This window comes from Magnolia sinica, chromosome 2 (assembly GCF_029962835.1).
Source record: "Magnolia sinica isolate HGM2019 chromosome 2, MsV1, whole genome shotgun sequence".
Taxonomy (NCBI): domain Eukaryota; kingdom Viridiplantae; phylum Streptophyta; class Magnoliopsida; order Magnoliales; family Magnoliaceae; genus Magnolia; species Magnolia sinica.
Window position 1 is genome coordinate 25,438,600 of NC_080574.1, and position 72,089 is coordinate 25,510,688.

At 38.8% G+C, this 72,089-nt stretch overlaps 6 protein-coding genes across 7 annotated transcripts in view; 4 read left to right on the forward strand and 2 right to left on the reverse strand.

The window, feature by feature from the left end:
* The first annotated feature begins 3,509 nt into the window (after window positions 1-3,509).
* On the forward strand, window positions 3,510-5,322 carry LOC131236727 (glucuronoxylan 4-O-methyltransferase 1-like). The gene has a single exon (XM_058234113.1). The coding sequence runs from the start codon at window positions 3,912-3,914 to the stop codon at window positions 4,797-4,799; it is 888 nt and encodes a 295-aa protein (XP_058090096.1). The 5' UTR covers window positions 3,510-3,911; the 3' UTR covers window positions 4,800-5,322.
* Window positions 5,323-9,622: 4,300 nt separating this feature from the next.
* On the forward strand, window positions 9,623-16,245 carry LOC131236728 (uncharacterized). The gene is made up of 3 exons (XM_058234114.1): window positions 9,623-9,893; window positions 11,452-11,566; window positions 15,926-16,245. The coding sequence occupies exons 1-3, from the start codon at window positions 9,681-9,683 to the stop codon at window positions 15,997-15,999; spliced, it is 402 nt and encodes a 133-aa protein (XP_058090097.1). The 5' UTR covers window positions 9,623-9,680; the 3' UTR covers window positions 16,000-16,245.
* Window positions 16,246-17,720: 1,475 nt separating this feature from the next.
* Window positions 17,721-32,510, reverse strand: LOC131224502 (uncharacterized). Its single transcript, XM_058219886.1, has 7 exons — window positions 32,457-32,510; window positions 29,380-29,749; window positions 23,403-23,482; window positions 23,109-23,204; window positions 21,080-21,208; window positions 20,718-20,936; window positions 17,721-18,251 (listed from the first exon to the last, which is right to left on the reverse strand). Exons 1-7 carry the CDS (start codon window positions 32,508-32,510, stop codon window positions 18,111-18,113), a joined length of 1,089 nt encoding a protein of 362 aa, XP_058075869.1. The 3' UTR covers window positions 17,721-18,110.
* A 756-nt stretch (window positions 32,511-33,266) lies between these two features.
* LOC131236729 (ras-related protein RABA2a-like) lies at window positions 33,267-43,789 on the reverse strand. Of its 2 annotated transcripts, XM_058234116.1 has the most exons (3): window positions 43,507-43,646; window positions 36,797-36,840; window positions 33,267-34,148 (listed from the first exon to the last, which is right to left on the reverse strand). In XM_058234116.1, exons 2-3 carry the CDS (start codon window positions 36,836-36,838, stop codon window positions 33,669-33,671), a joined length of 522 nt encoding a protein of 173 aa, XP_058090099.1. In that variant the 5' UTR covers window positions 36,839-36,840; window positions 43,507-43,646; the 3' UTR covers window positions 33,267-33,668. The 2 variants fall into 2 exon arrangements, with proteins under 2 accessions (XP_058090099.1, XP_058090098.1); XM_058234115.1 differs by lacking the exon at window positions 36,797-36,840 and having other exon boundaries at window positions 43,507-43,789.
* Window positions 43,790-54,985: 11,196 nt separating this feature from the next.
* LOC131227788 (small ribosomal subunit protein uS13z/uS13y/uS13x-like) lies at window positions 54,986-55,500 on the forward strand. Its single transcript, XM_058223616.1, has one exon. The coding sequence runs from the start codon at window positions 55,022-55,024 to the stop codon at window positions 55,277-55,279; it is 258 nt and encodes an 85-aa protein (XP_058079599.1). The 5' UTR covers window positions 54,986-55,021; the 3' UTR covers window positions 55,280-55,500.
* Window positions 55,501-69,446: 13,946 nt separating this feature from the next.
* LOC131227804 (GDSL esterase/lipase At1g33811-like) overlaps window positions 69,447-72,089 on the forward strand; it is a 4,769-nt gene continuing 2,126 nt past the window's right edge. The window contains exons 1-3 of the mRNA XM_058223632.1: window positions 69,447-69,714; window positions 70,486-70,610; window positions 70,814-71,062. Of these exons, the coding sequence (XP_058079615.1) occupies window positions 69,459-69,714; window positions 70,486-70,610; window positions 70,814-71,062 (630 nt within the window). The 5' untranslated portion in view covers window positions 69,447-69,458. The remainder of the gene's footprint in view (window positions 69,715-70,485; window positions 70,611-70,813; window positions 71,063-72,089) is intronic.

Below are 72,089 nucleotides of genomic sequence, written 5' to 3' on the forward strand. Positions count from 1 at the left end.
ACTAAAGCTAATATCATGTGCTGGACGCCTATATATATTAAACTAGTATATAAAACTATGAATAGGATTTTCATGGATCCTTGTGTTCCTGAAACTTCAAGATTCTCAAACCAACCCATGCACCAACCCTGCCTTCCTTTTATTTATTTATATAAAAATCAATAAAACTTTTCCTTTAAATGCATCTAAAGTGCGAAATCTTCTAAAAGCCATTAAAAGATACGAGATTTTTGAATTCCTTTCTTTTTCTGTTTTTGGTTTTGGAAAAGGGTAGGATTTTAATCAAAACGATATGAATATATATATTTTTATTATATTTTTTTTTTTATTTAAAATAAAATAAAAACATAACATGTTTCTTAAAGGGTGGTGAACCAGTGAGAGCGCCTCATGTACACGTCTCAGAGATCCGGGTAGACACCACACGTTTTAGAGATCCAGGCCATCCTCGGTGGTGGATGCCCTCTATGAACATGCCAAAATATAAAAAAAATCAGGGTAGTTCGCTCATCATGTGAGGCATGCATGTACCCTATATTCATGCTGTTGGAATTATTTTTCCCCTAACCTTGCAATTTTCTTATACTAATTTGAAGTTTGAGCTGCCTATATAGTGGACCAGCATTTATTTTGGTTCATGGCATGTTCACAGAGTACCCTACCTAATGAATAGCCCAGATCTGTAACAAGGGAAGCATGTGTTGTCCACCAGGCCAGGTCTTTAAAATGGGCTCCACCCCCTCATGTGAAGGGCCCTTCATTGCATCAAGACCCTTAAAATTTTAATCATATCTCATCCAATAATAAAACGAGTAAGCAACCAGCAGGAGTAAAAATATATTGTTAAGATCAAAACACTCCAATTCACATTCAATTGAAAAAGGATAAATATTATAGAAGGATGGGATCTTTCAATTTAGGAGATTTGGGAATTTCATAATAATGTTATTAAAAAGTTTATTGATTATAATTTCTTTTACCAATCTCTTAAAAGCATTTGCATTTCTCTAGTGATTTTTTTTTTTTAGGTAATAAAATAGTAATAATAGCATTTCTGAACACCTTAAATTCCAATCATCATATCCATATACTAATGTCATTGTTTGAATTTGAAGTTATCTTAATAATATCATAAAAAAAATGCAATGATTAAAAACTTCTTTACCTTATGAAAACCTTCATATTTAACCAGTGCTTTTCATATTTAGTAAAGTGGTGGTGAAAAAATTTATAATAATGACACTTTTTTTGTTATATTAGTGTACTAATTGGCAATTAAACCAACCCCAACAATCAAACACTCAAATAATTGGTGTACATTTGAGGTAGTAGATTAAGCAGGTTAATCAAACACTCAAATAATTGGTGTTCCGCTGATACCAATTGACGCAGGGATGAACGTGATGAGGATAACTATTCTGAATCCACGGAATTTATCTGGACTCCTCACAGAGGCTTCTCGAATCCATAAGAAAGAAAGCAAATAAAATAGAAAATAAATTCTATAAAATTCAAAATTGATTAACGAATGAAATAAATGATTTCACAACCCTTTAAATAGGGGTACCAAGCAATGGAAGAGAAATTAGAAGCAAACTACAACTAAAACTCCTAGAATTCGCAACTTACTATAAGTAGTAAACTTACTATTTATAGACGGTTGTGATGTCTACTAGTGCACAAGGTTTTCGGCCAAACATAGTAAGTGTCCTATTTGACTTCACCAAACCGTTCTCCTAATTATTCTAAGCTCTTTTCACGTTGGGCGCAACTCCTAAAGCCCGACGGATGAAGAGTTATAATCAAACTAAAACTTATTATTTATAGTAAAAATGAAATTAAAATAGGAAACGACCGTCGATCCAGGGGTATTTCAGAAATCCAACTTGCCCAACTCAGTGTAGCGGGATTGGTTGGCTAAAGTAGCTCATTCTACCCTAATAATATCATATATTTTACACCCGATAACTCATTCCGGATTGTGAGATACTCCCGTTCTAAGGTCTGATGGTTCAGATTACTTCTGTCGTCAACTAAGCCTTTTATGATCCATCTTGGCCATGAAACTATACGTGACCCACTCTACATCAGTCCCCTCCACTTCAAAAGAACTTGTCCTCGAGTTCTCGTTCTGCTTTGGTTCATGATAATTGGTGTACATTTGAGGTAGTAGATTAAGCAGGTTAATCAAACACTCAAATAATTGGTGTTCCGCCAGCTCATTCTACGGTATGAACCTAGAAGAGCCTAGAAAAGTGGCAGATCCGAAGCTCCGACACACACACCATAAGAAATTGTGAGAATTGAACATCTAATGTTGAAAACATTTTGAAAGCCAAGAAGTTTTTGGATCAAGCTAATATTTGTGTAAACTCTTTGTATATGTCAATGTGATGTTATGAACAAGTTGGATGATTAGATATAAAGGGATCTTCTAATTAAATATACATTCTTGTGGGCCTTAAGAAGGTCTCAATTTTGTATGTTGAATTTCATTAACCCTATATTCACACCCGTGTGATTCACTTGAGCTTTCAATTTACTTGATTTTTGGCTCATGCCTTAAATTGCGATTGTAAAATAGATAAATATCATTTTAAGACTTACGGCCAGATCTCAAGTGCTATTTTTGTGGTGTAATTACTTGGTTATTTTCCTCCCAAACAAACAACTTTCAAAAGTTATTATTAACTATTTATCTATTTAAATGTAATTGAAAAAAAAAAACAAAACAAAACAAAACAAAACAAACATCCCTTGTGCAAATATAAACACCGCATTCTAAAAATTTTATTTTAAAATCCTTAATTAATCTTTTTCGTCTTTCGCCAGAAAAGATGGAATTATATAAAAGGCTGCGCCAGTGAACGTACGTTTCGGTTTCGGGTCTTATGATTCAAAAACCAAAAAATTAAAAGAAGGGTGAGAAACAAACAAAAACAGTGGATGACCCCGACGAAAGGACAACGCATCACTGCACCCCTCTACCAACCGTTTTCCTTTGGATAATGAAATTGAGAAATATTTAATTCTACAGCAGAGTATAATCGCCCATACACATGCACTCAGCAACGGTCAAGTTGACTCCTCCTGTTCGTGGGTCCCACTGTGCATCGATCATAACCCTAGATCCAAATGATTCAACGAAACTAACCTCTGATTAATGGACATAACCCAAAAATCAAAATGGTTGAATCAAACTAATCTCTGATCAATTGACATTTGTCATTGAATTCACACCATTGTTTAGTTCTCATCTTAACCGTTCACTATATATATCCTCAATTGGTCATTGGTAAGATCTTCTGTTTTTGACCCATCTAAAGTGTGCTAACGGTCTAATTTTAGCTCCATATATGCCACGTATACAACTTCCGAGTGCAAGTGTATGAACATTCAAACTCTGCCAGTGTATCGAAGTTATTTTCTCCCTCGGTTACACCAGAAAATCCCAGTAGTTCTGCTGTCTTCATCCACCATCGACTGCACTTTGCTGTATTTCAAAGGTTGCAGGAAACAAACCAAACAGACCTCCTTGAATTCTCTCCTTCTTCCTCAAGTCACCCCATCTAATATAACTCCATTCCCTACCAAGAATCCAAACGCCTCCCAAAGAGAAGGATTAAAAAAAAAAAAAAATCAATTCTCTCACAACCATCATCTCCTTCGATTCATGGTTGAAATTAATCCCCAAAAAGCCATCCAAACACTCCAAAAGCCAAAACCCACATCCCATAATTCAAAACACCCAGATCTCCAAACCAAAGAACACATTGTCCTTCATGGAGATTGAAATATAAATATAACCCCCCCAAAAACCCATCCAAAACACCCAAAAAACCAAAACCCACATCCCAAATCCCATAATCCAAAACACCCAAATCTCCAAATCAAAGAACACATCTTCCTTCATGGGTTTCCCACACATACACATGAGATCCAAGACCCAAAACCCCCTCAACATGAAGCTACTCTTATTGGGGATTTTCCTTGCATTTCTCCTCCTCTTTGTCTTGAGATCAAACCTCTCATCTGCTCCAGAAAGCCCATCTCCCACCAATCAAGACCCACCATCAGAAGAAATCCAATCAGGCCTAACTACAACATGCTCCCAATGCAGTAAGCTCCCAGCCTCTGTATCTCAGGCGCTCGTCCACTACGCAACCTCCAACATCACCCCACAGCAGACGGCGAGCGAGATCTCTGTCTCCTCCCGAGTCCTGGAGCGCAAATCCCCATGCAACTTCCTGGTATTTGGGCTGGGCCACGACAGCCCCATGTGGGCCGCGCTCAACTACGGTGGCCGTACGGTCTTCCTTGAAGAAGACAAGGCATGGATCGAGCAGGTCACGACCAAGTTCCCCGGCCTCGAGACATACCATGTGGTGTACGATACTAAGGTGCGCCACGCGGACGATCTGATGAAGGTGGGCCAGCAGGACGATTGTACGGTTGTGGGTGATGCTAGATTTTCTAAGTGTGGTCTGGCCTTGAAAGGGGTACCGAGTGACGTGTACGAGGTGGAGTGGGACCTGATCATGGTCGATGCACCGACGGGGTACTTCTCGGATGCACCGGGGAGGATGGGAGCCATATACACGGCTGGGATGATGGCCAGGTATAGGAAGGATGGAGAGACGGACGTTTTTGTCCATGATGTCGATCGAACGGTGGAGGATAAGTTTTCAAAGGCCTTCTTGTGCAAAGGTTATATGAGTCAACAGGAAGGGAGGTTGAGGCATTTTACTATTCCTAGCCACAGGGATAGTTCGGACAAGCCATTTTGCCCCAAGAGGTAGAGGGTGTTTTGGACCATCCAGGGGCATTTTGGGGTTTTTACTTTTTTTTTTTTTTTTTTTTGAGTGAGTTTTGGAGGAGTGGTGACCATTGATTGGTATGATGAGATTACCAGGCTGAAAGGATGATCCTGACCATTGATTGGTAGAGTTGAATTTGAACCGTTGGAAATTTTCCTCTTGTTTGTCCATATTCAGCTATGAATATCAGTGGTGAAAATCATCCTTTGGAGATGGACGGTTCTGATCATCATTTCACTGTCTTTGCATGTTGGTCTCACGGGGCTGCATGCTGTATTAGGATGAATCACAACTCCAGCAGAACAAACTACTTTTTCCATTTATTACATTTTTTTTTTCTTTCTGAGCGGTGGAATGGACGGTTCGTACAAGTGGGCGCGAGAGAAGTATATGAGTCTATTGATGGGAATTTGATGGTGTTTCTAGATTTTTTTTATAAACGGTTTACTCTTCTAAAATCTCGTTGCTATATACTTGAATAAAGATGAATGGTTTTCTTTGTGCATGATACACATAGGCAAATCCAAGGGAGTTTACGTGGGCTAGACCCATCAGGGCTCTGGTCCTCAACACTAACAGGCACAAATCTAGCCTGACTCATGGGCCTGTTTCAGCGTAGAAATCTAAGGTGTGGATATGGATGCACGTAAGGTTTGTTTGTTTGGTTTTTTTTCAGTCCCGTGTATTTTATTAGGTGGTAACTCATGCCAAAGAAAATACAATGTTAGTGGTTATTATGCAGGACGCATCGTTCTCTTTTCAAATTAGATAATTGAAAATATCAATTTAAGAGAAAATATTTTATTTATCTAAGATTCACCTCTTCAAACACATTCTAAAAATGGACCCTGGCAGTTAGGTTGTAAGGTGCATGATTGCAATGTAGGCTGCATCTTGATTGACAAGTGACTAGAACTCAAGAGGACTTGACCCACATCTCAAGAATATTTTAGATTATTTAAACTTATGTTTTGAGTCCTAAAATTCCTTTTGAAAGAATGATCAAATTATTTTGTTCTCTTTATTAATGATTCATTGGGTCTATACTTTGAAATGCAAGTATAAGGTATTCTCATTTTTAAGTGAAAAGTGTTAATTGAGAAACAGACAAATAGAAAAGTAAAGTGCTTAAGGATGGATAATTATGAAAATTTTAAGTTGAATGAGTTTAGAAAATTTTGTAAAGATGATGACATTGTTCGTCACCTTATTGCACTCATCAAAACAGATCGAATGGTATTGCAAAATGGATGAACAAGATTCTTTTAGAAAAGGGTAGGTTAGCAATACTAGTCTATTGAAGAACTTTTGGGCAGAAACAATGAATACAATAAGTTGTATTGTTAATAGGTTACCGTGTACAACAATAGAGTTGAAAACTTTAAAAGAGATATAGTCTGGTTACCCTTTTAGTTACTCTGATTTACATATATTTAGCGATTATGCATATGTTCATGTGAATATTGATAAATGAAAGTTAATAATAAAGAAGCCGATTATGTAGTAAGTATTAAAGGTTATAGTTTATGGTATCCTGGTTTTGAAACTTAAGTTTATTATTAGTAAGAATATTTGGTTTTATAAGTCTTCTGTGGAGAGAACAACTAAAATGGATGAACAAACATACATTTAAAATGATAGAGTGCTTTCCTTCTTCTGTGTTAACAAACACCACTATACATGAAACATTTTCCAAAATCCACCTTAAGTGCAAAAATTCAGTGTTAACAAACAGGCCCTTAGTGATTAGTGATCTTTAGTTTGTGGGAGCAACTACATGCATGTGTTTTATCCATGCTGTTCATTTAATTTTCTAAATCATTTTATATATGATCCAAAAAATAAGGTAAATCTAGAACTCAAGTGGACCACATCGTGGGGATTGAGCAACTGACCATTAAAAATTTGTTGGGAACTGCATGAGTTTTGGTTCAAGCTGATATTTGTGTTGTCAGGTGGGATGACAAATAAACATCATGGTAGCTCCTAAGAAGGTTACAATGATAGACTGTTTCCGATAAATATCATTATAATTCTTGGGAATGTTTCAATGATGGGATGCTTCTCATGGTGTCGTCTGCTTAAGCTTTAGATCTACCTCAGTTTTTGGACCATACATGGTAATGACATGAAAAAAAAAAGAAAAGAAAGATGAATGGCATGGTTAAAATCCCATACATCATAGTGGACCCACAAATCCCCTGCCTAGATATGGATGAATTATTGTCCAGCGGGCCACGACCCTAATCCTTGCACCAATGGCCCCTTAAAAGCTGAGAGGTATAAAGATTTGGATGCAGATTGTTTAGTGACATTGGATGGCACATTGTGGACCCCACCATGATGTATATGTTTTATTCCATCTATTTTTCAGCTCATTTTAGGGGATGATCCCAAAATTGAAGTACATCAAAATCTCAGGTGGACAACACCAAAGGAAACAGTAATGATTGAACGCTCATCATTAAAAACTTCTCGGGGCCATAAAAAATTCCGACAAAGCTGGTATTTGTGTTTTCCCTTCATCTAGGTCTTTGTGACCTAATCAACAGGTTGGATGGCAATTGAACATTACATTGGGCCCTAGTAAGTTTTTAATACATCGCTGTTTTCCAGTGGTGTGGTCCGCCTGAGATTTGGATCTGCCTAAGTTTGGGGCTCATGCCATTACATAATTATCCGAAATGGATGGACGGCATGGATAAAACGCATACATCATCATGGGGCCCAGAAAGCACCGTCCTGTAAGTTCTTCTCTTTAACCCTTGCTCTTTAGGTAAAAAAGATGGACGGTTAAAAACAATAACAACCGATGTCATTGCAATTGTAAGCCATGTCCCATCTGTTGTGCGGCCCAGCAAATGGATGATTACGATCACTTCTACCGTTTGTTTAATGAATTCGGATTCGGGAGTGATCCTGCCATTACCGAGTTGGTACTGCTCGGTGCTCTGCGGACCCAACCATGTGGTATATATTTTATCCAAGCCATCCATCCATTTTTGCAGCTCATGAGCCCAAAAATGAGTCAGATCCAAATCTCAAGTAGACCATACCGTAGGAAAAAAAAAAAACTGTGATTGAATGCTCACCATAAAAAACTTTATGGGCAACAAAAGTTTTGGATCAATCTGACATTTATGTTATACCTGCAACAAAAGTTTTGGATCAATCTGATATTTATGTTATACCTTCACCCAGGTTCCTGTGACCTAATCAATAGCTTGGATGGCAAATTCACATTACAGTTGGCCCTAGGAAAATTTTAATGGTGACAGTTAAATCACCACTATCCACCTGGATTTGTATGTGCCTCATTTTTGGGCTCATCCAGTGAAATGAACTGAAAAAATGGATGGACAGTGTGGATAAAATGCATACATCACTGCAAGGTCCACATGGCTTTTACATCACCGACCAACACCTAAGGTCGGTACTAGCAGCGTCACCACCGAAACCGGGCCCTTGTTTAAAGAGGGCAGGAATTATAAGAAGAATATGATATTGTAGAGCCATAAAAGCTGGAATGGGGTAGAGCCACAGCTACATTACATTTGTAAGAGTTAATCTTTCATTAGGATTGTCCATCTGGTATAACACACTGCAGATGAAAATTGATTCATGCATCAGATGATCCTAGCCATCTAAGCAGCCTTCAAATCAACTGTGGGAAAGAAAAATTTAACGGTCAACATTAAATGAGTGGATAGAGTAAAATAATGAGTGGTCCAAGTTCAAAGGGCAAGATCAGATTGTAAGTATCATGTCCTTAACGCAACTTTTAGATCGGTTCCGTTCAAAGATGTTTAAGAGACTATGCCACGTGGACTAGTGAATCATGGTAAGAAACGAAACTTCTACAGTCGATTCATCTAGCATCTTTCCCACCTTGGAACTTGGGTTCATGCAACCATGGCCATGTCTTCAGCACAATATCCAAACCGTTGATTTAACAGGCACCCTGATAGATGCAGCATGGTCCAAAAATGACATAAATTGCAACATCCCAAGTCCTAAGATTGAAAGGGAGGCTTGCTAATAGAATTTTTGCCTAAATTATATTACTTTAGGACCCATAGTATGGGAAGTGGATTTTTGCCTAAATTATATTACTTTAAGACCCACACACCACCGACCTGGCTGATGTGGGTACGTGCCGTGCGAAGACGAGCGCTGACGTTCCTCGGCTCAGAGTTATATGAACAGTTCAAAGGAGATCAAAGTTACATGGGCCCTATAATGTTCTATTTATTATAATCCATACCGTTCATCCATTTGGCAAGATCATTTTCGAACATGATACGAAAAATGAATCACATATAAATCTCAAGTGCACCACACCGCAAATAGCAGTGGGACAGTGATTCTTACCGTTAAAACATTTGTAGGGCCTCCGTGACGTTTATTTTCCATCCAATCTGTTCACTGGGTCACAAATACCTGGATGAATAGTAAAAAAATATATCATATTGATCCAAAACTTCTGTGACTCCAAAAGGATTTCAATGGTAGACGTTCAATCCTCCACTGCATTTTTCAGTGTGGTCCATTTGATCTTTGGATCTGTCTTAATTTTAGGTCTAAGACTCAAATGGGATCCACAGAACTTGGTGATGTCAACACACCAGCCAATCCGCTTCCCATAGGTTGGGTTGGGCTTAGCCACTTATCATGGGCCATATATGGGCCTATTAGTAGGCTTTATGCGTATTTTAGCCCAAGTTCAGCCCAATTAGATAATGGGCCATTCAGGCCCCTTTACCAACCTAATCAAAGGCCCTCCAGGGTTATAAGCAGCTATCCCCAGCCTCTGCTGGATCCTCTCTCTCTCTCTCTCTCTCTCTCTCTCTCTGCGTTGAGAAAATGAAAAAGAAGCTGCTGTCCTCCGCGCCATGGAGAGATGAAGAGAAATCCGAAAAATTCGAGGATGCGAAGCTCAGAGCCACCAATCAGCCGGGAACGACACCGACCATGCATGTCCCTCGCAAGAAATCTGTATCATCGAAAGCCACTGATGAGGACGAATCAATCGAGATTGATCCTGAGCTCCGATACAGCTTCCAGAGGAATGTTCAGGTTTTTCTCTTCAATACCAATTTCTTGTTTCCTGCGAGTTCTGTCTGTGTGCCATCAAATTTCTATGTTATCGTTTGAATATGATGAATTTCTCTAAATACCTATTTCTCATTTACTGTGGATTTTTAAAAAAAATCTGTATATCATCGAATTTCAGTTTTTAATGGTTAGGATAGTATTTTTGGGCAGTTTTCTTTGACACCCGCCTGCGTTTTCTGAGGAAAATTTCTGTATTGTGGTTTGAAGGTGAGAAACTCTGAATCACTGTGAAGTTACTGGATATTGATGAACTACGGTATTTTGGTTAGAGTAGGATTTTTATGGCATTTTCTTCGATACCTACTTCTCGTTTTATATGAATTCTAACAATATGTCGACAATTTTCTGTATTTTGTGGTTTGAAGATGAGAGAATTTTCTCTGATTACCCATTTTCCATTTATACTGAATTTTGTTTTATATCAATGTATTTTAAGTATTTTGGTTAGAAGGTTAGCTTTTCTTCTTCTTCTTTTTTCCCCAATACCGACTTGGTATGTTTTATGTATTCTGAATGCTCATTGAAAATTCCTGTAGTCTTGGTTTTAAGATGAAATTCTCTAGCACCCAACTTCCATTTACCGTGAATTATGACTGTATATTGATCATGGTTAGAAGACTCACAAGAGCAACAGGTGAGATGTGGATGAGCTCTTTCTCTGGTTTCCTTCATTCATTCTCCCTTGGCAGGGGCTGGACTGTTAGTGATTAGCTACAGATAAGGAGTCAATTGATACAGAGCCCCAAGTCTATCAGGGTGAGGCTGGTCTTCTTTTAAAAATCTTTCATGGATGGGTTGTAAGCCATTTCTTTTGGAAGTGGCCAAGTGAGTCAACTCGGTTTGCGCAGAGCTCATCTGAGTCTTAAAACCATGTCGATGAATTTTTGGGTTGTAGTTGGAGAGGAACTTTCAGTTATTTTTCATTCCATACCCGCTTCTAGTTTTATGCGATTTGTGACTGTAGATTAAGAAATTTGTGTATTGTGGTTTGGAGATAAAATTTATCCTATTCCCTTCTTTGGTTACCGATAGCTACTTCCTAATATCTTTCAATGGTGATACTTGCTGAAGCATGGAGGAATTTCCAAATATTTGTTTATATTAATCATTCCGGCAGGACGCATGTAGCCATATATGATTTTGTGGTAGTGATTCTTGAGGTTCTTGATTGACTTGTCATGTACGAGGTTATCTATCTTTATGCCGATGCAACTTATCATGTGCTCTCTTAAAATCGAGCTTATGATATGATGATCCAGACCATTCATATGGTGTAGTTGGCCGCTGTAAATTACACCCAAATAAGGCAATACTAGCTGTCCATGTCAGAATTTTGTGAGTGTACACGATAATATCCTAGGCACAGTCAACGGTTTAGAGTCCCCTTTCATGTTTTATACCCGCTGTTTATACTTCATATGTGCTTTCTGGCTTGCATTTGAGATTATCTCTGCCAATCATATCACATTGGTTATTTTTTAGTTAAGCCCTGAGATGTGTTTCTTTCTTCTACATGCAGTTTCTCAGACGAGTGTTTAGCATTGACACCATCGTGAAGCCGCTTCCTCCTGCGATGGCGTACAATGTTTCACGCAATTTGAGCTTTTTCACTCGCATTTTCACACAGTTCTTTGGTAAGTTCGTTTTTATTTTTTTTCTCCTCCTTACAGTAACTCTGCTGACCCCATACTCGGCACAAGCCTCTGATGATGCTGAGGAAAATTTAAGTACGCTATTTCAAATTCGGTTATTCACACGATAAGTGGACTATTTGGGAAATGATAGGATGGTTTGGAAGTTGTTAAGTACCATTTTCAGTTCACATGGCTTTGTTAATTTTGTTTCATTTCAATCAATTAAATCGGCTGTGATGGTTAGACAATGATATATTTACTGTAACTGTTGAGTGCTCCTTGATATTCATTAAATCTTCCTAGGATTGCATACACTGGATGAATTTGGCTGTCTGAGAGATTGACTATTTACTACTCACTTTCAGTTCGCCATCTTATTGTATATCAACTGCCTTTGCAGAATCCTGTCTGCCATCCCTGTAATTGATATACCTCTGTGCACATATTCCAATGGTTTCGTTTTCCGTCTTTTTTTTTTTTCCTGAATGAGATCGACATTCGAGCATGCGTAAGTTTTCAGTACAAGAAATAGATACATTCTTTAGTATTATTTGCTGTGTGACTTGGAAGAGTAGAATCTCATCTCAATTCGTGACTTGTGATTAAAGTAGTTAGATTTAGATATTTTTATTTGATACACATGAATTTAATGTGCCAATACACAATCACAGATACTGTGTGAAATTCTTCCAATGAGTCTGATCAAATAATTGAGTGGATGATCTAATAATTCTGATCATGCGAAGGCTTTTTGTTCTGATGTTCTTTTGTCAATCTCATTAGTAATTATGAGGCTTCTTATGAATCCTTTCCACCGACATGCCCGTTATTGGATAGAATTAACAGTTTTAATTTTTTGGGTCTGAATCTTTTCTGATGCCCTCAAAGAAGGGGAACAAAAACAAGCGTCGGCAGGGAGAGGCAGATCCTGGATGGCATTTTAGTCATGAATGAGCTTGTCGATTCTAGAATCTCAAGTGGTGAAGCAGGTTTTAGGCACTGTTTTAAATTGTGAATAGCATGGTGCATAGTTTTCACCCCAATTTCATGATATTTTGCACCAAATTAAACTGATTAATAATGGTATTTAACAAAATTCCAAATGCAAACTAGAGTAATAAGAAAGTTCAATAATTGTATAGAAGTAAATAAAGAGCAATGAAACTGATTTAATACTATTACTCACATTATTTTACTAAAAGCATTGGAAAGATTTATTAATTTTGATTGAATATAGAAAAATGTAACAAAACATAGAAAACTGTTAGAGGAGAAAATTTGAGAAAGAAAGAGAGAATATGAGAGAGAGAGCACGTTTGGGCGAGACGTCCATCCTTATCTTATTTATAACAATAGGAGAAAAGGTACAGTTACATATATGCCCCTATTATGAAGGGAAAACTAAAGAAAGACTACGGGGCAAATAAGAAAAGCATAAAACAAAGAGAAAAAGGGAAAAGTGCTAAGACTAAGGCCCATAACACATAAGACCCGGTATATGTACCTGTGGGCCCAGTCATAGGCCCACATGCACACGTCTACAAAAACATTGATTGATTTTAATGTTGTAGTGAAAAATAACTTATAATATGAGCTACGTAGCATGTAGCATATACAAATTATCATGTAGCCTAGGCTATACATAATTTAAGTTATTTTCATAAGCTATGTAACAATAAGGCTAAGCTACACTACATGGTGTAAGCTACATGCTACATAACCTAGCTATTTAAAACACTGGACTTTTAGGTGTAAGATTGATATGGAGAAGGCATATTAAATGGGCTGGGTGGGTCAGAGAATGCATTTTTATGGTTTCTTCTCGTTTTGGTAAATGTTTCGCTACCAGGTTTGTTTATGTGGGTTGAAGGGGCTTTGCCAAGGAGAACTGTTCTCGCCTTTTTTTTTTTTTTTTTTTTTCCAGTTGTTGCAGAAGGTCTGAACATGCTTATGCAAAGGGCTTCTTCCATTGGTATGATTAAGGGTTATAGAACCAATAATATGGATTCTTAGATGTTTTTGGGTGGTCTGGAGCCTAAGGGTTTCTTTGAGAGTGATAATGGGTGTGGCTATGGATTAGGATTTGGTGAAATCTTCGGCGATGAATGTGGAGTGTAAGTATATGAGCTTCACTGCACTTGGGTCTTCCTCTTGGAGGCAAGTCGAATGATGCTTGCTTTTGGGCCCCATCATTGAAAGAATTAAAAAAATAAAAATAAAAATATTTGGCTAGGTGGAGGTGGCGTCACCCACATCTAGGATGTTCTGTCTAATATCCCATTTACTTTGCTTTCTTCAAGATTCTTGAGCTTCTTCAAAGGAACTTCTTGTTGGACGGGAGAGAGGAGGATCATAAATTTTACCTTATCAATTGGAAGGAGGTTTGAAAACTTATTTAAGGCATCTTTGATAATATTAGGGAGAGAAACTAGGTATTGTTGAGCAAATGGTTGTGGAGATTTGAGGGACAATCAGAAGTTGCATGCAGAAGATTGGTCTTTGGAAAAATATGGGACATTTGTGGACACAATCTTTGCAATCAAGGGGATCCATGGTATGGAAGTCTATTAGTAAAATGGTTAAATGTAGAGATGGAAGCAATGGGGAAATTTCAAGCACAAAAGGGAAGGAATTTAGTGAAGGTATTTGATTTCTAGCTAGCAAACATGTTGATTGTAATCAACCTTTGTAATAGATTATTAGATAGAGCTTGATTGTAATCAACCTATTTAATAGTCAATTACATTGCACTTGTGGGGAGTTCCTATTAGATAAATTTGCTTGCTTTGCCAAAAAAAAAAAAACTTGCTTTCCCAAAATAAATGCTTGCTTTCCGAAATAAAAAATGCTTGCTTTCCAAAAAAAAAAAAAAAAACTTATGCCATAACTTTTATCATTAATACGACCACTATGGCATTCCAATTTAATGCTAGGGTGTGTGAGAGTGCCTCTCTGTCCACAAAAGTGTGGAAGGCTCCTGTTCCCCAAAGAGTTGAAGCTTTTGCTGGGGTAGCTACTTCCAACAAGATTCTAGTGGTAACTGAATTGCAGAAATGAAATTTATCCATCCCCAACATCTGCATCATGTGCAGAAATGAGGAAGTATTGGTCAACCACCAAAGAAAGGTTCGGTTACCCTTCTTTCTCAGCTGGGGTTCCTGTGGACTTCCAATAAATCTATTGGTGATACGTTGTTGGAATGGCATGTTCTGTTCACAGGTCGAAAGATCTTATGCTTCTTCGGAATCTTATGGGGTCTGTGGAAAAAGAGGAATAACAGAATCTTCAAGGACCATGTTTTGTCCATCAAATCTATTGAAAGGAGGATCTCTCTTATGATCATATATTGGCATTTCTTTTCAATAAGTGACTAAAGGGTTACTTGCGATGGGCTGTTTGCCATTGTTGTTTTCTTTGCTAATAAAATCAGTCAATTTTAAATAGAAAACGCCATGATAATTGCTTTCTTCCATACGGTAATTGTGACCCCATCAATTATACATTGACATGAACTACCTTTAATTTTTAGAAAATTGCTTATTTTAGCCATTAAGAGGAAGATCTTTTGTCTGCTCTGTCAAATGAGGATGGCACCAGTATGGGATAGTCTTACAGCTCCTGTAGGTTGCTTTAGGGGGCACAATTGCGTTGCAATTCATTCAATTGTTGGTCTGGTAGCTTCTAAATGATCATATTGCAATTTTTTTAGCACTCGTGCTGAGGACATACCCTCCCTGTTAGTCCAACCCACTCTTATTCCCAAATGAACAATTGTTCCTTTACCCCCACAACGGCCACAGTGAGTGGCCTGTGATGGTAGGTTTGTAATTGCGGTTCCTCGCCGTTTGGCAGTTTGAATAAAATTTTCTTTATCTTTCACAAAAAGAAAAAAGAAAAAAAAGACAAAAGAGGACATCTCCTCAAGTGGCAGTAGGAAAGTAACGCCATTACCCGCACTTGGTGAATATGTGGAATCTTCCTCTCTGTATTTCGATGGCTGAAGCGTTATGTAGGTTAATTACAACTTGCACATCTGAAGCTGAGAATCAGAGAGAGAGAGAGAAAGAGGAGCCTCGTTCTCTTGTTCCCATGCCTTGTGTATATATCAATGTTCAATAACTTGGAAATCAGACACTTATTCAAAGTTTGAATCAGCTGGGCCAATGGAGAACTCCCTCACTGTGAAACCCTCACTGTGAAATTATTCAAATCAATCATTTTGTGAATTAACTCTACCAAGTTCCTAGCGGACCAATGAGTTATTGAACAATCATGTTAATAGACAGTTCCTTGAAAATCTTGCTATCTTTAGTCTCACCCATGACTTCCCCTTCTTATTTTTCATTTGTCTGCTTGCAGATCCAGAGGGTATATCGAATGCCCAGAAATCGCTTGGGTTAGGCCAAGAAGAGAAGGTGCGGCGCGTCCGTTGAATAATTCTCAAAAATCTATCGGATCGTTTCTATAAATTGGTTGTCATGCTTGTATTTTTTTTTATTAGTACTGAAAATTAGAGTGACAGCTTTTTTGGCATTACTACTTTAAGCAATTGTGGGCGTTTTTAATTCTCAAAGTTGATTTTAGATGCCATGAAGGTGTTTGTTTATCTTCCTGACTTCAAGATGCTTCCAATATTATTATTATTTTTGGCATCAAGGGGTGGATGTGATTTTGAGGGAGGCGGAACAGTGTCAGGTCTACATGCATGTGTATACATCACACGTGTTGGAGATCCAGACCATTCATCAGTTAGAATGTGCTTAGAACATGCATGTACCAAAAAGCAGGGCATCAGACTAATCAAGTGACTCACACGTGTACATGAATTTGGATTGTTGGACTTCTTTCCAATGGCTTTTTTTTTTGGGTACAAGTTTCGTCTGCCTGATCAATGGACCAGCAGTATTTTATAGTCCATGGCATGTCCAAAGGTGTAGCCTGCCTGATGAATGGCCCAGATCTCTAACACATTGCCTGCGGCGTGTTCAAAAACCTTGTGGGTGTTAATATTTAGAGGGATGCCTTCTCCAATTCAAACGGCCATATGTCCGGTGTAATTTAATACTCTGGTAGCTTGTGACGCTTGATAAGCTGGCACCATAAAAGGTACATGCTACATATATGTCTAAATTCTAGAATCCATTGTCATGAAGTAACAGACCCATAGTCAGATTGTTAATTCATTTGAGTGTTGTTGTCTATGACAAGGTGATTTTGGCAATCATAGTAAAACTTAAGATATAAGGATTGTTATTGCTTTTGGCTGTTTTTGGATGTACAAATCAATTAAAATTGACAATTAATTTCATTAAAGAGGAAATTACAAAGATGATGCAACTTGATATTCACAGTGAGGAAGTATCCTTCAAGCTAAGTAGCAGCTAAGCCCCGGGTTGCAGAGCTCTCTCTCTCTCTCTCTCTCTCTCTCTCAGCTTATTTTTTCTTCTTTCTTTTTTACAATGCGTGGCAGTAACAAATTCTCCGAGTTGCAATTTTCAAGCTCAACCCCTCAATACAAATGCTAAGGAAACCATAGTTTGGTTGCATCCATTTTCATAGAGTACAGATTGCAATTCAATTCAATATTGCATCCAAACCCAACCCTAATGTATTGATATAAAAAGAAAAAAAAAAGAAAAAGAAAAAAGGAACTTTAGTGAAACAACCATGGTGAATGTTTCCTACATGTGAAACACCCACAGTGAGAATTCTGTTCTCTTGTCGACACTGCTCTCCACCATCCTTGAGTTTGTTGATGCTGGATAATCCCAAGTTCCCAATCAACGTTTTAGACTTTTCCATCCAAGAGATGCTCCTGAGTATAATGATGACATGATTTGGGACGTTCTTTCACTCAGTGGCCATACTATTGAGATGCCATGGTTTAAAGACAGGATTCAGTGGCCAATCATAACAGTTTTTTTTTTTTTTTTCCTTTGATGATGGTCATAACAACCCAATTGGACGTCTTAAATGTGGAAGGCAGCTCAAAATTACACCATGGCCATCAATTCAACAGTTAAAGTCTAGTGAAGCATGGCATCTCTTCGGTGGGACACTCCGGATTTTTTTTATTTTTATTTTTTAAATTTTGGTCAGCCACACCAATTGAATAGTCGTGATTGTTGTAGTGTTATACTGGAAGGCTCAATCATGGTCTAATTGATGTCTGATTGTATCATCCCACTCTAGGCGTAGTAATATTCACATTTTTAAACAAAATGAAGTCATCCCTATGCACACTGCGGGTCCCTTCCTCACTAATATTTTGAGAAATGGAATGATGTTCATCCAAAGATCAGTAATTGAACCAGAACTACATACAATGCAAACAAATTTGAAAATACCTGATTTCTTGGTGGGTTACAAAATATTTTCTTCTCAATACCATGGCGCTGTAGAGAGCTCAAGCTGTGGGGTTACCATCATCCCATTAAGCAGGTCAGCCTTTGTTTTCACCGAAATGACCGTAGCGGGCACGGAGAATGAAACTCCACTAGGTTAATAGTTTGAAGGTTCTGTCCAACATTGCCTGCACCATGCTTTATTCAAGGGAACCTCCACGCCAGTAACCCCATTTACTCATTCCACATTCCGATAAGAATTTAAGGTAAGCAGGTTCAAGCTTGGTATAGGCACGAGAGATGTCTTCAAAAGGAACTTGTGATTGATCATCAGAAGGATTCTACAAAGTTCAAGAACACCCATAAAATCAGTTTTAGGTGTAAGACTTTTTTAATTTTAATAATTGCATTAAGGAGTTGTCTAGATTTGGGCAAAGGTGCGTCTTGACAAACAGTTGGAACAACTCTACATGTCCATCGTGATCAACCCTCGTGTGCATTGGTACCAGTGTTCGACGTATCGGTATCGCTACAAGTTTCGCTGGCCAGGGATACAAAAACAATATCGATATCGCCAATAATATCGCTAATCACCAAAAATGCAGGGAAACATCGGAAAAACGGTGGAATTTTCGGCGAAACTTCAGGAATATTAAAATGTACATATTTGCATATTTAGAAATTTTTAAAAAAAAATTGCAAAACGAATGCATATATAACAAGTTTCCATTTAGCAGGGCCTTAAAAGCATGTGTTGTTGTAAGAAATCAGACCAACCATCCCATCCACCCTATTTACCTATCCAACATTTCATCAAAACATCCATCAATATTGCAAAAAATCAACAACATATGATATTTCACCAAGAAATCATCGACAACTGGAAAGGAACAAAAGATTGTAGTCTCAATATCGCGCATGTTGCGATATCGATAATATCGAGATATTATTAATATTATTGAAATTAAAATTTGAACACTACATACAACCATGTGTCCATGAAAAAAAAAATTGAAATAAAAAATTATCCAATAAACAAAATTCTGATGATATCAATTACGTTGGTGATATTATTGAAATATCGTCGATACATTTATGATACAAGCATTACCTAGAATTTACATAGTCGAAAATATCGGCGATACATTGGTGATATTGATGCATTGGCAATACAAGTGACGCCTAGAATTTACATAGTTGAAAATATTGATGATTACATTAGCGATAGTGATAAGTTGGCGATACTTAGCAATACATTGCTAATGCCTGGAATTTTTTATAGTACCAACATTATCAGTATCACTACCAGTGTAATCGGTATCGTTGAGCTGGAGATAAAGATAATATAGGAGATATTTCGATAATATCGGAGATAATTCGAACACTGATGGGTACCAATGCAATTTTGGACTAGTAGCCATGGATAGATGATCATTAGACCATGAATTGGGTATTTTTGGTGGAGGGGTGGAACTATGTTCCAGAATCTTTCTTGTCCATGTTCTAGGGTGTTTGACGAAGGGAGGAACGACTAGTCACCAACAGCATGCCTCTGACCAGTTATCATGTGCCTGAATTCAAACAGACCCTAAGGAACATGAAAACAAGAAACAACAGGATGGCCCATAGGAAGATGGTCACATCAAAACTGTAGATAAATCATACAAAGGTCGAAGGCCAACCCAAGACCAGCAAAAGCTAGAAAGCTTAACATCATAAGCCCCAGTACAGAGGAAAAGGCAACAAAACTCCTAAACTTGTATATGTAAGCTCCGAAGGAGATCAACATGCTGCATTGCCGCCAGGCAAAGACAGCATAACCAAACCAGACCATACACCAACAAGAAAGATGCCCAAGCTGACTTACTTCCATAAAAAATGCTGAATGAGAAGAAAGAGCTTGAACTAGGTCAGGGAATGCAGAAAATGCAGCAAGACAAAAATGATATTGCATCAAAACCAAAAACCTCAGCAAAACAGGCCCAACACTTGTCAAATGGAATCTCACTCAACAAACCAAAAACAACCAATAAAAAGGAAGAACCCACTGCTGCTAAGATACCTCCAAAAAACCGACCATAACAGCAAAAAAATTCCCACAGCTTGGCTGAATAGAAGATCCAGCAGTAGGAACAAAATCTGAAATGAAGTTCTGGAGTGAGAGTTTGGACACGCAGGTTGGGCGGCCATTGAAAGGGACCATATGATGCATGTAATTTAATTCCATACAGTAAAAAACATTTTGTGCTCAACTTAAAGCCCTCTTAACACAGTCAATTCATTTTCTCAAGTACTGATATGTTGGACATGCATGCGTCGAAACAAGCTTTCTACCACATTTTTTTAGCTGCTTATGCAGCCTGCAAGAGTGGAGCCAGATGCTAAATACAAGATCTAGCACTAAGCAGAGGAAGTATATGATCCTCGACCTCAGCATTACAGTATCTTCTTTTCCTAATTTTGTAAATGTGGGGCCCTCTGTTTGGTGTTCCAAACGATTCCCAACAGTGCATCGACCAAGGGCAAACTATCTCCTAGATGGAACACTCATAACTCTTCCTTTGTGGCCTAAAAATAGGTGGTTAATAAAAGGAAGACAGAAATGATTCACATTCGGGCTGACAAAGGCCAAAGAATGGGGCGATTATAATCTTCCTGTCCGAGAAAATTTTGGGGCACAGCCTGTCCATGACTTTGATCACTGCACCATAGGATTGACCACAAACGGAAAACCTGAGGCCACTATGCATATCCCTGGGTTGGGGATCATATAAAAAAAATTGCAAGAGGTAGCATCAGATACTTACAACAAGATCTTGCCTTGACTCAGCATCGGCAACATCTGATTCCCTTATGAGAACAGATTTCCAGCGCTCGCTTCTTGATCTTTGATGATGACCCTTGGATTCGTTGACTGCTTGATGTTTCAATTGCTTGGGGAGTCTATGGTGAAAGGTACCAATTATGCATCTGATGCAAAATGCAATAAGAGGAACCAGAACTAGAAAATAACCAGTGGGTTTGGCCTGATAATGAAATGGATAAGCTTGTTGGGTTACTAATCTCAGTATACTTTGAAACCAAATGAAAGACCAGCAATTGAAAGAGAGCTGAATTAGAAATAAATAGTATGAAAACTCCCACACTATAGATTGATATAAGTGCTTACAAGCTGTATGTGCTGAGAGGATAACAAGGTGAAAATTCTTTGATTTTCATGTGCTCCTAAGATACTCGAGGAACTTTGGCATCTTTCATGGATATTGCAATGATCTAATTGATTTGTCGAGGCAGAATCCTGAGAATAAAATTAAAGGTTTGATGTATTAAAAGCCAGAAGTGGTCCAAGCTATTACGAAACAGGATTTGCACATTGTAGGTGTTCATAACAACTTGATCATGAAAGACATCACACTGCATATATAACTACTTGAGATTATTCATTCTTCAGTTGTTTCGGCTGTAAATGAAGCTCTTTCACATTTTCAAATTTACCAACTGAAGTAAATGTAGTCTCTACTGTAACAAAGCACATAGCACTAAAATCTTGACAGCAGTCACAGATTGCTGTCATTTCGAGTATAGAAAAATGCGAGCCATTCATTGAAGAACTGTACTTTTTCCTTTGATGAAGACATTTCTTCTTTTATCAATTTGAAGAAGTGCACATTAGTCCTCCGAAAATCGTAATTGCAGACTAAGTAATGAAGTTGAATAACTGCACTACCAGAGCATCCTCTCTAAACTATTAATAGATCTGTTGGTTAATGTAATGTTATAAAGAGTCTTTTAAAACCATGTGTACCTAAACCTGTATATCAATGAGAAGGATACTTTTCTTTTGCACTACCCACATAAGTCTACTGGGAGTTCAAATCATTACCTTTGCAGTAAGGTCTATTTTCCTCAGGATTGAGCTTTTGTGTAAACTAATAGTTCCTAAGTGGCAAGATCCAATATAAAGAACACAAAAGGTACATAATAGATGTATTTCAAATTACCTACAGTTTTACAGATTTGAAATCCAAGAGGTGTTTAATTTGTGCTCAAATAAAAATGATGAAGGATAGCCGTCTACGTCATTAAATGGATATGACCCAAGAAAATCCAGGAATAAGCATTGCTCCCATAGATTGAACAAAAAATATTCCTAGTTTTCCAATCGAATAAGTTTATTTTATTTTATTTTATTTTATTTTTTTGAGAAATCACAATTTTATCAATAGGTAGAAGAGGATTCCTCACAAAGAATTACAAATAGGATCAAAAGGAATTGAGAGAGAGAGAGAGAGAGAGAGAGAGAGAGAGAGAGAGAGAGAGAGAGAGGATCATCAATGGAGTCTAGAATTTTTTATTTTTTATTTTTTAAAGGAGAATAGATCTCTGGCAATGGTTGAAATTTTCGTTTAACCCCCCAACCAGTGTTCCTAATGTGGTCTCGTTTGATTTGGCATCTTCCAAAGCGTGGGTGCCTGATGCAGGACAATTAATCACTTGCTTTAAAAGCTCAAATTGTTAGAGCATGGTGAATTAATCCCTTTATCTCATAGCCCAGGCCCCACATCTCATGGGTTAGGAACTTGGCCGAACCCCCCTTGTGGGCCCCAAATCACATGGGTATCGCCTCACACAAGCCGCCCACCCCGAGTGTGCCCCTGCATCCCACAGGCAACCTCACTCGAACCTGGTATGAAAATGCTCTTGCATTAATCACCCTCGGTGAGGAGTCTCGAACACAAGACCTCCCACTCTAATACCAATTTGATACAGGACAATTAATCACTTGCTCTAAAAGCTTAAACTGTTAGAGCATGGCGAATTAATCCCTTTATCTCATACCCTAGGCCCCACGTCTCATGGGTTAGGACCTCGGCCGAACCCCCCTCATGGGCCCCAAATCACATGGGTTTCACACGAGCCGCCCACTCTGAGTGTGCCCTCGCATCCCACAGGCAACCCTACTCGAGCCTGGTGTGAAAATGCCCCTGCATTAGTGCCCCTATCTTTGCATTGGGAATTCTTTCCCCAAGAGATGGCATCTAATTTTGCTTTCTTGAAGACCTCATCATGAGATTTTTGGTGATTCAGAAGCATCTCTTGTGTCCAATAGAACAAGTTAAACATCAATTGAGACAAGTTATGTATGAATGCAATAAATAATGGCAGTTGAATAATTTAGAACAACATTGGGGCCTGACCATCTGAGCTTCTTTGGCACTAGGAGGAATATTGAGGCGTTGTCCTTCCAAAACCAGGTCAATATCAACTATGTCTGCATTCACCGCCACGATAGCCTGCATGGACACCCCGTATTGCATTGAAATTGATGTCAAAGTTTCACCCCTAGCAGAGAAATATTCAAATTGTTAGTGGTCTGTTGGCCACATATCTGCATGCATATGTGCACGAGTCATAAAAAAGGGGACAAAAATAACTGGTACATGTTAACCTAATTGCAAAAAATGGTGAAGGGATATGAAAAGTCAACATACTCTTTGACAACGTGAACCGAGAACCGCTTGGCAGGATTCTGACTCTTTGATAGCCCTTGAATTTGAATAAAATTCCACCTCTATAACAATCATAGAACAAATTGTTTGTTATAAAAATAAATAAATAAACCAAGTATAATGTGAATTTGTGCACACCAACAATACACTAATTTAAAATTTTATGCAAAAATAAATAAAATTGTAATATTTCATAGCAACTGTATTTCTTCTATGGCCTCTCCTGTATTCAATTTAATATTGCATATATTTTCTTCCCTTTGGACATATTGCCTCCCCTCTTTGAGAAGATAAGCAAAGACATCCAATAAAACGTTGGAGAAACGTATTAGAGGTGGCAATGGACTGGGTCAGGGTTGGCCCTGGCCCTAATCAGGCAAAAAAGCCTAGGCCCTGCCCAGGTTGTATAAGGCTGGCCCTGTGAGGAAAATAATGACATGATCAAAAGTTTGAAATACTCAAAATCTATGTTATCTTTCGCAGTGTCCCCGCCATCCATGATGAGTCCTATCATATAAATGGTTTTGATGATAGAAACATAACCCCAAATCCAAAATGTGCCTTTAGACAACACATGAAAGTTAAATGGGACCCACAAAAGTGTCTTTAAATCATCCACCTCTTTGTATAATAAAGACCCACTTGAGTATTGGACCAGGCCAACAGGCCGGGGTGGGCAATTCATCATTGGCCCCAGCCCAGCCAAACATGGACACCAGTCCTAGAATTGAAGCCCAAGCCTGGCCCTTGGGACAAGTTTAGGGGCCCAAACCCTGGCCCTACAGGCTGGGCTGCCAACCCAGGCCAGGCACCCTGACCCATTGCCACCCCTAATTACAATGTAAAGGCCATTATATTCCTCACAAATGGCCTGTTATGAATTTGTTCCATAACAGTTTACCACATGATATAATGTCGTGCATATAAAAAATGTACTACTTTCCAACATCTCTTGTTTTTTTGCTGTTGTTGCTAACATAGGGAAAGGGCGTCCTGGAACAGTCATTAGCTCTCTTTTCTGTCATTTTCATTCCCTTTTATGTTCAGTTTTCTAATGAGACCAATCACTCTAGCTGTGCTGGAAAGATAATGACCTACCTAATCTTTTCCACTACGAGCAGCTTTAATCGTGAGGCAAAAGTTAGATGGAGCAGTACCATTCACAAATACATTGATGCAGTTCACTTGGATGCTTTTAAAACATGTAACTGAAATCAGATTTTGAGAACATATATGACAAGAATGGCCATTCCTTTCTGTTTGTGTTGAAGACAGTATGACTAGTTTAAATATAGAACAGAGAATTCGGTAAACATCTCTATGGTGATAGACATAACAACTATGACGGCCAGATTCCCAGATTCCAACACATTTACCCATGGGGTTCGAGTATCCAGAGTATGTGATATGGATATTGGAACATGATACTGGCAATGGCATGACTCAGCATGTATATGGATGTAACTGCATTCTACTATTTCCATAGTTACTCAATAAATACTTTGCGGTACAATATCTACTAAAACTTATATATTCTATTAAAAAGATTTGTTAGGTGGGCAACCAGTTGTCAAACTTCTGCCAAGCTACCATGACAACAAATTTGTTTAAGCTGACTACAAATAGCCGGGACAAGCCTATGATGATGATATGGATGCAATATCAAATGATAAAGAGATGACTATCATCCCTTTTTCTTTTTTCTTTTTTATACAGTTTGGACTATTTTCAACTCTCGACAAATTCTTTTGCGATGATGATGATGATCATCATCTAAGCATTATCCCAACTAATAGGGTTGGCTACATGGATCCTTTTCTGCCATTCCACTCTATCAAGGACCATAACTTCAGTTAGATCATTGGTAATCAACTCTTTTCTTACACTACCTCCACCCACATCCTTTTGGGACAAATTTTTAATGATCTCATCTTTAAAATATTATGAATAACAATAGAGTTCCGTACATTGAAAGGACACCCATTCCCATATCCATATCCAAGCACCTGGATCTGCCAAGTGGCATCAACGTTTCCTTATCCACGTCTGTAATTGTCTTTGCATCTGGGTATCATAGCATTATGCCTATAGGATACTCTGGTACTTTGAAGGGCCTATGAGAAGGACCTACAACCCCATCACTGTTGACAAGGCCAGAACTATTTCACTCTAAATTGCAAACGTAAGGTCTTCATCTTTCATATTCTCTGTGCGGTGCCTCTAATCATTTTGTGGGAAGGGGAGATTGTTGTCCTTTCAAATTGAAACAACCCCGTATAAGGAACTTCGGAAAAAGTCCTGTATTTAATGTTCCACTAAGATACAGGGCCACTCCTTCCATTACCACCTTGGTAAGATCCAAAAAGATGTTTCTTTGCAAGGGTATATTGTGCTTCCTGTAACTATAGATTAAAAAACTGGTTTCAATGCCCGACTTGACCCGCACCGACTCTGGGTCGTATCATTGAGAATGATACAAATTGGATGATTTGCAATAGGTCAATCCAAAACTTCAAATATACATGCCCCGGTGTGATAGGGGTCTGAATGGGCCCAGTGGCCTGACCGTGTAGGGTCAGGGCTTGGGTCTCTAGACTTGGCCCAAGGGCCGAGCCGAGGCTTGAAATCAAGGCGCAATGTCCAGGCCAGGCTTGGGCCACTGATGTATGGACAGACCCAGCCTGTTGTCCTTGTCCAATCATACCAAAAGAATGGAGGTTGTGTGTGGTTCCAATTCACCATACATGTGTAGTTTAAAGGCACTTGTTGGGTTCAGTCAAGATTCAATTATTCAAAACTGTTTATATCATGAGACTTGTCATAGATAGAGAGGGAAATAAGGGAAAAAAAAGAAAAAGAAAAGAAAAGTCTTAAATTGGAGTATTCCAAACCTTCGATCATTAAAAAAAAAATTTCTTACAAGGCCGGCCCTATAGGGCCGAGGCAAGGCTTAGGGTACTAAGGCCAGGCTAGGGCCAACCTGGACTAGCCCTAGCCCGGTCCATTGCCACACCTATTGCACAACTCAACCAATATGGACCAGTAGCGTGATGCAGATCACCAATAAGAATGAGTTGTGCTGATCCAACAAACAAGTCATGTTGTGGATATCACCAACATGTATGAGCCACTTGGGGCACATTGCCATTATGAATGAGTTTCACGGCCACGGTTTTGAGTATCCATTATGTTACGGATGTATCGACCTTTATGCAATGGTATCGGTCACCCTTGTTACACGTTATGGGGGTAAACCGCTCTATTAAGAAGCAATTGAACCATATTAGCCAATACAGGCCGATACACCCCATATTAATACCAATACAAGCCAACACAAGCTGATACGATCATAAAGTCCTTTGAAAAAAATTATTCTCAAATTTTTTTATTCATTTTTTTCTCTCATTTTTCCCACTTCTTTCTTCATGTCAACCATGAAGGAAGTGTAGTAGCTAATTTTAGACTAGATTTAGGCCTATTTTGATTATCAAAACATAAGATTTAAGTGAGATTCAATGAATCAAAGTAGTCTTGACAATTTTGGGAAATATTAGAAGGGGTAAAACATCACTTTTTTAAAAAAATAATGCATCTTATTAAAGACCAAGCGGTTGAAAAAAAAAAAACAAAACAAAAACAAAAACAAAAAACAAAATAGAAGAAAGAAAAGAGAAACAAAAAACACCCATAGCCACTCAGGGCACCTAATCCCTGATATATAAAATAGCCTAACTAGTAATCCAAACTATAGAGCCACTCTTGTTACAAAAACAAAGGTTATTCCTTTTGCCCTAGACATACCACAAAATTGCGAGCAGAGCAACCCTCCACCTGAACCTGCCCTTCCTACTGGCCCCACTGGCATGCTGGGAAAGGAAAAGGCCCTTGATAGAACACGACATCACCTAGGAAATGTTGAAGGAGGACATAATGGCAAACTAGACTTCCATAACAAAGGCATAATGAATGAATGAGTGATCCACTGACTCCGCATCTTTGAGGCAAAGAAGACAAATGTTCGTTAACACTATCTGCCCTTTTGCGAAGGTTTTCAATAGTGAGGATTTTATTCTTGCTAGCAAGCAAAGTGAAAGACACTACTTTAGAAAGAGCACCATAGGACCAAACAGGGCCAGTATGACAACAAGAGCCAAAATTCCCACGTTGCGAGATAAGCAAGTAGAAACACTTCACTAGAAAAAAAAATGCCTGATTTATTCTTAAGCCACACCAGCGAGTCTTTGACTCCTAAAGAAAGTTGAAATCCTTGCAAGAGAGAAGGAAGTTTTGCACCAAGTCATCAAACTCGAAATCAAACAAATTCCGACGGAGCAGAAGTGGGCCACAGAGGGAAAATCATCTCAAAGCCAATGACTCTCCACACCAGACATCTTCCCAGAATCTAACCCTTGACTCGTCCCCTACTGCGAAGCCTGAGCCAAAAAACACTCAACTCACAATACGAGCAACGACTTTCCAAAGGAAAGACGCTCGATATAAAGACAATTCCTTTATCCACCAATCCATGGAAGATGAGCCATATTTTCTGACAATAATGGATCTCCACTAGCTACCCTCCTCGACTCCAAATCTCCAAACCCGTTTACCAAGAGCAGAATTCACATCATCAAGTTAATGAATTCTAGCAAGTCCTTTGACAAAAGGTCTACAGACCACCCTCCAACTTAGTAGGTAGAATTTACCCAACCGCACCCCTTTGCCATAAAAAGTACCTTCAGAGCTTATTAATCCTATCAAGGACAAACATCAGACACCAGAACAGAGACATGAAATAGAGAGTTTACTTTTCCATAGTGAGGGCTTCCTCACATCCTCTCTTAGGGCTCAGAGACTATTGGGAATAGAAAGGAGATTCCCCAGTTGAAGATCCCTTGAGGCTCAAAAGAAGCTGAACGGAGAACCATTGACGAAGACAGAGAACCTTGTCGAAGAAATGCAAGCTTTGATCCAAAGTGCCCAATTCGAGCCAACATATAATCAAGGAAAAAATCAATCAACATGATCATACGCCTTTTCCAGATCCGATGTACAAAGAACTATTTGCCTAACACCCTATGATAGGAATCCAAGCACTCGTGGGCAATAAGAGCACTGTCGAGAATTTGCATCCTAGCCATGAAAGCACTTTGAAATGAGGCCCTCAGCCTTTGGCTCAAAATCTTACCAACACTTTTATAAGCACTGCAAATAAGACTAATGGGCCTCAAGTCCTTCAGGCTTTCATTTCTTTCATCTTCTTTCTATTGTATTCATATGCAATGGGACCTAATCCACCAAATCATGCTTAACTTATGTTCACTTAGGACCTATTTGGTTGAATTTCAGCAGGTGAAGCTAACAGACAACATTCTTATCAAAATACAGTCTGATTCACCACCAGATATATGTTTAAAACGCCCACACGCACATTTTTTAACAGAGATTATGATATCTTACATATTAGTCCCTATTTTCCTATTATTTTTTCCTGCTAAAAAAGTCTTCAGCCAATACAGGTTCATATCATCCAATACGCCCTGTTTCATATCATTTTCAAAACCCACCAATACCATTATTCAAATCCTTACTCACAGCCAATTCGTAACGGGCCTCCACCAACTCGTCTTGCCTACTCTGCCACTGAGTATAGTCATGCTTGCTTCAAAATGGTTTTGAAAACTCCATTCAAGTTGGATTTGAAAGGAACGTAACTACAATTCAATGCCTACTAACTATTAACGGATTATTGTAATTCATTTCAGCAGTGCATACAAACACACCCACGATAATGAACTCAATCGGAAGAAGGGTATTTCGGTCATAATTCTTCAAACTTGGGTTTTCATTTTTCAAATACGAAAGACGTAATAATGGGCAATAGTCAGGGGTGTTTTTGTCAAATAGAAGAAGAATGGCATTTGTTCGTAGATTCTGATGAAAAAGGAGGAAGGTTGGGTACCTGAGAAAGGGCTCGAAAGCGGTTCGTCAGTGATTTCTTGTTTTTCAAGGGATTGATGAAGAGAGTTGGAGAAGGGGTAATATTTGAGGCAGTGCCACGTCGAACCGTCGATCTCATCATTCCGATTTCTTTTATCTGATTCAGCTTCGGTTCCATTAATGCATGACAGAAACGAAGAAAAGGAAATGTTAAAAACAGATGCCAGGGGCTGTTTGGATGCGCGCAAATCGCGTAACTCGGTTTCACAAGGAGAACGAATAAAACTTGTAACCCAAGCCTTGTTTGGGAGCGTGGATTTGGTACCCCTGTATTCAGAACCACTGGATTTGAAACCCACCGGATTCGAAATCCCCGTGTTGTGTTTGGCACACTAGATTCAAAATCCTCTTTAATCCAAAAGTAGCTATGCATGGTATATTTATAGGATTTGAATTTAATTACTTAATCAACTTTAATATCTCTAATTAATATAAATATGTAATGTTTGACACAATGGTTATAATAAGCCCGTTGATTTGTATACTTTACCTAAAAATAATGAAGTTCCGAGTCTCAAATGGGCCATGCACACAAGATCACATCTGAGTGTCCAACTAACGAATTTTAACCATTAATTTACATGGACAATGTTTGGACAGTGCACATCATCCGATTGAAACAATTATAGTGATACAATTGACAATCTGATTGTTTTGGGATATCATCGGTGGGTCATGTGCTCAATAAATTAATAGCCTAGTGACACATATGTTACACATGTAAGAAAGGATTTTAGATGTAATCCAAGGTCAAAACTTGGATTTCAAACTGTTGCCAAACATACAAGGGATTTGAAATCCCCTCGAATCCATGGTGCCAAACGACCCCTAAGATATATGGGCCCACCATGATGTCTATGTTATATCCACTTCATCCACCCATTTGGCCCCATTTGGCCTGGTCATTTTAGTACCCGAGCCCACAAATAAATCAAATCCGAAACTCAAGTGGTCTAAAACCCAAGAAAGAATAGGGATTGAATGGCCACCATTGACATTCCGTAAGTTTTGGTTCAGGTCATCATCCAAGCTGATATAAGGCACATATCATGTTGACTTATAGAGATTAGGAGTAAAAGGGATTCCTATAATCATAAATCATAGGGACAAATTTCATTTGAAATTTGAGGTTTTCCTTAAGATATTATCAAGAAAATCTCATCCAATATAAATATATTTATTCTAAATTAATAGTTATGTTACAAAATTTTAAGTTTTCTACTAATTTAAAACTTATTTTGGCAATGATTTGGAACAATATAGCGCTAAAACTGTGATATTTTAAAATCTGCCTAGATTTGAAAATTTTGTAATGATACTGCAATATCTTAGTTTGAATTTCTCACAGAATTATTGTAAGATTTTCAAAAGGTTATATGGAATATACATACTTAAAATTGTGTATGATATATGGAAGAACATGACGATTTTTTGTACATGCATCACATGTGATAAATATTTTTATACATAAGATCATTCATGTTTAAACACCTCACATATACCATATGTTAATTCATATGAACATATGCCATAGTGCTATGTGTCACCAATCATCTTAAGCTCCCAATATATATTCTAATACTTTTTATTATATGGTTCAAATAATCATACATCTCATGCAGGGCATGACATGAGCAAGATACATAGCATGTCTTTCCATGCATCCAAATAACCCTTCTAATGGATAGACACAATGCCAATGGTGAGGTGGTTCCCAGCATAAAGAACCCAAGGTAAAAAGGTGGTCCAATGGACAACTGAACCATCATTCCCAATCAATGGACATGATTGATTAGTGTTCCAGGTTATCTTTATCATGGAGCCTACAATATTCACTGCTAGGATGTCCTACACACGTGCATGTGGCACATGATCCGCTGGTATAGACGTTCGTTTCAGAACCATTGACCTATGACTGGATAGTATTGAGCAATAAACAATGTGGTGATGGGTCCCACTAGATGAATATCCTGTCTGGAAAAGCTCAGCTCTAATTTGTATTTACATGGTGCCACATTTATACGTTTTCATGTCTCTTTGGAAAGAGTCGAGGAGTGGCCACATCAAATTGAGCTTCTTGCGGTTGAGTAATCAGCGTCAAAGGATGTGGTCCTATAAGCACGTGAACAGCTACATCTGGCCATGCTCCGTGGCCAGAAATGATAAAAAGTAAGCTGGTTGAACACTAATAGTCTAATACAACGAGCGTTTGGACAGTTTTACCTTCACGCACTTCTTTTACATTGAAAATTTTAAGGACATTAAAGAGCTTTTAATTAAATTTAAGAGTATTTCATAAACTTAAAATTGTGGTTGGTGTCCCACGGACGGCCATATTCCCACAAAAGCCAATCAACACTCAACAGAGGAAGCGGATTGCGTACGGAGTGACTCAATATGCTAGCGTACTGAGTAAATTCTGCGAGGCCTACCATGATGTATGTCTTATCCATGCCGTCCATTTATTTTACCAGTTCATTTTAGGGCATGAGCCCAAAATTGAAGCCTATCCAAAGCTCTAGTGGACTACACTATAGGAAACAGTGAGAATTAAGCACTTACCGTTGAAAACTTCTTGGGGGACATGAACTTTTCGATGAAGCTGATATTTGTATTTTTATCGTGGGCCCCAGGGCGGTTTCAAAGGTGGACGTCCTTGGGTGAATACGGCTGATGGACGGTCCGTAAAGCCATTTCCCCCATTTTAGTGAAAGAGCCGCCTTCCATGGGCCTTCGTGGGTAAATAGGCCCACTGGATTGGTATAAAATGCCTGTGGGAAATCCATGCCCTAGAAATGAATACTGCGTGGGTAAGGTGGACTACCAAGAAGAATATCTTGATCATACACTATAAAGAGATGGTGATTCATGAGTCTCAATGTCCTCCCTGGAATGAAGGTTCCCTTGTCTAAATCATCTCCACTGTACATGTGGCCCTGCGTCCAGGAAAATTAGAACAGTTGCCACTTGACCCAGTGGGCCACGACCTGGAAAGGCAATTAATTACCTAGAACATAATGGTGGTCCTATAATCCTTACTATCAGCCCATTGAGTGTGGACAGCTGCTGCTTCTCGTCCTCCAAGCATTTCATGAGTCTATTCCTGTAATGCTGATTAGGTGGGTTTGGTATTGGTACCCTTGACCATTGTCAAACCTCTAGACCATTTAAAAGGTGGCCAACTAGATCAACGGTTCTGATTGCCCTAGAAGTCGTACCATGTGTGTGTGTGTTTGAGATTTGGAGTCAGAGTGCCTCCATCTCGGAAACCTCAATCCTCAATCAACAAGAAATGTTCAGTACACGGAAAAGGAAAAGAGGTACCATACAATGCTTGGGCAGAGAACTTATAACAGTTCAGTGATAGGATCTGTTGATCTGATGAGCTGATGGCCCACGCATTAAAAATCCAGATGTGAAGACCCTACCTATAGAATATTTGGCCTTCTTTTTCTTTTTCCTTTTTAATTTTAAATTTTTTTTAAATTTTTTTTTTAATAACCAGCGCTGCTGCTGCATTTTCTTTCACAAACTGTTTGAAGGAGCCTGAAAAGATGATAAAATGAAGACGGACATGGATGGTGGTTCTCTGTCTGACCTTAAATGGCTAGGACAAAGCTGCCATGACAATGATGAAGAACCATTCAAATTGGGCTAGGATTCACTCAATAGCGCATAGGCCTTCCCTGGTGGGGCCCTTTGGATGGCTGAGCCATGGGCCACACTTGTACAAATAGAAAATCCCAATCTATCCATACAAACTCTTGGACCTTTATACCTCAAAACAAAGGCTAACCAGACGATAACCAGATTCACCATGAAAATATACTCCTCCATTTTCACCAGTCATGATAAAATTTTCTCAATTCAATGTCTTTTTATTTATAAATTGCTACTTGAAATTTTCAACAATGCTCTGAAAGAATGGCACAATAGTGCCTGACAAAGTAAAAAATGTTTGCACTAAGAAACAACTCAACAGTAGGGAAAAAAAAAAAAAAAACAAACAAACAAACAAAATAAGTTTAGAAAAACTACTGGTTCTGAGAATTTTCGAAAATTTGACTTTCATTGATCCATTTCTAAGAAAATGAAGCAAATACACTAACATCCAAAAAAAGAACGGTAAAATAAATACCTGTTGCAAGCACCGGCACAATGCTTAAACTGATCTCTCTGATGACAAATAGATAACCACATTTCAAAGCTAAAACCTCAGGATTGGAACCCATATAGAACTACAGTGGCCTCTTATGTCGAGCAACAAGGCTTCTTTGTGTTCATGGGGGATGCATCCACGACAATTGTCTTCCCTTCTTTAATACTGGCAGGGGCAGACTCCTCTGTAGAGAGATTCTTCTTACTGATTATCCGATATATCTCTGCAAGGATAGTCAGAAAAGCCTTCTCGACATTGATGGCTTCGAGTGCGGAGGTCTCGATGAATGACAATCCTTCCTTCTCGGCATAGCTCTGGGCATCCTCAGTGGCGACCCCACGGAGGTGTTTGAGATCAGTCTTGTTCCCGATGAGCATGATCACGATGTTCGAGTCGGCATGGTCCCGCAGCTCCTTGAGCCACCTGCACACGTTCTCGAATGTTGTTGGTTTTGTCACATCATAGACTAGGACAGCCCCGAGTGCACCCCTGTAATACGCGCTGGTTATGGCTCTATAACGCTCCTGACCAGCGGTGTCCCATATCTGTGCTTTGACTGTTCTTCCCTCGACCTGAAAAATAGAAAACATCATCATCATCTGAGGCCTTATCCCAACAAATTGGGGTCAGCTACATAAATTCGGCTCCACCATTTCACTCTATCAGGGGCAAAAAGAAATTAACCAAGTTTGGAAATAACCCCAGTGACCTGTGTCGGCCCAATTTTTATTTTTTTATTTTTTTATTTTTATTTAAATATAGTATTAAAATGTCAAAATTATTTGCATACAAAGACATAATAATCATAGAGCATTTTCATTTAAGCATAAGTATATTAAAGAGATGAAATTTGGTCTATGAAATCCAAAATGATTTTTCAAGTAGGGATAAAACTCTATAACTTAAAGTCAGCTGGCAGCCTATCCAAAAGGTAATGTCATGTAGAGTTGCTTTCCATGCTGTTTTAAAATTCTAACTTAAAAGTCAGCTGTAGTTCCCCTGAAAAATGATTATCCATGATACAAATATGTCCCGTGAATTCCGAAATTGTTTTCAAATGAACTCTAACCCCAATAGCACGTGCATTTATCTTGCGGCCATCTATAATCACATATGGAGAAATACCATTCAATTACTGGTTGTCACATAAAGTGCAACAAGGTCCTATGCAACTTAATCCAAGTACAACTCCTTGTCAACTTCAATACCAACCGTCACCAATTCAGGCTCAAGTCCCTCAGCCACAGCAGTCAAATCTAAGCATACAATACCCTACAAATAGGCTCAACCTAGCTGTGTTGACATGCATTAATATGGGAATAGTTGGCATTGCTGGAGCCTTCTGTACACTTTCTTTTAGCACTTACTCTTTAGGTACGCTTATTTACACTTATTCATGGGTTATATTTAGATATTAGTATGCTTTCTTTAACATATTGGTGTGAATACTGGGAATCATGAAATGTATCCCAATACTATCATAGGTGTCTTTGTCCAATCTGGATAGAACTTGTCACCCCATGCCAGTCTGAAAGTCCAGCATGCTCTACTTGCAGAAGCAGTCCTTGAAGGGTTAGAACTGACCTTGTCAACGATTGAGAGAATACTTTAAAACTCGCATCTTGAAACATGTCGAGGCATTTGAAAGTTACATACATCAACAATGTTGAAAAACACAACCATGCAGTTTAATTGCTTGAATAAGTTGCACATGCAAGATTTAATCTGCTTCAGTTGTTCACCATAAGAAAGACTACAGAAATCTTCTAAGAAAGGGGGGCAGATGGGTGGTTGGCCCAATGGGAGCATGGTTTTAAATATCTGTCATGATACAGCTGTATTGTAACTGTATCAATCACCCCTGTTACATGATATGATGTATATAGGCCAATATGGCCCGGCCATAAAGGCCCCAATAAAACTTTTATGGTCAATTTTCTCTTGTTTTTCCATTCTTTATTTCAACTATAAAGCTTAGAAACTAATTCTAAACTAGGTCTAAGCCTATTTTGGGGATCAAAACACAAGATTTGAGTGAGATTGGATGGATCGAAGTGGACCATTTTGGGAAATATCGGCAGGATTAACCATCACTTATTGTCATTTTTCTTCTTTTTGTTGTATTCATATGTAATGGGTCTCAATCCACCAAATCAAGCTTGATTTCTGTTCAATTAGGACCTATTTAGTGGACTTTCAGTAGGTCGAATTGATAGACAACATTCTGATCAAAGAATGGGCTGATACAACAATGAATACATGTTAAAAACAAAAAAGAAAAAAGACTTTTTGTGCCAAAAACAAATCAGCCAATATGGGCCTATATTGTTCGATTTGGGTCCGATACAGTCTGATACGCCCGTATTTTATCTTCTTTGGGCCCGGCCAATACGCCCATTGATACCATTATTCAAAACCTTGAATGGGGGAGTTCCCAACCTGTGAGCTTAGCCATCCTGTTGGAAGAGGTGGTGTGAGGAGTGGATGGTGGAAGAATTTCCACCATGTGAGCTTAGCTATCCTATAAGAAGGTGAGATGGTTTGCCTTCCAAGAATCATCCTATCAATTAACATGTGCCTCACGCATATACCCATGGTCTGCATAAATGAGCTGCAATTGTCTAAGGAAACTCTCCTTTTCCTTTCATCCATTTAATAACTTTGAAAATTTCCATTGTCACAATGGTGGAATGGCCTCAAAAAATGAGATGAGAAGATCCTGATTCTATGAGAAACTCTACAAGAAGATCCACATTGGGACACTGTTGAATTTGTTATTCACATTTACTGTGTGGCATTTGACCATTAAACTGCTGTGCAATAAACGCTCTGCAACCAGTACCCACACTTTGCCTAGCTAAAGCGATCAAAGTCAAGGTTTATGCAGCTTTTAAGATGAAGGTTTCTTCACAAACCACAGGAGTTCCAATTAAACCTTACAGTATGAATTGTGCAATTTGTTTCAACCTTAGAACTTCAATTTTCCAAAAACAAAAATACAGGACATAAGCCCACTTCATTGCTCCCTTCAGTAGACAAGTTAGGATCTGCTGCATATGCAGGGAAGAAGAAATCAAACTGCAATAAGGTTGATGGGCACATGAAGTAACTAATGCACAATGCCAAATAGATCTTCAAACCACCACAACAAAACTGACTTATCCGAGAATATCCAAAATTTTCATAAGACTTACAAACTACTGGGTCCATTTACACCCACCTTGACAACACCAGTGGCCTGACTTATCCCAACACACCACATTTCTGCAAACAGGCAAGCTAGCAGGTCAACTCATTTAGCCAATTGATTCATTATAAACACTTTTTTTTTTTTGGGCCAATGCATTATAAACACAAGAACAGAGATGTATGCAGTAGTATAAATCACCGAACACATACCTGATGACCATTACACTATTAAACATAAGTCAGCTATCTCAGTGAAGTCAGTTTCTAACTCAAGGTTGATCAAAGTCAACCAATGCAATAAAAGATAGATGGTTAAGGAGTCGAGGGAAGGAGCTGGGATTTTAGGGATTTTGGGCATCTGAAGAGTAACAAGATGTAAACAGTTGAGACAAGATTTCAAAGATTGCTCCAAGATGGAGATGATTGGAAATTGGGATAATCTGTAGCTATGGCAATATGAAGAGCTGATTGGATTGTGGTGTTATTTTTTGTAAGGTTGTTTGAGTAGGCTAGATGCATCCCATGACTGACATGAGGCACCTGGATGAGATCCTTTAGGATGGGGATCGGGCTTAGATTGAGAGCAAGGGAGTAGGGCATAGGCCCTGTAAAGATCTTTGATGGATGCCACATGGGAATTTTGTTTGCAACTTCATTTGGTGAGAAGGGATGTAAGTGATTGTTCACTTACCCAAGAGAGGGCCTTCGATAGGAATGATTGGAGAAATAGGATCCTTAAAGCTGACTCAAAATGGTTGGGAGATGATTACTTGGTAAACAAACACATGGGAGCAGCTTGTTTGTAAAATAAGACGAGAAATGCTATTTCCAGAAGCCTATCTTTGAGTTTAAAAGCACAAAATCCTGTTTGCAAGAGACAAGCCATTATAGGGGGGGGGGGGGGGGGTGCCACAGGGTGACTTCTCCATAGCCTAGTGATGCATCTGCACACCATCCCACACATGCACAAGAACTAGAAGAGGCCCATGTGGGATCCACTTAAGCACACCTGCAAGGAGTCCTTCATTTTAGTTTCTTTTTTCATTTAGCTTCCTTAATGGTTTCTTTGTAATTTTAGAAGTCCAAGTTGCAGTTAGATTAGAAATAGCCATATTCAGGGAAAGCTTATAAATAAGGCCTCATGGCCTTATATATGGAACACTGATGCAATCTTGCAATGAGAATTTTCTGAGAGGTTTTCCTACAGTAGAACTGGTGAGGGGATTGGGTGATCTCTAGCATAAGGGCTGGAGGACCGTTTAGCTTTGTTCTCAGTCTTTTATTCTTCTATCTACCCATGTATGTGGATGATTTGAGGCTTTAAGGTAGTACATCAATTTCAATTTGTGATTAATTTCTTTTCTTTTCTTTTCTTTTCTTTTTTTCTTGATAGGATAGCAGATTTTCTCATTCAACTATAGGAGGGGAAGGAAATTCCAAAACAAAGATAGGAATGTGATTTCCCCTCACTAGCAAATGTTTCAATTTTGGGCGTGTTTGGAAAAACCGATTCCAGTGTAATCTGTTGCAAATGCGCAATTATGGCAGTTTTTACCGTGGTTGGATAAAAGATGAAAAGAGAGGGCTTTTCAACGTTGTCTTCCTACACCATATCCGACACACATAAAGCCTTGTAATAGAGGCCAATCCAACAGCTGAATTGCATGTCATTCTCGCTGAAACGAAAAGGCCATTTGCTGCTTTTCTTATACCGCATATGCTACTCTGTCACACTCCAAACTCCTCCATTGAAGCCTCTCTATGAGAAAGAACAAGAGCTCGGTTCCCTTCATCTCCTATTCATCTCTAGTAAGAGTGGCCTTCTTCTATCTCGCCTACAATGTCCAATCAAGAAGGAAGGTTTCCCATCCACATGCGGAAAAAAAAAAAAGAAAAAAAAGAGCAGGTATGGTAGCCAAACCATAATCTTCTCATTCTTCTCTCCCGCACAAGGAGGGTTGTAGATGTAAGGAAGGGACCAAACCCTAATGGCCTTAAACTTTGGTACTTATTTCTTCCAGTGATATAGGGGAGGAGATTGCCTTAAATGGCTAGCCTCGTCTTGTGGGAATGGGCCTTGTGCTGTCAGTAACCAAGGATTTGAGGTCATCAGATACCCCTGAAGGGGTAAGTCCAATGATTACCCTCTGAGTTAATCATCTGAAAGGTAGTAGGATGACGAAAGGAGATTATGAGGACTACAAGCCGGATGAACTGGTTAGAGTAACCTTTCGCCCCACAAGGAGGATTGTAGAACATGGACACAGATATTGTTGCAATGCATTCATCTTCACAGTATTATCATACTGCATATAACGTCTGATGCAATAACACTATCTCATGCCAATATTGTTTTAAAAAAGTGGGATGGATGAAGGTGGAAGCTTGCGGAGGGTTGCTATTTTGCACACAGACTTCCAGTATGTGAGATTTCAGCATGCATGTGATGCTATGCATGTAGATTATATGGATTGATCTCTCTTACATGTGGAGCCCTCCGTGTCATGATCCAGACATTGATAAAAGGGGCATCGCAACGTATGGGGTATGCCCCACTCAGCTTCCCCAATACATTTGACATGGTCGTAGTTACCATGCTTTGAAGATTTCACCATCCTTTGTACATGCATCTGATGTTAGATAGAGAAAATCAACCACTGTGCTGCTTTTATATTCAAATTTCTGTCAGATTTGCAAGTGTATGTCACGCCAAACATATTATCATCCTGCCATTGTCTACGACATGCAAGGCCCACTACCTCCTGATCTATGCAGTTGCTTCTCCAATTGACTTCCTAATTGATTTCATCACGCATGTCATGGTAAGCATGTCGTAATCCATACAAGATGTGAATTACAGATCAGCCCCACTGCTTTCTGTTCCACACCATCCATATGTATGGCTTCATGAGAGATGGGTTATGCATTGCTCATCCTCCCCTCATCAAACAATCTAGGCTTCAAAAGCCACGCATTCGAGATGGCAATGTAGTTTCCCCATGCATCTATGATTATGTATAGATAATCTTGTGCATCATTCCTTCTTCAATCCATGATGCGTGTGGTATCTTCATGCATGTCATGCTATGCATGCAATGATACAGACATGTTTATTGTCCCCCCGTGCATTCTACCCATGCATGTCTTTGCACACATGTTATGATCCAGACTGATGTGAATGACAAGTGGGGACAATGGTTGAAGTATGTGCATGTCATTGACACATGTTACGATCCATTCACATGTATAATTACAAATGGCAATTGATGCATACTTGCCCATTCATAATATTGTCTACATAAACCCTCATACACCACCTTCGAAGTTTGATTAAAGATTGTGGAACATTTTCAAAGAGATGGTTTACTCCGACTCAATAGTAGATCCCCATGTATATGATTGGATTCCATGAACTGCATGCATCATGTATATAGTTCATATATATTGTTATATGCTCGGTATGTGTTGTTGATGACTTCTATGAAGTACTATAAAAAAAGCTATCTATGTGATGAGGACATCACTTCACGTACACCATTGCATACGTATCAGAGGAGGAGGCAGGCCACACCAATTTCCTTGTGGCTGGGCGAGTATCCGTGTTCGTGCTAAAGACCCCATGTGCATGTGTGAGCATCTGGAAGACCCCACACTGAGAAGATGTGCATGGGCTGCTTTATGAAGTGATTCAGACCTTTAGATCGGAGGGATGTAACGATCGGGCCATTGGATCACATGATCAGGCCATTAACTGTGGATCGTCCACACTAGTTTTTCTCGGCTATTATCAGCTTATAGGATTTAGTTTTGTTTATGTCATGTTTGGACGCTATTATGAGTATTTTTAGTTGCTTTTAGTTAAACTAAGGTTATTTTCGTCAAAATTCACAAAACAATGTGTTTATTGCAATTTTTGAACTTTCTTGAAGCTATAAAAGAGGGTGGGGGTGTGACCTTCTCCATTGGATTTTGTGATTAAAAAAAAAAATAATTAAAAAAAAAAACAGAGAGAGAAAAAAAGCTCTTGCTTTCTTATTATATCTTCATGCAATTTGAAGATACTTTCATGAGATTTAGAAGGGAGATTGGTGCGAGGCTAATCTTCATCAACGGAGGTGCAAAGTCTCATTTTATCTTCACATCATCTTCTCTCTTCTCCTCTATCAAGGTATTTTCTTCGAATTCTTCGATTCTCCATTCTAAGCCTTCATCATTTCATAAACACATGTTTCCTTTATCTTTCAACAATTCCAAACCCTAACCGACATAACGCATCCATCCCACGCCACATGTGTGACCGTACGGCCACGTGTGAATCCTTCGGGTTGGCTGTACGGTCACACCTCACCCCTTTTGGCTTTCCATCATCCTTATATCAAAACTCATTTCTTCCATTCTCAATACCCTAACCCTAAACCTAAAATCCATAATTTTTCTACTTTCCCAAATTACCTAAACCCTAATTTTTACCCTAAGTTGTATTAGGTTTGTTTACTTTGAAATAGACTATACCCTATGCTAATTGGATGTTCCTGCATCCATTAGATTAATGATCTTGTGTTACAATGTTGGTAATTTAGGCTAGGATTATGCATGATGTTCTTTTGATTTTCATGGGATTCGTGATGATTATGGCAATACTTGTGTTTTTTTGTTAATTGTCTTAATTCCACTATTTGACCTCACATGTTACTTGGTTTATGCATCGGTCCTACGTCACTATATCTCACCTATAATTCTGGAATAGGGCTGCTATAATAGTGGGGAAGAAGAGTGCTTCTTTTCTATGTAATTTGGTGGGTAGGTTGGTTGTTGTTGTATCTTTTGTATTCTTTGCCGACTTTTCAGTGCTTTTTTAATAAAATTATCATCTTTCAAAGGGAAAAGAAAATATGTGACACCTCCAACCTCTTGCCATATTGTGTTTACTTATGCTAATTATTTTTCTAATCCTAATGCATTTTGTCATGTCCAGAGTCTACGTCGTTTTTGTTGGCTGACGCTCAGATATCTACCATGACTGGGAGGAGTGTCGGTGTCAGGAACAAGTAGAGCAGTATAGTGGATGTAGATTCTGATCCTACTAGTCGCATGAAGAAGCTTTGATTGCCCGGTATGCCTTCAATGGCACGTGTGCTATTCCATGTGTGGGTGCACCTATGTTGGATGAAGCCTGTGCAAAGCCCACTTGTGCCACACCCATGGTCTCTCCACATCCTGTTGCTGCTCATGAAGTACCCCAACCCTGCCCATCAGATCACCCGAGGGATGTGCATGATTTACCTGGCATGTTAGTTGATCTCTTTGTTATGGTTATGTTGATCTACTTTGTTGTTCACAATTGAATCATGTTCATAAATACTATGTATGAGTTTTGTGGGGGGTTTCATTTTTTGGTTGGGTTAGTTGAGGGATGTTCTGTATTAAGGGCTTGTTTTGAAGTCGATTAGTTTAAACATCCCGAAAAACTACATTTGCTTCATAATATGATGTCTTGCTATGCAATGAAAGTGTGTTTTTTTTTTTTTTTTTTTTTTTTTTTTGTATTGGTATGGTTCAAACTCACTTGCAATACATCATACTCCTTTTAAATGTTACGTAAACAGTTTGTGTGATTCGACTCACCTATAACGTGGGTGGATGTCAATTAGAATTTAGATGTATATGTAATAGAAATGATTATGTGCATTGTGGATGTCTTTATGTCAGTTCAGATGGTTGAATTCATAATTAAATTGCACCGTGAATTTGTGTAAGGCAGTGGTAATTGCCAATTTCATAGTGAATTCCAAACATTGTAATTACATTGCGGTTGTAAGGCACCGCAGACCACCATAACTTTTTGGAAGCATATGACAGTATGTTCCAAACGCAAAACAAACAGCAAAATTAGGCTGCCAGGGTTGAATACTATGACTTAGAACACGAAAACAAACAAGGTAATCGTCGGTCAAATGCAGATGTATTCCTCCGACAACAAAGGGAATTAATCATTGCGCTTTTCAAATACATTAAGCTGGAATCCATGTTTCCAAACACGCCCTTAATTTTGTTCTAGTTGCATTACCCAAAAATCCAGCTAGTCTATTCATCAGGTGGGCCACACATGCATGAAGAAATGGATGGTTAGAGAATTGATAGCAGCCCACTTGATGACAGCATTGGCCTGATGTTTTGGACATGACCACTGGAGACCATCACATGAGCACTTGTGCATCTGGGGGAATAGAATTCCTCATAAGACATGAGGAGAATCTGTACACTGTAAGACTCATGAGAGGAAATGCCATAGGAGAGACCATTTCAGATCAGCATGCAATCGTGGCTGATCACATCAAATCAACAACCATGATTCAGAAGCGGAGAAAGGCATATGATCATGCACATTGATGAAATCGACGGAACAGAAATACCCGAAATTTGGAAAGATATAGACAATGTAACAGTTAGAACAGAGATGTAAGCTTAAAAGAAACTCCATCAAAATTCCTCGAAATCAAAGAAATGTGTCAGATCTCAATATCATAAAAACACATCAATTAAGATCAAATTTGAAAAAAAATTAAAAATTAAAAATTAAAAGCACCCCATTCACACCGAATTCAAGCTTTAAAAAAGATAAGAAAAGAAAGAATGTAATCAAAGTTCAAAATTGCAAAATCTAAACTCAGTGAAAGAAACCATTTCAGATTCGAAAAAAAAAAAAAAAAAGAGAAGAAAAAGGGAAAAGCGGAGAGAGACCTGAAGGGTACGGGTAGCGAATTCGACGCCGATGGTGGATTTGGATTCCAAGCAGAACACATTCCTCGTAAATCGGGACAGCAGGTTCGACTTCCCAACCCCCGAATCGCCGATTAATACCACCTTAAACAGGTAATCGTATTCATCCTCCGGTCTCCTCGCTGCCATCTCTCCCTCTCTTCCTCTCTCTGCTATTACGAGAGAGAGCGCAAGCGAATCGGGATCGGATCGGACACGAACTGCTCTCTCCCTCTCTCTCTCTCTTTCTGATATTTTAAGACTCTCGTGTCCAGATATAATATGACAAAAATACCCCTCGTTGAGAGAAATACTGAAATGAAAAACTTTGATACTCTGGAAGTTGTGATGGATGATAGTCAGGCACTTATAAATCATACACGTGGCATATATTTATGTCAAATTAAACTTCCAAAACTATTATTACTGGTATAGATGTATCGTGTACCTAAAATATCGTATGAGATTATCTGACTATATGTAGGTAGACATTTATTAGGATGTTAAAAATGAAAAATATCCAATGGTCTTGTTTCAACAAACAAGTGTCCATGAATCACATGGTGGGATTACTCAAACAATCGAATTTTTATATATTAAATTATATGTAGTGGATTGCACAATCTGATCGGTTTAATTCAGTTTCCATATGCCACGTATATAATATCTAAGTGCCTGTATATCAAGCACCATGCGCTGGTGTGTATCATATAATCCGAAGGAAAATTTGGATACTCTGCTAAGCATGATGGATGATACACAGTCACGTAGAAATTGCGTATATGGCATATGGTTAATTGAGAGTAAACTATCCAACTTACGAGTCCACGTTTTCATGTATGGATAAGTTTAGATTATACTTATTTGATTGTCTGAATGTCGGATTGGTTGACATTTATTGGACGGCTGGGAATGAAAAAATCCAACGGTTACGTTTCAAGAAACAAGTGTCAGAGAATCAGAGGTTAGGATTATTCAACCAATCCGATTTTGGGTCCATGAGTTAGATAAAGAGGCTTCTGCAAATTAGTCAGTTTCTTTTGTTAATTCATGTCCAGTGTATAATTTCTGAGTGCCTGCGTATCAACCATCTTACTCTGCCAGAATATCAGCAATTCGCACGAGGTGAGGAGAGGAGAGGAGAGAAATTTAGGCCTGTGGACCCCGCCTTTTAGCCAGCTGGTTTTATGGTAGAAGACAAACCTTCTTTTGCAACTTAGACCTGCACGTGCGGATGACGAGTGTTGGGACGAAAATACCCCTCCTTTTTGCTGCTCTTTTCACTGGTGCTGCTTTTCAGCGTTTGCTTTCACTCCCCGACGAAAAAAACAGATGCCTCCCCTGCACTTCCAACAAAGAACAGAAGTACGAAGGGGTTTTTTTTTCTCATTTTCCTTACCCAAATTTCTGTGAAGCACCTAGATATCTATCTAGATATCATTATTCTACATTTTTCATATTTCATCTTGGCTAGGGTTACGTGAAATCCAACGAACTGGTTACATCTCCTTGAAAATTTTCAAAATATTCCCTCACTTGAAAACACCTCTTTACCGCAGCAATCGGAGGTATAGATCTTGAAAAAAAAAGCTACACTCGTACAATGGCATTGCATGCAAAGTTTAGTCAATTCCATATGTTAGGCTTAGTCGATTTCATGCGTTAGGCTTAGTTAAGTTTATGTGTTGATTGATTGAATCCATGTCAAACTCGCTCAATTCAATTTGAAGCTCACTCAATTCTATGTTAGGGCTCACTTGATCTGATGCTACGCTTGCTAAATTCCATGTTTACCCTGCTCAATTTCATGCTAGGATCGCTCAATTTAATGTTTGCCCAGCTTAATTTCATGGTAGATAAGGTCAATTCAATTTTTGTCTCATAAATATCATACTAGGATCGCTCAATTTAATGTTTGCCCAGCTTAATTTCATGGTATATAAGGTCAATTTAATGTTTGCCATGATAAATTTCATACTAGGATCGCTCAATTTAATGTTTGCCTAGCTTAATTTCATGGTAGATAAGGTCAATTTAATGTTTGCCGCGATAAATTTCATGCTAGGATCGCTCAATTTAATGTTTGCCCAGCTTAATTTCATGGTAGATAAGGTCAATTTAATGTTTACCTCGATAAATATAATGCTAGGATTGCTCAATCTACTATTTGCCTAGCTCAATATTATCCTATGCTCGCTCAATTTACAGTTTGCCCATTCAAGATCCATGCAATGCTCGCTCAATTTAATGTTTGCCCTGCTCAATATCATGTTATGCTTGCTCGAATAAATGTTTGGCCAACTCAATATCACGCTATGCTCGCTCAAAATATTATTTGCCCACATCAATATCATGATATGCTCGCTCGATTTATCATATGCCCAGCTCAATATCATGCTATGCGCTCTCGATTTAATGCTTGGTTGCATAGCTGAATTTATAGTTTGTCCTGCTCAATTTTCAGTTTGCACCATTCGATTTCATGCTTGCCACGCAAATGTGTCGGATTTTTCCGCTGAATTTTATGTTTGCCCCGCTTTTTTTCATGCTTGCCCCGCTCATTTCCTAGTTTACCCTGCTCAATTTCATGCTTGCCCCGCTCATTTGCTAGTTTGCCCTACTCAATTTCATGCTTGCCTCGCTCATTTCCTAGTTTGCCCCGCTCAATTTCATGCTTGCCCCGCTCATTTCCTAGTTTGCCCTGCTTAATTTCATGTTTGCCCTGCTCATTTCCTAGTTTGCCCCGCTCAATTTCATGCTTACCCTGCTCATTTCCTAGTTTGCCTCGCTCAATTTCATGTTTGCCCTGCTCGTTTCCTAGTTTGCCCCACTCATTTTCATGTTACTACCGCTGAATTTCTTATTTACCCCACTGAATTTCTATTTTGACCCGCTTAATTTTCAGGTTGTCCTGCTGAATTTCATGTGTGCCCTGCTCAAACTGATAATGCTTCCCTCGCTCAATGGCATGATAGATAGTGTCACAAAAATAAACAAGCACCACTTGAAACTGTTCGTTAACAACGAAGGTCCTTTATTATTTAATCAAGTTTTGTCATATGGCATGGTTCCATTGATTTTCGATTCACTGATAATGTGTCATTGTATTGGTTTTCAGATAATGGCTGCAAGAATCATGTGCTCTTTTGGCGGGGAGTTAGAATTTGAAAACAAGCGATACTCGTACACGGGTGGAACATTAAAACAAATGACGCTACGTCTCGAGACTACGTACGAGGAGCTTCGATCTAGAATTTACAAGATTATTAAGAGCAGACCAGAAGATTGTGATATCAAGATGAAAGTATTAAATCCTTGCACTAACAAATCAATGCCTCCAATCGAAATTGAAGACAACGACGACGTCAAAGAGTTCTTGTCTTACCAGTTTGAGCATTCGGAAAAATTCATCCTGTTTGTCATCGAAACAATCCAACACATCAATACCACAACATATGTGGACAGTGTGGCTGAGGAGTATGGCGTGGAATTCAAATATAATCCTTCTCCATTACAAATGGTAGTAAGCAATGATCAATTACCCGAGCCGCCGCAAACAGTAAACTTCGTGACTAGGCAAGTCAGTGGTGCAGTTGACATTAATAGTAATTATGAATACAACACACTGCCATTAGCATCAATAGCAGATCTGCCATCATCATCTACCATCCCATCTGTGCGTGTAAGCGTCATTCCACTTCGAGACCTCCCCAAAACATCAAACCTCATGACTCGTCAAGTTCTCGCGCCATTTGATGATGATGCACTCGCCAATGCAAAAATGCAGGAATATACTAATTTGTTATGTGAACCGACCGATATAACTGACGGGCAAACGTTTAAGGACAAGAGTCGGTGCTAGTATGTTTTGAGTCAATTTGCAATTCAGAATAATTTTCAGTATAGATTACTATACTCAAATTCGATAAGATTTATCGTGGTGTGCTTCGAAGATGCATGCGAATGGAGGGTTCATGCATCTTGGGTGAGTGACACAGGTATATTCAAAATACGGACTTATACATAAAAATACACGTGCGGCATGGCATGGAAGAAGAGCGATCACCAGCAAGCCAGCAATAAGCTAGCGTGTGATCTGGTTATTAGCCGCATTAAACAACGCCTAGGGTTGATGTCACGTGACATTATCTTTATCATGCAAGAGAAATATAATATTCGTATTAGTTATTGGAAGGCATGGAAAGCTAAGGAGCTTGCAATGAATCACATGATGGGGTCTTACGAAGACTCCTACAATAAACTCCCTTTGTATTTGCATGAGTTGAGGAGGGCCAACCCAGGGACAATTACTGCCGTTTCTGTAAATCAACAGACTTGGAGGTTCGAGAGATGTTTTCTAGCTCTCGGATAATGCATTCGAAGTTTTCAGAAATCATTACGGAGGGTATTGGCTATTGACGGGACACACTTAAAGGGTAAATACAAGGGTGTGCTATTCATCGCCACGGCCTTAGATGGGGACAATCATATATTTCTACTTGCGTTTGGCATCGGGGAATCAGAGAACAACATCAGTTGGAATTGGTTCCTTACCCACCTTAACAATGTGTTAGGGTCTGTGGAGGGTCTTGTCATTATATCCGACCGACATAAAAGTCTAATGAAAGAGGTTCCCCAAGTCTTCCCGCCTGCAATCCATGGGTATTGTGTGTACCACATCTATAGAAACTTGGTGAACACTTTTAAGGACAAGTCATTGGAGATGTATTACTGGATGGCTGTGAAGATTGCAGGAGGGCCGAATTTGAAAAAATAATGCATCATATCGAAATCGCCAATCCCCCAGTACATGCATGGCTGGCAGAAATTGGGTATGAGAGATGGGCATCTTTGCACTTTCCAGGAAGAAGATTTAACTTGGTCACGACAAACATTTCTGAGTGCGTTAATGCCCTTTTTAAAGAAGCACGCGAATATCCCGTTACGAAATTGATAAAGGCTGTAATATTGAAGATACAAGAATTGTTTTACAAGAGACAAGAATCTACAGCATCATTTGTGGTCCATTGACATCATGGGTGGAGAAACAGTTAAAGGATATCGTGCAGAAGGCGTGAGATGTTCGTTGCCATGCTATTTCTCGAGATGAGTACTATGTCGTTGGAGATTATAACGATACGGTGAAGCTCAGTGAGTTTTCATGTACATGTCGTGAGTTTGGCGTGAAGGGGTACCCTTGCATGCATGTCCTGTCAGCCTGCATAAACTACAATTTGGATCACTACTTATACTGCTCCCCATTCTACACGGCGCATAATTACCTGGCCACGTATAGTGAATCGGTGTATCCAGTACGCGACAATAGCGAGTGAAAAATTTCAGCGGGGATAAAGGAGTATTGTGCCCAGATTAAACCCCCCAAGATAGAGAAGGTCAGCTGGAAGATCCAAAAAGCTTAGAATTTCATCGCGTGGAGAGTAATTGAAAACAGTAAAGTGTGGGCGATGTAAACAAACTGGGCATAATCGCCAGTCGTGCAAGTTTCCAATACCCGGTGTATAGCATATCGTGTAATTTATGTAATTTATATACTTTGTATGATACATACAATTGAAAGTTATATATTGCTCCTAGTTGATCTTCATGTATAACATATCGTGTAAAAATGCACCAACTGTCAGCCCTATCTATACATGCATTCCAAAATGCCCCCTTATATTGTAAAAAGAAATTATCCACTATATTACCTGCATAATAAGGGTGACATCTGGATAATCAACGCCGTGTGCAGATACATCAGAAGTTACAAGAATAAGACCTTTTGACTTCCGGAACTCATCTCCAACCCTGGTTCTATAGCTCTGCAGCTTTCTAGAATGGATCTCCCACACCTTCAGATTCAACTCGGAAAGAAGGTTAGCAACCAGTCTTGTGACCATCGCAGTAGCACAAAAGACAAGAACCTGCAATTAACTTCAACTGGTATAAACCAAAGGTTGCGGATCGAAGAATCTTGGCAAGAGGAGTAAATTTGATTTCGGTAATTATGACCAAGTAATGATGCATACCTTATAGTCAATATCCTCTGATATATGTTTTGTGAGAATGCTATATAGTATTGAAAAATGCGTGTCAAGAGGGGCAACTAAATGTGTCTGTCTGACCTAAGTCACAGTCCACATTGAAATATTTACGGAAAAAGTAACTGAATAGGTTGAGCCACCCATCTAAAAAAATTTGTCATCAGCAATGAAGAAGAAATCATGTATATGGTTTACCTGTGAGTGTGTCTCCTCATACTTTGTATGATACATACAATTGAAAGTTATGTATTGCTCCTAGTTGATCTTCATGATTCTCAAGTTAGAACATGTTGAAGGAATCTCACCACTTAACCCATTGCTATCAAAGACAGATTCAAATTAGCTCACGAGTGCCCCATCAGCAAGGCATCCGACCAGATCAACGGTCCCAATCAGCACACACGTCAGCGATGGGTGTGGTGGTGGAGCAACACCTAATAGAACTTCACGAAGCACAACATAATAGCATCTCTCTATGCCACATTGCATCATTCAGTACAGAATCTTTATGCATATTATTGGATGGGTAATTAGTGAAAATATGCCCACTGACTAATGGAGAATAAAATGCTATAATCGACATTCCTAAACCACGAAAGCAAGAAAACCTATAACTGATTCGTTAATAGGGTTCTTGGATGGGTAATTTGTCACTGTTGATAAGAGCTTGAGAGCACGAATAGGAGATATAGTATGTATCAAGTAATCTTATTGTGATAAGATTCAAATTTGAAATTTCTCTCTATACAATAAAAATATATAATATGTAAGGGAAACGAACAAGTTGAATCTTTACCAAATTCAGGGAAGAAGTCATATATGCACTTTATTATGGATATTGATAACTATCTGAAACCTGACTGGAATCAATCAGAGCCAGAAGATAATAAGCATCCAAATGGCATCAAAGGCAGCAAGTTCACATATCATGAGAAAACATATAAAATTGCCATAGACAACAAATTCATTAGTTCACCAAATAAAGAATTTAGATGGCAAGCTGTAGTAAACTTACCTAACACTAAATACTATAATCAAAATAAGTACCCCAAGTTTAGGCACCGAATTCATAGTCCCCTGCATCAGTTAAAGTAAAACTAGCGCCACTATTTAAAGAAACAGTTCGACAATAATATCCGATAGGCTTGGCATCCCAAAAAGATACTTGATGCACAAGCCAACAGACATGAGTAAATACAGTCTAGCTGGATGGACCGGCAACCCGTGGAGCGACATCATCACGCCGGCAGGTGATCATGGCAATAAGGTTGTCAATTTTACGCTCGACCCGGTCGATACTATTCTGAATGGCCTCAGAAAACTGCTCTAGTCGTGTCATTCGTCTATCCTACTCATCCATGTGCCTAATAATATATGCCATGTGGTTGCGGTATGGCATCCTTCGACTGGTATGACCTTATGAGGGTCTTGGCACCTCACACTGCTCTCCCTCCGTAGGATGGTCAGTGTCGGCTGCCTCTGTCTCAGCCGCGTCCGTCTCTGCAGCATCTGTCCCCACTGCCTCTGCTTCTGTCTCTCCTATAAAATCTTCATTGCGCCTTACTGATGTCAATGCCCCTTTCAACCCCAGTTTCATGCGCTTAATGTTGTTTTGTGTAAACATTTTCACGGGTCTGGGTCGGTCAATGGTGGGCATCAGGCCAACATGATGGGAGAGTAAGCATAATAGGTATGGGAATGGAATGGCATCCCTTCTGGTGGTCACTATGCTGTCGGCAATTATTTGAGTAATGATGGTGGGTAGACACAGAGGAATACCATGACAGATGCTGTATAGAATATCTAACATATACGAAGTAATGTCAGACTTGTTCGAGTCCCTCGGATATACATTCCAGGTGAAGATACTGTGTAGCACCTTGTACTTGTCTTCCAGGTGCGTCGCTCTCAGTGCATTACTCTTATGCCATGGAACATTCTGTCCATTACAAACATACTTCGTCATTTCTATCCGCACAGCTGGGTCATCAATGTTGTGATCCGTTAAGCCTCGACCTATGGCTAGAATCGCTAAAAGTTGTGCAACTACCCTAGTATTAATGGTGGTGGTGGTCTCTCCAATGGTCACCTGAAATGAAGCAGGATGTATTACTGGCGAGTGACAGTATGATAGAAATATGATCACTTGCTCATTTCTAACTGTCCCTCCAAAATCTAATAGTTTACTCCACCCAACTTTCTCCAAAATCTGTGGAATCCCAAATTGCTGGATGCACGCTCGATCGACCTTCTTTTCATAAATGATTTTTTTCGGACGTGATATTTATCGTGCATATTCGCAGGGGGAGGAGGAACCTCTGGGATCAATTGTTCTGGTTGTATTAGTGAAGGGGGATCCTGAATTGGAGTACTCCTTTGAGTACGAGCTCGCCTAACCGGCGATTCGGACGGGGAAGTCCGTTCTCTGCCCATTCCGATGTACGTCTTGTACGGAGTTTTGTACGATCTCCCCTGGATGACTCTCCAACCATAGCATTTTTTCCTTTATCCTTAGGCATTATGAATGTTGCGATGATAGTGCCTGTTGCAACCATTAAGAGATATGATAAAATAAGTCAATTAAGGTAATTAAGGTGATAAAACCATCTGAAGGAAATCTATTGATATTATGTGTGAGAATGTTCCCTTTGTTCAAAATTTACTCAAAATCAGTAAGTGGTTCATATGCATGAAATTTGGTCACAACTATACTCTTACAAAAGAAACATTAAAAGATTTTCTTTTCAATTGAGAAATTTCTCATTAAAGGAAGGAAAACACATCACAGTGGAAGGAAAGAATCCTCAATGACAAGGAAGGTATGGCTAATCCCTCGTCCACGAGATTGGCATATCTACAAAACACTTCCGTTATTGCTTCACATGGATCCTTGCAACAGTCAAGTGCTACTTTCCATCACACCCTTCAACTAAATTAGTCCCTTCGAAAGCAACAAATCAACAACACTTGGTGAATTTTAAAACACAACAAAGCAATGATGGATCACCAGGAGTTAAAAATAAAAGCAGTGATGTTTATGGGTCACCTGCTCCCATAGCCAGTGATCGACAGTACTAATGGGTCACTCACCACCCATATTACTTGAGACATGAAAAAGTAGAAACAATTCAAGTAAACAATATCATTCAATACATTCAAATTGTAATAAAAGAAGACAACGGTGGGAAAATAAAGGGAAAATGTTTTTATGTCAACATATGCATATAGATTGACATAACATATACGAGAAAAACAGATTGTTAGAATAAAAGAATGGTACATATTCAACATTCACATCCTATCACCCCAATGAAGATCTGTGCCTCTACTGTTGTCAAACTGTTCATTTGCCGGCCAAGGCAATTAAGGTAATCCGGGGACACATAGTCAAGTCATTGCTCCCCAAATCGTATGATCAGTGTTTGCAATCTTGATAGCGTCGGTATCACAGTTCACACAAATTTCAGATATTTGGTCTAACATAAAACACCCAACAACAGCAATGATTTTTTTCCCTTTATTTCAGGATTTTCTTCACATAACTTACAACGACAAACGCAGGTTAGACTACATTCCTCTGTTCTTAAACCAAAGACCATCATCATAGGCTCATAGATTTGTAACTGGGGCATCTCTATATAGGAATGATGAATAAGATAGACTCCAATGAAACTTCACCACCATTTCAAAAATGGTGGGGACATGACCATCATATATATTGTATAGCACGTTTCCCAAATTAGTAATGTTTAACAAGAAGATCAAGAACTTATCCACCATCAGTACTTCAAGAACCTATAAAACACTGACATAGCATTTCATATCGATTGTAATGAAGACAAACATACCGAGATCGTCAAAAAAGAAATCCCTTGAAGAGCCCCGTTGCTAATGTGGAGAAATCCGGTTGATATGAAGTGGATCGAATGTTTTGGAAGAAGGATTCTAAAAAAGGAATTTGAGAGAAATAAATGATGGTTGGTGAAAGCAGTTAATGCTGTTTTTTTTTTTTTTAAATCGATCATTGTCGATTATATCAACAAGTTGTCGATATATCGACAATATCGAAATTTCGACGGACAGACCACTGGAGAGTTCAGTTCTGTAATCGATATTATCAACCACTAGTCGATATATCGCCAATATGCTGTTGATATTATCTAGAACATGTCGATATATCGAGTTAAAATGGAATTCTTGGAGTTTTCTTACTGGATACATTCAGACGTAAGTCGATATATCGATAAGTGACGAAAAATCTATAATAGATATATCGACAACCTGTCGATATATCGACATATTATGAAAATGATCAAAAGTTCGCTGCAAATTTGCACTTCAGATTCGATATTATCGATACCTCGTCGATATTATTGACAACTTATGTCGATTATTTTTGTGATATGTCGATTATATCTACAACTTACGTAGATCATATCCACGATATGTCAATAACATCGACCGTACATTTCTGGTTGGTAAATTCGTAGATATATCGACATATTGTTGATGTATCGTCACGTATGTCGATATGATATATAAATTCTCGATATATCGATTAAATATGAAATTTTTGTGTTTGGTCGCTGGACAAATGAGGACATAATTCGATATTATCCACAAGATGTAGATATGTCAACATGTCATCTGCCATCGATATATCGACATGTTGTCGATATATCGATTAAATATGAATTTTTTGGGTTTCGTCGCTGGACAAATGAGGACATAATTCGATATTATCCACAAGATGTCGATATATCGACATGTCATCTGCTATCGATATATCGATAGGTGGTTGATATATCGATTAAATATAGAATTTTTGGGTTTGGTTGCTGGACAAATGAGGACATAATTTGATATTATCCACAATATGTCGATATATCAACATTTCATCTGCTATCGATATATCGACCACTTGTCGATATATCGATATACACTGCAATTTCAGCAAAGCTTGCTGGACTGTTGTCATCCATATTCGATATTATCGACCATGTGTCGATATTATCTACGACTTATGTCGATAAAATCGATGATATGTAGATCATATCAACGTTTGCAAATTTTGCTATTTTTTTTGTCTATTTTTTTGGTGTATTTTTTTTTGAAATTTATTCATGTACCTTTTTGTTGGTGTTTTTTTTTTTTTTTTTTTTTTTAAATGTTTGGGTTAGTTTGTTTATGGAGGTGTCTTTAAAGAACATTTTGATGGATCTTCTGAGCAATGCTTTGAATGATGTTCGAAATGTTCGTTCCAATAAGCACATTGCATTGATAGGTATATTTTGTACTTAAGACCTATTAGATGTGTTGTTGAAAGTGATGGGGACATGTATTGGGTGTCAAGAAATCTAGAGGTTCGTATACAATTGACAAATTATAGGAATGCATGCTTGTGATTGTTTAAGAGGGCTGGTGAATTATCTGTGGTAGAACTAGAGAACCTCATGGTGATTGTTGCCAACCCCCACCAGTTCAAAATTCCAGACTGGTTTTTGAACAGGAAGAAGGATTACAAGGATGGGAGGTATTCTCAGGTTGTCTCAAATGCACTAGATAGGAAGTTGAGAGATGATTTGGAGCGATTGAAGAAGATCAGGAACCATCATGGTTTGAGGCACTACTGGGGTCTCCATGTTCGTGGTCAGCACACCAAAATAATAGGCCGCAGAGGAAAGATTGTTGGTGTCTCCAAGAAGCGTTGAGTGCTTTTTCTTCTCTTCTTTTTTCAGTTAACCATGTTAGATTGGCCTGGTGAGATGTATTTTGAGTTTTAGAATTGTTTAGTGGTTGTTCCTTCCTGTTTTTGTTTTACAATCCAGTCTGAGCTGGGTTCTAGTTTTTGCAATATTTGGATCTTTTGACTGAATTTATACTTCCCTATGGGCCCAAGTTATTAGCGGATTATGATGGGTGAAAATCTAAAGATTAAAAAAAAAAAAAAAAGAGTAGGTGATTAGTTTATTTTCACTCTTGCAATAGATAGTCAAATCGCTAAATAAGAATTGTTTTTTTTATACTTCTCCAATGTCTCAAATATATATAAATGCCATCAGGGGTTTTTTTTGCACCATGAATTTAGGGGGTTTTGAGGGGATTTCAAATCTCCTAATATGTTTCGCACCATAAGGTAATTGGGGGCTTTCAAATCCAAGGGATTTGAAATCCAAGGTGAAAGCTTGGATTACATTTAAAATCATTTCAAATCTTGGGTGCATTAGAAGAATGAGCAAAATGATCATACAGGTTTCAATTTTAATATTTTCCACATAATACTCACCCAGTTTCCCCTGTTGCAGTTTGGCATGAACCCATAGTTTCCAAACATGGCGTAGAGAAAACACAAACATCTCTAACCTCCTTTTAAAAATCACCCCATTGCAGTAAAAAAGAGTAGGAAGTGCCCTACAGTGGTTGCATCATTGAGGATATCGAGACAAACTGAAAATATTGCGAGACAGTATAAAGTTCATTTCATCATTTACTAAAATTACAGAGTATGCTATACATCGAAACTTGCACTTCCGGCAAGTATGCAGAAAATTTCCAAGTATATGCATTTCAGTGCGAGTTCTTTCTCTAATCATGATAGACTTGAGAGGAATTCAGATCAACCCTCCCAAGGCTATCGTGATTAGAGAAGGAACTCGCACTGAAATGCACATACTTGGAAATTTTCAGCACTCCAAGATTACTGTAAACCTCCGAATAATACATTCTTACAAAAATTTTCTCCCATGCACTGCACAAATATCACTTCCTGACTACAGACAAGCAATCATATGTTATTGACTTCCTCCAATCGGAGGTGAATTTTTGCATGTCTATTCCCTCCAAGGTGAGACCGCTACCTAAAATGTCAATGAATTTCATCACGAATATACTGCAGTCATAACCATTATTCTGCTTTGGCGCGGATTCATCGAATCTGATGGTCTACTTCTTCCCTTCAAGCGCAGTACTGTCTCCAGTGGCATGGAAGAGAACGGGGAGTGCATCGGTCATATTCTTCATCTTATGCTTGAACTTCGGCGTTAGCTATGTGTATAAGTTATCCACAATAACGATTTCACTTTCTCTAGGATAGATGACAAGCAAAAACCAATGTGAATTGTCATGATTTATTGGCACATAAACCTGTCCATGATTCACAAAATAATACATTTGTTAAAACATGATAGAACATATAACAGTAAGAGATGATATTCTGTGACGAGTGCATTACCTGTTCATAACACCAAATCACTCTAGCATATGGTTTATCTCGCTGTCTGGAAATTGCATAGGCCGTGTTTAGCTGGCCTATTAGCGACAACCGTTCTGACGCCGAATTAGAGGCCCGGTATGCGATCAAAACCGACAAACACTCCTCGAGGCTTTGCTGTTACAAACATGATCAAAGTTCCATACATATAATAAAATAAAATTTTCAAACAGATTAAGGATTGTCGTAATAAACAATTACCATAAAATACGTAGGACAGAACTTGCAATTATGATGATATGCTATTGAGAGGGCGTTATGTCTTTTCTCAAGGAAGTCGATGTATGTGTCGATAGCCTAATCAATAGGATAATACGATTTTGTCATAGATTCCTATAACAATTAATTACATGGCAATCGATGCATATAGAGAATAAATTAGTAATGCTTACCTCGCTATCAACCTAGGCATCCTTTATCCATATCGTTCTTAACCATTTCCTATCTGACGTGTCCTTTTTTGCTTTATATCAGTCCTCTGCCTCTTTCACCTCCTGTGCGGATAGTATCCTGAAAGGGCCCATCTGTACAGGAAATGGTATCGGAGAAGTAACAAAAGTTGTTACTTGCTCGGATTCACGAACTGCCCCAGGGGTTGTATCGAATGCAGACAGGGACAAGTATGGAGAAACCTTGTAATATGACGGCTTCGGTATCCTTTTGGTTCTCCTTTCATAAACGGGAGGAGAAGTGGATGTGTGTTCAAGTTCTTTATATTCAGTATCATTTAATTACTTCTACTCTATTCCTCAACTCCTCACCCTCCTCCTCCATCACAAAATGCCCCCTCTGTTTAGGACTACCTTCCTTCTCCTTATTAAACTCATCCCTCTCATTCGCTAACTTTTCCTTATCCTTGAAGAACGATTCCTTATCCGCCCCAGGGGTTGTATCGAATGCAGACAAGGACAAGTATGGAGAAATCTTGTAATATGACGGCTTCGGTATCCTTTTGGCTCTCCTTTCATAAATAGTATGAGAAGTGGATTCATTCCATACATTACCTTTGACCTTACTATACGATTGTACATCAAGATTCACATGTCCAAGTTCTTTATCTTCAATATTATTTACTTCCACGCTCTTCCTCAACTCCTCACCCTCCTCCTCCATCACATTACGTTCCCTCTATGTACGACTACCTTCCTTCTCCTTATTAAACTCCTCCATCTCATTCGCTAACTTTTCTTTGTCCTTGAAGAACCATTCCTTGTATACAAAGAACAACTCCTTCTCCCTCCTCAGTAACATTTCCCTGTCATCAAACAGTGCTTCTTTCCTTCTCATCTCTGCCCTCTCTTTTCTTAATCTGTCCCTCTCATTTTTCAATTCCTCTCTCTCCTTCTTCAACTCTTCCCTCTCAAAATTAAATTCCTCCATAAGAACAACATTCGGTACACCACCCCTCTGTCCCTCTCCCTCTACGCCTTTCTCATCGCTATCATCTGACTCGTCACCCTCCTCGTAATCAATCTCATTACCCTCCCCATCATCTTCTTGGGTCTCAATAAGCTACAAAAATATATAAATGGATATGTAAGAGTAAGGATAATTTACAATGGCAGAAATGAAATTACACCTCGTTTTCCATAACATCTCACCTGAAAACTGTCACGCAAAGAGTGAACGACATCCGTTTCCCATTCTCATAGCGTTAGTTCTAATTTCATTACTACTGTGTCTGCAAAGGAACAACGAGTAATGTTAAAAAAAAAAGCATATACGTCAAGTTAAGTGAAGTAAATGATGTGGATATATATATATATATATATATATATATATATATATATATATATATATATATATATATATATATATATAAAGTTACAGCTTTACCCTCGAAAATAGGATGTATTCTGTTATACCTCCAACCCTTCCAGCCTCGATATTGAATGAAGTGTAGAATTTGATGCAGAATGTATGAAGCAACACAGTCTTGTAGGGCCGGTAATATCTCTACTGCCCATACCTGTTAGAATGAAATTGCACCAGGTTAAAAATCCATAATTGACTATAGAGGGAAAACATACACAAAGTAAAAGGTGTTCTTACTTGTAGAGGAAGGATGCAACCACATATAGTGTATCGAGGGGAACTTGATGCAGCAACAGCAGATTCGATTCCTTACGATATTGTATAGTATCCCAAACTACCCCAGGGATACCTATAGAAATCATCTAGCAAGTCAACTTGGTAAATATAATCCATGTTGCACATGGTTTTCGGTTCGGTTCCCCTAAGAAAGTGCTCCACAACTAGAAGTAGGGAAACCTTCACGACGTCCTCATGCTCATTGGTGTAAACTAATCTCTCAAACACCTCCATTAGTTGCTTCTTTAATACTGGATATTTTTTGAAGTATTTGTCTCTTAATGTACTCGTAGTGTAATGATTTTTCGGTACAATTAGATCTCCAATCTTAAGACCGGTAATGAGGGCGAAGTCCATCTCGGTAAAGTGCAATCGCCTCCCCTTAATCTCAAATAGTAGATCACTTTTATATCTTACAAAAAGAAGGTGAAATAGAGCCCCTAAAAATCTAAAGAATGTAACATGCAATAGAAACGAGAAAGGAGATTGCCTAAACAAATTTAGGCGACTATCGTACTTCTCCACTCCACCCTTCACCTTGTCAAACCACCATGTGAGTGTACACCTACATGTTGGGTTGGGGATTACAGCAGAATATTCGTCGTCTGCAAAGATGGATTAAAAAACATATCAAACATAAAATTCACAAGATAAACGTTGTGGACAAAATCAGACTATGTTGAAAAGAATGCAGCATTTCATTAATTTGAGCAAGCTTCATATGAAATGGAGATAGAACTAGAACGGGAAATACTGAAAATTGTGCAAGCCAAACTACCAACGTAAGCAAGACAAACTATAATTTGATCGGGACAAACATGAAATTGAGTGGGGCAAACTACATAATGAGCAGGGCAAGCTAGATATTCAATAGGGCAAACTATAAAAAATTCAATGCATAATCTCCTGATCAATGTGTATTCCTGATTAATCTCATTTTTCAATTATTCAACTATATCATTTTACCATGTTCAGCGTTAGCTAGATTAGTGAACACATATATGTTTTGATGCAACAAGAAGATGTTATTTGTAATTGGTTTTGTTGGTTGGTTAATTGGTCACAATTTCTTCATGAAATGGGTTGGATTCGTATTAGATCGAATAAGTACATGTAATCAACTAGGGCAAACATGAAATTGAGCGGGGCAAATTAAAAATTCAGCGGGGCAAACTAGAAACTCAGCAGGGCGAACATGAAATTGTGTAGGGGAAACTAGAAAATCAGCGAGGCAAACATGAAATTCAGTGGAGCAAACTATGAATTCAGCGGGGCAACCTGGAAAATCAGCTGGACAAACATGAAATTGAATGGGGGGAAACATGAAATTGGGCGGGGCAAACTAGAAAATGAGCGGGGGAAACATGAAATTGAACGGGGGAAACATGAAATCAGTAGGGTAAACTAGAAAATTAGCGGGGCAAACATGAAATTGAGCAAGGCAAACTATAAAACTAAGATAATAATGGTGATGATGATGCATTTGTAAATTTATACACATATACAAACATACATACTTATAGAGATATATAGATATGCATATGCACATATAGATACAAATACAAGCATGTGGTTTTGATTGTATATGGCGATCACACAATGCAATTATTGAGATTCCGGAAAAGTCTATCTTTTTCATAGCCAACCATCAATACCACCTAAGACCTATCACTTGCCATGAAAGAGAAAAAACCAATAGCATGTGAATCTGTTGCAGACCTAGGCCAGAGAAAAAACCAACAGCAAGACAAGCCTAGAAGCTCGACTGTCCACTACCATCTCATGAGATCCCTATGTCATCCCTTCTTTTAGTGAAGTAAATTGTACAAATCTTGTGGGATGGCTATCAAACAAAGATCAAACTTAAGCATATCAAAATAAAAAACGTACCTAAATAAGACAAAGATCAAACTGAAGCAGATCAAATCTTGTGGGATGCCATCCCTTCAATTTCCATGATAAATGAATTAGATTATGGAACCAGCTAAGGAAAACGTGCCTAAATAAGACTTTTATTTCACTACTAAACTATGGAAGTGTCCCAGAAGAATATTTTATGGTTTTGAGAATAGGTTAAGGTTTATGTTTAGGAAATCGGTTACAGGTTAATGGCAGACATGAAATTGAGCGGGGCAAACACGGAAATGAGCGGGGCAAGCATGGAATTGAGCGGGACAAACTGAAAAATCAACGGGGCAAACTATAAAATCAGCGGGGCAAGCATGAAATTGAGCAGGGGAAACATGAAATCAGCGGGGCAAACTAGAAAATCATTATGCCCACTGTTTCCTATGGTATGATTCACTTGATATTTTGATATGCTTCAATTTGGGTTACATTTAGGTTACAGGTTTAGGTTTAGGTTATAGGGATTTGAGAATACATTTAGGTTACAGGTTTAGGTTTAGGTTATAAGTATCGGTTATAGGTTTAGGTTTAAGTTAGGTTATAGGTTAAGGTTTAGGTTTAGGAAATCGGGTTCGGGACCGGGTTTAGGTTTGGGTTTTCAAGTTTAGGTTTAAGTTAAGGAGTTGAGATTAGGATTAGGTGTAGGTTTATGTTTAGGGATTTGTGAATACATTTAGGTTACAGGTTTAGGTTTAGGTTATAAGTGTCGGTTATAAGTTTAGGTTTAAGTTAGGTTATAGGTTAAGGTTTAGGGAACTGATAATAGGTTAAGGTTTAGGTTTAGGAAATCGGGTTCGGGACCAAGTTTAGGTTAAGGAGTTGAGATTAGGATTAGGTGTAGGTTTAGGTTTAGGAATTTGAGAATATATTTAGGTTATAGGTTTAGGTTTAGATTATAAGTGTCGGTTATAGGTTTAGGTTTAAGTTATGTTATAGGTTAAGGGTTAGGGAATTGAGAATAGGTTAAGGTTTAGGAAATCGGGTTCGGGACCGGGTTTAGGTTTGGGTTTTCAAGTTTAGGTTTAGGTTAGGGAGTTGAGAGTATAATTAGGTGTAGGTTTAGGTTTAGGGATTTGAGAATACATTTAGGTTTTAGGTTATAAGTGTAGGTTATATGTTTAGTTTTAAGTTAAGTTATAGGTTAAAGTTTAGGGAATTGAGAATAGTTTAAGGTTTAGGTTTAGGGATTTGAGAATACATTTAGGTTTTAGGTTACAAGTGTACAATATAAGTTTATGTTTAAGTTAGATTATAGGTTAAGGTTTAGGGAATTGAGAATAAGTTAAGGTTTATGTTTAGGGATTTGAGAATACATTTAGGTTTTAGGTTTAGGTTTAAGTTTTGAGTAGGGGCAAACATGAAATTGAGTGGGGGAAACATGAAATTGAGTGGGGCAAATTAGAAATTGAGTAGGGCAGGCATGAAATTGAGTGGGGCAAACTGGAAAATCAGCGGGACAAACATGAAATTGAGTGGGGGAAACATGAAATCAGCGGGGCAAGCTATAAAATCAGCGGGACAAACTAGAAAATCATTATGTCTACTGTTTCCCGTGGTATGATTCACTTGATATTTTGATATGCTTCAATTTGGGGCTCAACCTCTTAAATTAGATGGAAAAATGGATGGACGACATGGATATACTACAGGAAACAGATTGGCTACTCCCCCTGCCACCAGCCAATGGCTAGTGTTCGGTGCTCTGTGGGCCCCATCATGATGTATGTGTTTCATCCATGTCGTCCATCTATTTTTATAGATTATTTTATGATATTATACAAAAATTGAGGTATATCCTGATCTCAATTGAACCACATTATAGGAAATAGTGTTTAATGAACATCGACCATTAAAAACTTTTTCTGGGCCATAAAAGTATTGGGTCAAGATGATCTTTGTTTTTAGCCTTCATCTGGGTCTTTATCACCTAAAAAACAGATTGGATTTCAGACAAACAGTACAGTGGGCCTCAAGAGGATTTAAATGATGGATATCCAATCACCATTGTTTTCCTCTAGCAGGCCACCAGCCAAATTTCCATCTAATTTGGGGCTCAACCCCTTAAATTAAATGGAAATTGAGAGGACAAAATGGATGAACGGAATGGATGAAACACATACACCATGGTGGGGCCCACAGAGCACCGACCACTAGCCACGTACACCATAGTGGGACCCACAGAGCAACGACCACCAGTCATGTACACCATGGTGGGGCCAAAGAGCACCGACCACCGGCCACGTACACCATGGTGGGGCCAAAGAGCACCAACCAGCAGCCACGTACACCATAGTGGGGCCCACAGAGCATCGACCGCCAGCCACGTAGATCATGGTGGGGCCCACAGAGCACCGGAGGAGTAGCCAATCCATTTCCTATACCCAAACATTCAATGTGGGCCCAACTGAGTTTAAAATATACCCGTGCTGCGTGCTTTCTTCGCTGGACCGACCATTTTTAGAAGAAGTCAAATGTTGATAGGGGGGCCCACAAAAAGGAGTTTTTTGTCTTTCTAACCGGGCGAAGAAAAGGGGTGAAAGCAACGGTAGTAAAGTAGCAGTGGAAAGGGAAAGGAAAAGGAAACAGTGGAAATGGAGAAGAAAAACAGCAGTGAAAAGGAGGGGTATTTTCGTCCTGAAATTCGTAATCCGCACGTGCAGGTCTAAGTTGCAAAACGAAGTTTGTATTCCTCCATAAAATCAGCTGGCTAAAAGGTGGGGTCCACAGTCCTAAATTTCTCAAGAAGAGAATCGAGTGGGCAGTTATTTTGGACGCGGATTGCGTCCTACCCCCGCCCGTCTACAGCTGGGAACGGGCAGCAGCTTCGAGTGCCCACTGTGATGTATGGGTATTATCCACACCGTCCATTCATTTTTTCGTATCATTTTAATATATGAAAACAAAAACGAGGAAGATCAAAGGCTCAAGTGGGCCGCAACATAGGAAGCAAGGGTGATAATGATTCTCACCGTTGAAACACTTCTAGGGCACACTGTGATGTTTATTTTCCATCCAACCTATTCATAAAGTTAAATAGACGGATGAAGAGAAAACAAAAATATTAGCTCCATCCAAAACTTCTGTGGCCCCAAGAAGTTTTCAACGGTAAGAGTTTAATCCCCATTGTGTAGTCCACTTGAGCCTTGGATCTGCCTCATTTTTAACATTATACCTAAAATGATAGGAAAAAATGTATGGACGGTGTGGATAAAACCCATACATCACAGTTGCAACTTAAAGAAGCTGCTGCCCGTTCCCAGCTGGAGACGGGCGGGTATAGGACGCAATCCGTGTCTTTTTTTTATGGGATGGACTCCGGTTGAGTCTTGCCTCATTTTGAAAATGGTGGTGACTCTTCAAACTTAGACGTGGAAAACATGTGCGGAACTCCTGACCGAATAAATTTCCGATCCAGCGTCCTCACGACCGCTGCTACAAGAGAAGGGAGCTTAACCATCACAAAGTAAGTGTTTCGATTATAATATTTATATTTTATGTTTTCTATAAATATCTTAAACGTGATAAATATCTATTCTTCTACCTAATTTTAAATTTTTTTTATTTATTAAATGTCTAGGTCGAGTTAAGTTTTTGAGCCAACCTAACTGAGCTGGTCGAGTCATTTTTCCAACAATGGTTTTTCATGACACCCGGATCCATAGCTCAAGCGGGTAGAGTGAGTGAAAGATACTTCGCTTCAACACCGTGGTCTTGGTATCGATTCCCAGTGGGGGTGGCTAGCAGTGAAGTGTGAACTTACGGTGGGTCTACTAACAAGCTAACAAAAAAAAAAAAAAAGAAACAAAAATAGAAAAGAAAAAAGAATAATGGTTTTCATGGGTTTTCACCCCTATTTCATCTCAGATGATGATCTAAACCCTCAGCATTTTGAATTATCTACTGCAAGGGCATAAGATTTGTTGAAGGAATGATTAGCATGAAGATGACTTTGAAACATTGAAAAATAATATTTGAATGGCATGTATTTAAATTTGAAAGTTATGCCCTTTTTTTTATATACCAATTACCACATGTGAAATGATTATAATTATTTGTCGTACGCTAATTTCAATGTTTAGTTTATCAACAATAAATTTATAATAATAATTTATTTTACATTAATATTAAATTATCACCAAACTATATTAATGTTATTGTTTCATTTGGATTCAAGAGTTTTTTTTTTCTCTCAAAGTTAGTAAAGTATAATAATTACATATCCTTTAACTTTTGTCCTAAATAGATTTGTGTTCAATTGACAACTCTTAAATTATTGTTGACGTCATAAATCTATAAACAAAAGGTGTCGATGCCATTGACAGATGGTCAATGTCATCGAAAAAATCCATGTGTTTATCACTAGAACATTTAGGTGTTTTACTCGATACCATTAATAGATCGTCAATGCCATCGAAGTCTCATCAAAGGTGTTATTGAGCGCGCGCACGCAGAATCCAGTAAATATGATATTTGTTTCATAATTTGATTGTGATACTATATGGAGCTATATATCGAGACCTGAGAGTATAGAGATGTGTTTAAAGTTTTCTAAATTCGCTCATAAGGGTTTTAAGGGCATAGCTTAGGCTCGAGGAGTAGATTCGAGACTTGTTCAAAACGGTAATCGTTATCTCTTGTAATTTTCTGTTTTCATAGTGTATTATTGTTGCTTTATATTATGGTTTTTCTTGCAAAAGTTTTTCCACATAAAATTCAGTTTGTTTGTGTTTGAATTTGGTTATGCAATTAGAGTATTTTGCTTGATTCATATCCATGTGCTTCCGCGATTCCCCAACATAATTTTGGTTTGCAATGGTGAAATTACAATGTTGGCACATTTATTTTATGTTATTTGGATAATTGGCAAGACAAACTAATCTTAAAAGTCAAGATTGTCAATGAATCATAATTATAAGATCATAGCTTTGCTATTCCTATCATCATCTCATATGCAATTCAAGGGTGAAAAGAAAGTGGATTGAGTGGACCTGCTTAGTTCCTAGGGCACCACTATGATGTATATGTTATATCCACACCATCTACCAATTTTGTGAGATCATTTTAGGACATGAGCCTTAAAATGAGGTAGTTCCAAAGCGCAAGTGGACCACACCATAGAAAGCAGTGCAGACCATGTTTCCCACCATTGAATCCTTCATAGGGCCCACCATGATGTTTATTTTCCATCCAACCTATTCATAAGGTCACACGAAATTAGATGAAGGTAAAAAAACAACTATCAAGTTGATCCATGAGAAGTTTTCAAATGTGGAGGTTTAATTCCCACTACTTTTTGTAGGGAGAAGTTTTCAATGATAGAAGTTCAATCCCCACTGCTTTTCTGTGATGTGGTCCACTTTGGTCTGCTTGAGCTTTGGATCCATTTCAATTTTGGGCTCAAGCCCTAAAACAATCTCACTAAATGGACAAATAATTTGGATATAACACATACATTATAGTGGGACCCACAGAACCTGCACCTCCGAGGTCCACAAAATCTGCTACTGGGTGATAACCACCCCTGTAGGGTTCTATGGTTCGCGGGAATAGATGCCACTTGAGTTATTTGGGTCTAGTTGAGCGTTAATCAGAGCCCAACCCTAACCTGATCACCCGAACTCCACACTCCATCCAATTTGACCCAACCGATTCAAACCCAACCCAACTACATGTGATTATTTCCAACTAAACCGAAATTTGCTCAATCCGAACTCAACTTAAATCCAAACAGTTGAGTTGATGTTTTCTAACCCGAACCTAGACCAAGAACCTCGACAACCTGAGCCAAACTCAGGTGGGGTCAATCAGGTTTGGCACCAAACGAACCCAAGTTGCAGCCCTAGGTATGTGGCATGATATCCTAGGTAGGACCGGTTGGCTGGCTAGTCCAGCACATCTTTGGACTGGTCTTGGACTATTAGACTGGCCTGTGGCTGGACTTGAGCCTAGTACGACTGATCAAAATTCAGGCCATATATACTCCAGCTCGAGTCATTTTAGCCCAACTTGGTCTGATTTCACGTGTGCATATGCTGTTCCAATCCTCCATTAACACATCATGGTTAAAGCACTTTGGCCTTGGGCAGATTCGTTCCGTCTTGAGTCGAGTCAAATGGGAAAAAGTCAAGCCCAGTCGCTCCTCTCTATCACTATAGAGCTCACCATGTTATCTATGAGACACCCACTCCATCCATCATGAGCCTTCCTCAGTTGTAGGCACTGCGCTAGAAATCGTGCAAGATAGACAACTTCGGTAGGTTATGCCAACGTAGTTTCGCATGTGGGACTCCTACCGGAGTGTATATTTCATCAAACCTGGCCATCAGGTGTGGCTCACATGGATGAAAGTAAGATAAAAAAAAATAAATCAGTCTGCAGGACTTACGCAAGGTGTTTGTGAATCAGAGGTTTTAGGGACAATTTTACACTGTTCTCACCAACGTGGCCATCCGAGTTTTTATTGAGTTGATCTTTTCTTCTTCTTCTTCTTCTTGTAAATTTATTATTATTATTATTATTATTATTTTTTAATAGTTGGTACAAGGGATTCTACATGATGGACAATGGAAGTCATGTGAACAACATGGTTGGCTCCACAAAGTTTGGGCCTAATCCTTGTAACTAATATAAATGAATACCTTCCTCTTCTCTCCATTAAAGCTTAGAGAAGAGAGATCTAATACAACATTAAGCCCTAAAGGGCACCTCATGGAAGTAGATCGCTCAGTGACCGAAGCATCAGGGATGAGAATTAGCTGCTGACAGGTAGTAGCTAGACTCACTACTGAAGTGACGTCGCCAAATTTTGTGGGGCTCATTATGATATGTGTATTGTATCCACGCCGTCCTTACAATTGAAGAGATCATTTTAAAGCATGATCCAAAGAATGAGTCAGATCCCACCACAGAAAAAAGTGGGGAGAGTGACACCCACCATTGAAACCTTCCTAGGGTCTCCCATTATGTTTATTTGAGATCCAACCTTTTTATAAGTTAACAAAGACATGAAATAAGGGAAAACACAAATATCAGTTTGATTGAAAACTTCTGTAGCCCTTAGGAAGGTTTCAACAGTAGGCGTCAGTCTCCCCACTTTTTTCTGTGGTGGGATCCACCAGAGCTTTGGATCTGACTCATTCTTTGGATCATGCTTTAAAATGATCTGTTTAATTGTATGGATGGCGTGGATACAGTATATATATCATAATGAGCACTACAGAATTTGGCGACATCACTTAGTAGCTACTCTTGCTGCCCAACCTGCCAGTAGCTAATCCGCATCCATAAAATTCTTCAAAATAATAGATAATATTTGAAAAAAGAAAATTAAATAATAAAATAAAGTTAAAAATAATAATAGCTTATTTGTTTGAGGTGAGGCGTGCGAATTCACACAACTCGACTTGGCATGTGCTATAAAGAGATGATCCAACCCAAATGGCTATTTCTTGTTAGCAACTTAAGCTTTATACAAACCACATCTCTTATATACATGAGATTTCTTTGATTATTTTTTTACGTGGAAAAAGATAGTTACATTAAAAAAGAAACATGAAAGGAAAGTTTTAATTTTTGAAACAAATTATTTTAAAATCCCTTATAAAATACAACATAGATCTACACAAAACATGTTTAAAAGTTATCTTGACCCGTACATATATACTAAACTAAGCCCTAGCAATGTGCATTGTGTGATTCCACTATGTTTTTTGCATGTCAATTGCATGAATAGTTGAGTGGAAGATCACTATTATTTGCCCGGCCTACGGTCAGATGGCGTGCTTATCTTGTTTGACAATACATCTGTGCTAAAACCTTTTCTCGGGATATCTTTTATATTGTTGGGGTCTTTACTCCCGATGTCATCCCCCAATATGAAATAGGTGCGGTTCCACTCCTAAAAAAAAAAAAACTCCATGATTCAATGAGAAGCATTAATCAAGCACGTGTAATTAAACAATGCTACGTATCTTTACAGACCAGATAGTCCTGATTGGAGAAGACGCATGAAGACTAATAACACGTGAGGAGAGTTGTGTCGAACCGATTCGGGTCCTTACTCCTTCCAAGTTTACAAGTTCCAGTCGAGCCATACCAAACTCGAATGAGTCTTAAAACCATGCAACACATTGCAAGATTGAAGACCTTCCGTTTCATTTACTGGTGGGTGTTCAATCACCACTTTTGACTATAGGGTGGCCCACCTGAGATTTACATCTACTTCAGTTTTGGGCTGATGACCTAAAATGAGCTGGAAAAACAGACGGACAGCAGGGATATATCACACATACCTCAAGATGGACCCACGATTGGACCCACGATCAGGGCCGCACTAATCCGCTCCCCAGGCCAACTAGCCCTGCCTACCCTAGCTCGGGCCATTGCCACCCCTACTCACGAGACCCCACGTCTCATCACCGCAACTCACCTCCTCATTAAAGATTCCGTGCATTGAAAACAAAGGCAGACATGACCCATGCACATTCAAACACTCCATAACTCTTTCACGAGTCATTTGCCACCAAACCGCCTCCTCATGAAATCTGAGCCTTTTCAGCCTATAAATTGTGGCATTTCAACCCCATTTCCCTTCACCAACAACCCTAGGATTTAGGTAAAACATGTGTGGTCACATGAAAATGAGGGCCCACCGGGACTTGATCATCTTTGCCATTCTAGTATTATTTTGTATGGTTAGGGTTAGGTCAAGGCCTCAAGTACCATGTCTCTTTATTTTTGGGGATTCTTTGGTGGACAATGGCAACAACAATGGGTTACTGACACTTTCCAGGGCCAACTACTCGCCATATGGCATCGACTTCCCGAGCGGCATCACTGGGAGATTTACCAATGGACTAACCACCGTCGACATCTTAGGTTGGTAAACGCATGTATGCATGCATGCTACATATGTTATTTATTTATGAATATGGATTTTCTATTTGCAACAAATAGAAAAAATAGAAAAACATATTTGTTGCCATGTGGTTGGGTCACATCATCATATATTGCATTTAATGTAGCAATGCAGACAATGTCCATTGTGATGTGGACAAAAAAACATATTTGTTGCAATGTGTTTGGGTCACATCATCATATATTGCATTTAATGTAGCAATGCAGACAATGTCTATTGTGATGTGGACCACCCGTAATACAAGAAAAATAAGAAAAACGTGTTTGTGGCAAGCAGAGGATCCGGATTCTTTATTTATTTATGGTTGTGTATGTATTTGATACGGAGATAATTTACCTCCACCGTGATATGGGTCGGACATCGTAGAAGGATAGCTCAAAATTGGGCCATGCATTTTAAAACTAATGAAGATGGCCACACCATGCGATTTAGTGGTTTTATGCATGATTTTACATTGTTTGTGATTGTATGCCTTACCTGAATTTTAGACCAGCCTGATTTTTGGGCCATCCTATTTTTGGGATAAGATACCTTTGATGCACAATTTGAGTATCCAACACACGTCATTGCGGGTCCTGACAAACACTTATGTGTACCGTGTTCTCACACTATAGGATTATATAATTAATCAACATCATATGTTGTAATTAGATATCTTTTAACTGATTTTATTCTTGTATTATTTTCATAACAACTATTTGACTAACGTTTTCATCGATCTTTGATCGCAGCGAAGCTTTTGGGTTTTTCAGATTTTATTCCACCATATGCAAGTACTCAAGGCCGAGCCATTTTAAGAGGCCTGAATTATGCATCAGGAGCGTCTGGCATAAGGGATGAGACCGGCAACAACCTGGTAATTTAAATGGTTTACCTTGTTACTAAAGATAAAATGGTCGGGTGCTTACATCGGACAGTCCAATCAGTTGATCCGGACTGTCCATTAAGTCCAGAACACATTTCATGATGGGCTACAATATGAAAATCGCACTGATCGAATGATCCAATCTATCTTTAATTTGGCCTTAGGTGTGATGAGGTGTTATATATGGGTTGCAGGGTGACCATTTATCAATGGACCAGCAAGTAGAAAACTTCAGAAAGACACTGCAACAGATGAGGGGATTTTTCAGAGGGAGAACAAATAGAGTGAATGCATACCTAAGTCAATGCATTTTTTCAGTTGGAATGGGAAGTAATGATTATCTCAATAACTATTTCATGCCTAATCTATATACAACAAGCTTAGAATACAGCCCCAGCACCTATGCTACTCTCCTCCTTGATGACTACTCGCGCCAATTAACGGTCAGATTTCTCTCTCTCTCTCTCTCTCTCTCTCTCTCTCTCTCAATGGGCCAGAAGGCCTGCCTGGCCCACTGAGTCCAGCCTAGCTTGGACGGGCTTGGCTGCATGATGATGATTACCTGGTGCAAAAATTAGCACCGTTTACTTATCAGGTGGGCCACACCATAGAAAATAATATCTAACCATTGATAAATAAAAAATACAAGTATGCTTAATGAGTGGATGTGGATGATTTTTGGCTAAGGCAATCCTCATGGTGGGACTGGATCAGGTCGACTGAGTCTGATACGGCTGGACTTGGACGAGTCGCACCAGACTCATGACGCGTACTGCGTCCTACGTCGCCCGTCTCTTGCCTCGAACCGGCAGTTCAGTTGGCGGGCCCACCATGTTGTATCTGTTTATTCATGCCGTCCATCCCTTTTCTCAGATAATTTTAAAGCATGAACACAAAAATGAGGCAGATCTAACGCTCAAATAAACCACACCATATAAGGATGTGGATTGCGTCCTTCCCGCCCATCTCTAGCCCCGAATGGGCAGTTCTGTGTGAGGACCCACCGTGATGTATCTGTACATCCAAGCCGTCCATCCTTTTTCTCGTATCATTTTAAGCTATTAAAAAATGAAGCAGATCCAACGCTCAAATGGGCCACACCACAGGTGACTCTTGCATTTCATGCCGCTGGCATTTGCTTTGCGCATTTAATGCAACGAAGCTTATTATTTGGTATGGTCCACTTGAGCATTGTATTGCCTTATTTTGGTATCCATGACTTAAAATGATTTGAGAAAAGGGCTTGATGGCTTGGATGTACAGATACGTCACGGTGGGCCTGCCACCGCAGGACGCAGTCCGTCTCCCACCATATATAACTCTTGCATTTACTGCGACTGTCATTGCGTTGTGCATTCAATGCAACCAAGCTTATTATTTTGTGTGGTACAATTGAGAGTTGGATCCGCCTCATGTTTTGCATTCATGCCTTAAAATGATTTGAGAAAAGGATGGACGGCATGGATAAAC

Coding starts and splice junctions, on each gene's coding strand:
- LOC131227788 (XM_058223616.1), top strand. CDS start 55,022: ATGGTGATTGTTGCCAACCCCCACCAGTTCAAAATTCCAGACTGGTTT.
- LOC131224502 (XM_058219886.1), bottom strand. CDS start 32,510: ATGAAATGCTTGGAGGACGAGAAGCAGCAGCTGTCCACACTCAATGGG. Junction 29,750..32,456: donor CCACACTCAATGGGCTGATA/GTAAGGATTATA, acceptor TTTTGAATCTAG/TGTGCCAAACACAACACGGG. Junction 23,483..29,379: donor GCTTTCGAGCCCTTTCTCAG/GTACCCAACCTT, acceptor TGATTGTTATAG/AGGTGGAATTTTATTCAAAT.
- LOC131236729 (XM_058234115.1), bottom strand. CDS start 43,674: ATGGCAGCGAGGAGACCGGAGGATGAATACGATTACCTGTTTAAGGTG. Junction 34,149..43,506: donor TCGCTACCCGTACCCTTCAG/GTCTCTCTCCGC, acceptor TCTATTTTTCAG/GTCGAGGGAAGAACAGTCAA.
- LOC131236728 (XM_058234114.1), top strand. CDS start 9,681: ATGAAAAAGAAGCTGCTGTCCTCCGCGCCATGGAGAGATGAAGAGAAA. Junction 9,894..11,451: donor GCTTCCAGAGGAATGTTCAG/GTTTTTCTCTTC, acceptor TTCTACATGCAG/TTTCTCAGACGAGTGTTTAG. Junction 11,567..15,925: donor CATTTTCACACAGTTCTTTG/GTAAGTTCGTTT, acceptor GTCTGCTTGCAG/ATCCAGAGGGTATATCGAAT.
- LOC131236727 (XM_058234113.1), top strand. CDS start 3,912: ATGGGTTTCCCACACATACACATGAGATCCAAGACCCAAAACCCCCTC.